The following is a 72,089-nucleotide window of genomic DNA, read 5'->3' on the forward strand; positions in this document are numbered from 1 at the left end:
GTACCGAAATCATCAGAATTTTTCTAAGTACCGAAATCGTCAGAATTTTCTAAGCACCGAAATCGTTGGAATTTTTCTAAGTAAAGAAATCGTCAGATTTTTCTAAGTACCAAAATCAACAGAATTTTTCTAAGTACCGAAATCGACAGAATTTTTCTAAGTACCGAAATCGTCCGAGTTTTTCTAAGTACCGAAAAGGTCAGAAATTTTCCAAGTACCGAAATCGTCAGAATTTTCTAACTACCGAAATCGTCGGAATGTTTTCTAACTACCGAAAAGGTCAGAAATTTTCTAAGTAATGAAAAGGTCAGAAATTTTCCAAGTACCGAAATCAACAGAATTTTTCTAAGTACCGAAATCATCAGAATTTTTCTAAGTACCGAAAACGACAGAAATTTTCTTAGTACCGAAAACTTCTGAATGTTTAATAAGTATCGAAATCGTAAGAATTTTTCTTAGTACCGAAAACGTCAGAAATTTTCTAAGTACCGAAGACTTCTTTATGTTTTCCAAGTACCGAAAAGGTCAGAAATTTTCCAAGTACCGAAAAGGTCAGAAATTTTCTAAGTTCCGAAAAGGTCAGAAATTTTCCAAGAACCGAAATCGTCAGAATTTTCTAAGTACCGAAATCGGCAGAATTTTTCGAAGTACCGAAAACGACAGAAATTTTCTAAGTACCGAAATCAACAGAATTTTTCTAAGTACCGAAATCGGCAGAATTTTTCTAAGTAACGAAAACGTCAGAAATTATCTAAGTACCGAAAACTTCTGATTGTTTTCTAAGTACCGAAAAGGTCAGAAATTTTCTAAGTACCGAAATCGTCAGAATTTTTCAAAGTACCGAAATCATCAGAATTTTTCTAAGTACCGAAATCGTCAGAATTTTCTAAGCACCGAAATCGTTGGAATTTTTCTAAGTAAAGAAATCGTCAGATTTTTCTAAGTACCAAAATCAACAGAATTTTTCTAAGTACCGAAATCGACAGAATTTTTCTAAGTACCGAAATCGTCCGAGTTTTTCTAAGTACCGAAAAGGTCAGAAATTTTCCAAGTACCGAAATCGTCAGAATTTTCTAACTACCGAAATCGTCGGAATGTTTTCTAACTACCGAAAAGGTCAGAAATTTTCTAAGTAATGAAAAGGTCAGAAATTTTCCAAGTACCGAAATCGTCAGAATTTTCTAAGTACCGAAATCGTCTGAATTTTTCTAAGTACCGAAATCGTTTGAAATTTTCTAAATACCGTAAAGGTCAGAAATTTTCTAAGTACCGAAATCATCAGAATTTTTCTAAGTACCGAAAACGTCAGAAATTTTCTAAGTACCGAAATAGACACAATTTTTCTAAATACCGAAATCAACAGAATTTTTCTAAGTACCGAAATCGGCAGAATTTTTCTAAGTACCGAAAACTTCTGAATGTTTAATAAGTATCGAAATCGTAAGAATTTTTCTAAGTTCCGAAAACGTCAGATATTTTCTAAGTACCGAAAGGTCAGAAATTTTCTAAGTACCGAAATCAACAGAATTTTTCTAAGTACCGAAATCATCAGAATTTTTCTAAGTACCGAAATCGTCTGAATTTTCTAAGCACCAAAATCAACAGAATTTTTCTAAGTACCAAAATCGACAGAATTTTTCTAAGTACCGAAATCAACAGAATTTTTCTAAGTACCGAAATCGGCAGAATTTTTCCGAGTCTTTTAAAAGTACCGAAAAAGGCAGAAATTTTCTAAGTATCGAAAACGTCAGAAATTTTCTAAGTACTGAAAACTTCTGAGTCTTTTTAAAGTACCGAAAAAGGCAGAAATTTTCCAAGTACCGAAATCAACACAATTTTTCTAAGTTCCGATAACTTCTGAATGTTTTCTAAGTACCGAAAAAGGCCGAAATTTTCTAAGCACCGAAATCGTCTGAATTTTTCTAAGTACCGAAATCGTCTGAAATTTTCTAAAAACCGAAAAGGTCAGAAATTTTCTAAGTACCGAAATCATCAGAATTCTAAGTACCGAAAACATCAGAAATTTTCTAAGTACCGAAATAGACAGAATTTTTCTAAGTACCGAAATCAACAGAATTTTTCTAAGTACCGAAATCGGCAGAATTTTTCTAAGTACCGAAAACTTCTGAATGTTGAATAAGTATCGAAATTGTAAAAATTTTTCTAAGTACCGAAAACGTCAGAAATTTTCTAAGTACCGAAGACTTCTTAATGTTTTCTAAGTACCGAAATCGACAGAATTTTTCTAAGTACCGAAATCATCAGAATTTTTCTAAGTACCGAAAACGACAGAAATTTTCTTAGTACCGAAAACTTCTGAATGTTTAATAAGTATCGAAATCGTAAGAATTTTTCTAAGTACCGAAAACGTCAGAAATTTTCTAAGTACCGAAGACTTCTTAATGTTTTCCAAGTACCGAAAAGGTCAGAAATTTTCCAAGTACCGAAAAGGTCAGAAATTTTCTAAGTACCGAAATCGTCAGAATTTTTCTAAGTACCGAAATCATTAGAATTTTTCTAAGTACCGAAATCGGCAGAATTTTCCTAAGTACCGAAATCATTAGAATTTTTCTAAGTACCGAAATCGGCAGAATTTTTCTAAGTACCGAAAACGTCAGAAATTTTCTAAGTATCGAAAACGTCAGAAATTTTCTAAGTTCTGAAAACTTCTGAGTCTTTTCAAAGTACCGAAAAAGGCAGAAATTTTCCAAGTACCGAAATCAACAGAATTTTTCTAAGTTCCGATAACTTCTGAATGTTTTCTAAGTACCGAAAAAGGCCGAAATTTTCTAAGCACCGAAATCGTCTGAATTTTTCTAAGTACCGAAATCGTTTGAAATTTTCTTAATACCGAAAAGGTCAGAAATTTTCTAAGTACCGAAATCATCAGAATTTTTCTAAGTACCGAAAACGTCAGAAATTTTCTAAGTACCGAAAACTTCCGAGTCTTTTCTAAGTACCGAAATAGACAGAATTTTTTTAAGTACCGAAATAGGCAGAATTTTTCTAAGTACCGAAGACTTCTTAATGTTTTCTAAGTACCGAAATCGACAGAAATTTTCTAAGTACCAAAAACGTCAGATATTTTCTAAGTACCGAAAAGGTCAGAAATTTTCTAAGTACCGAAAACGACAGAAATTTTCTAAGTACCGAAATCAACAGAATTTTTCTAAGTACCGAAATCGGCAGAATTTTTCTAAGTAACGAAAACGTCAGAAATTATCTAAGTACCGAAAACTTCTGATTTGTTTCTAAGTACCGAAATCGTCAGAATTTTTCTAAGTACCGTAAAGGTCAGAAATTTTCCAAGTACCGAAAAGGTCAGAAATTTTCTAAGTACCGAAATCGTCAGAATTTTTCTAAGTACCGAAATCATCAGAATTTTTCTAAGCACCGAAATCGGCAGAATTTTTCTAAGTACTGAAAACTTCTGAATGTTTAATAAGTATCGAAATCGTAATAATTTTTCTAAGTACCAAAAACGTCAGAAATTATCTAAGTACCGAAAACTTCTGATTGTTTTCTAAGTACCGAAATCGTCAGAATTTTTCTAAGTTCCGAAATCATTAGAATTTTTCTTAGTACCGAAATCGGCAGAATTTTCCTAAGTACCGAAAAAGTCAGAAATTTTCTAAGTATCGATAACTTCTGAATGTTTTCTAAGTACTGAATTCGTCAGAATTTTTCTAAGTACCGAAAAGGTCAGAAATTTTCTAAGTACCGAAAAGGTCAGAAATTTTCCAAGAACCGAAATCGTCAGAATTTTCTAAGTACCGAAATCAACAGAATTTTTCTAAGTACCGAAATCGTCAGAAATTTTCTAAGTACCGAAAACTTCTGAATGTTTTCTAAGTACCGAAAAAGGCAGAAATTTTCTAAGTACCGAAATCGTCGGAATTTTTCTAAGTACCGAAATCGTCGGAATTTTTCTAAGTACCGAAATCGTTTGAAATTTTCTAAATACCGAAATCGTCAGAATTTTTCTAAGTACCGAAATCATCAGAATTTTTCTAAGTACCGAAATCGTCAGAATTTTCTAAGCACCGAAATCGTCGGAATTTTTCTAAGTAAAGAAATCGTCAGATTTTTCTAAGTACCAAAATCAACAGAATGTTTTCTAAGTACCGAATTCGTCAGAATTTTTCTAAGTACCGAAAAGGTCAGAAATTTTCTAAGTACCGAAAAGGTCAGAAATTTTCCAAGAACCGAAATCGTCAGAATTTTCTAAGTACCGAAATCAACAGAATTTTTCTAAGTACCGAAAACGACAGAAATTTTCTAAGTACCGATAACGTCAGAAATTTTCTAAGTACCGAAAACTTCTGAATGCTTTCTAAGAACCGAAAAAGGCAGAAATTTTCTAAGTACCGAAATCGTCGGAATTTTTCTAAGTACCGAAATCGTCTGAATTTTCTAAGCACCGAAATCGTCGGAATTTTTCTAAGTAAAGAAATCGTCAGATTTTTCTAAGTACCAAAATCAACAGAATTTTTCTAAGTACCGAAATCGACAGAATTTTTCTAAGTACCGAAATCGTCGGAATGTTTTCTAAGTACCGAAAAGGTCAGAAATTTTCTAAGTACCGAAAAGGTCAGAAATTTTCCAAGTACCGAAATCGTCAGAATTTTCTAAGTACCGAAATCGGCAGAATTTTTCTAAGTACCGAAATCAACAGAATATTTCTAAGTTCCGAAATCACCAAAATTTTTCTAAGTACCGAAATCGTCAGAATTTTTCTAAGTACCGAAAACTTCCGAGTCTTTTCTAAGTACCGAAATAGACAGAATTTTTCTAAGTACCGAAATCAACAGAATTTTTCTAAGTACCGAAAAGGTCAGAAATTTTCTAAGTACCGAAATCAACAGAATTTTTCTAAGTACCGAAATCATCAGAATTTTTCTAAGTACCGAAAACGACAGAAATTTTCTTAGTACCAAAAACTTCTGATTGTTTTCTAAGTACCGAAATCGTCAGAATTTTTCTAAGTAATGTAAAGGTCAGAAATTTTCTAAGTACTGAAAAGGTCAGAAATTTTCCAAGTACCGAAAAGGTCAGAAATTTTCTAATTACCGAAATCGTCAGAATTTTTCTAAGTACCGAAATCATTAGAATTTTTCTAAGTACCGAAATCGGCAGAATTTTCTTAAGTACCGAAAAGGTAAGAAATTTTCTAAGTACCGAAAAGGTCAGAAATTTTCCAAGTACCGAAATCGTCAGAATTTTCTAAGTACCGAAATCGGGAGAATTTTTCTAAGTACCGAAAGCGACAGAAATTTTCTAGGTACCGAAATCACCAGAATTTTTCTAAGTACCGAAGACTTCTGAATGTTTTCTAAGTACCGAAATCGACAGAATTTTTCTAAGTTCCGAAATCGTTTGAAATTTTCTAAATACCGAAATCGTCAGAATTTTCTAAGCACCGAAATCGTCGGAATTTTTCTAAGTAAAGAAATCGTCAGATTTTTCTAAGTACCAAAATCAACAAAATTTTTCTAAGTACCGAAATCGACAGAATTTTTCTAAGTACCGAAATCGTCCGAGTTTTTCTAAGTACCGAAAAGGTCAGAAATTTTCTAAGTACCAAAAAGGTCAGAAATTTTCCAAGTACCGAAATCGTCAGAATTTTCTAACTACCGAAATCGTCGGAATGTTTTCTAAGTACCGAAATCGGCAGAATTTTCCTAAGTACCGAAATCATTAGAATTTTTCTAAGTACCGAAATCGGCAGAATTTTTCTAAGTACCGAAAACGTCAGAAAATTTCTAAGTATCGAAAACGTCAGAAATTTTCTAAGTTCTGAAAACTTCTGAGTCTTTTCAAAGTACCGAAAAAGGCAGAAATTTTCCAAGTACCGAAATCAACAGAATTTTTCTAAGTTTCGATAACTTCTGAATGTTTTCTAAGTACCGAAAAAGGCCGAAATTTTCTAAGCACCGAAATCGTCTGAATTTTTCTAAGTACCGAAATCGTTTGAAATTTTCTTAATACCGAAAAGGTCAGAAATTTTCTAAGTACCGAAATCATCAGAATTTTTGTAAGTACCGAAAACGTCAGAAATTTTCTAAGTACCGAAAACTTCCGAGTCTTTTTTAAGTACCGAAATAGACAGAATTTTTTTAAGTACCGAAATAGGCAGAATTTTTCTAAGTACCGAAGACTTCTTAATGTTTTCTAAGTACCGAAATCGACAGAATTTTTCTAAGTACCAAAAACTTCAGATATTTTCTAAGTACCGAAAAGGTCAGAAATTTTCTAAGTACCGAAAACGACAGAAATTTTCTAAGTAACGAAAACGTCAGAAATTATCTAAGTACCGAAAACTTCTGATTTGTTTCTAAGTACCGAAATCGTCAGAATTTTTCTAAGTACCGTAAAGGTCAGAAATTTTCCAAGTACCGAAAAGGTCAGAAATTTTCTAAGTACCGAAATCGTCAGAATTTTTCTAAGTACCGAAATCATCAGAATTTTTCTAAGTACCGAAATCGGCAGAATTTTTCTAAGTACTGAAAACTTCTGAATGTTTAATAAGTATCGAAATCGTAATAATTTTTCTAAGTACCAAAAACGTCAGAAATTTTCTAAGCACCGAAGACTTCTGAATGATTTCTAAGTACCGAAAAGGTCAGAAATTTTCTAAGTACCAAAATCAACAGAATTTTTCTAAGTACCGAAATCATCAGAATTTTTCTAAGTACCGAAAACGACAGAAATTTTCTTAGTACCAAAAACTTCTGATTGTTTTCTAAGTACCGAAATCGTCAGAATTTTTCTAAGTACCGTAAAGGTCAGAAATTTTCTAAGTGCCGAAATCGTCAGAATTTTTCTAAGTACCGAAATCATTAGAATTTTTCTAAGTACCGAAATCGGCAGAATTTTCCTAAGTACCGAAAAAGTCAGAAATTTTCTAAGTATCGATAACTTCTGAATGTTTTCTAAGTACCGAATTCGTCAGAATTTTTCTAAGTACCGAAAAGGTCAGAAATATTCTAAGTACCGAAAAGGTCAGAATTTTCCAAGAACCGAAATCGTCAGAATTTTCTAAGTACCGAAATCTGCAGAATTTTTCTAAGTACCGAAAACGACAGAAATTTTCTAAGTACCGAAATCAACAGAATTTTTCTAAGTACCGAAATCAACAGAATTTTTCTAAGTACCGAAATCGGCAGAATTTTTCTAAGTAACGAAAACGTCAGAATTTATCTAAGTACCGAAAACTTCTGATTGTTTTCTAAGTATCGAAATCGTAAGAATTTTTCTAAGTACCGAAAACGTCAGATATTTTCTAAGTACCGAAAAGGTCAGAAATTTTCTAAGTACCGAAATCAACAGAATTTTTCTAAGTACCGAAATCATCAGAATTTTTCTAAGTACCGAAAACGACAGAAATTTTCTTAGTACCAAAAACTTCTGATTGTTTTCTAAGTACCGAAATCGTCAGAATTTTTCTAAGTAATGTAAAGGTCAGAAATTTTCTAAGTACTGAAAAGGTCAGAAATTTTCCAAGTACCGAAAAGGTCAGAAATTTTCAAATTACCGAAATCGTCAGAATTTTTCTAAGTACCGAAATCATTAGAATTTTTCTAAGTACCGAAATCGGCAGAATTTTCCTAAGTACCGAAAAGGTCAGAAATTTTCTAAGTACCGAAAAGGTCAGAAATTTTCCAAGTACCGAAATCGTCAGAATTTTCTAAGTACCGAAATCGGGAGAATTTTTCTAATTACCGAAAGCGACAGAAATTTTCTAGGTACCGAAATCACCAGAATTTTTCTAAGTACCGAAGACTTCTGAATGTTTTCTAAGTACCGAAATCGACAGAATTTTTCTAAGTTCCGAAATCGTTTGAAATTTTCTAAATACCGAAATCGTCAGAATTTTCTAAGCACCGAAATCGTCGGAATTTTTCTAAGTAAAGAAATCGTCAGATTTTTCTAAGTTCCAAAATCAACAAAATTTTTCTAAGTACCGAAATCGACAGAATTTTTCTAAGTACCGAAATCGTCCGAGTTTTTCTAAGTACCGAAAAGGTCAGAAATTTTCTAAGTACCAAAAAGGTCAGAAATTTTCCAAGTACCGAAATCGTCAGAATTTTCTAACTACCGAAATCGTCGGAATGTTTTCTAAGTACCGAAATCGGCAGAATTTTCCTAAGTACCGAAATCATTAGAATTTTTCTAAGTACCGAAATCGGCAGAATTTTTCTAAGTACCGAAAACGTCAGAAATTTTCTAAGTATCGAAAACGTCAGAAATTTTCTAAGTTCTGAAAACTTCTGAGTCTTTTCAAAGTACCGAAAAAGGCAGAAATTTTCCAAGTACCGAAATCAACAGAATTTTTCTAAGTTCCGATAACTTCTGAATGTTTTCTAAGTACCGAAAAAGGCCGAAATTTTCTTAGCACCGAAATCGTCTGAATTTTTCTAAGTACCGAAATCGTTTGAAATTTTCTTAATACCGAAAAGGTCAGAAATTTTCTAAGTACCGAAATCATCAGAATTTTTCTAAGTACCGAAAACGTCAGAAATTTTCTAAGTACCGAAAACTTCCGAGTCTTTTCTAAGTACCGAAATAGACAGAATTTTTTATGTACCGAAATAGGCAGAATTTTTCTAAGTACCGAAGACTTCTTAATGTTTTCTAAGTACCGAAATCGACAGAATTTTTCTAAGTACCAAAAACGTCAGATATTTTCTAAGTACCGAAAAGGTCAGAAATTTTCTAAGTACCGAAAACGACAGAAATTTTCTAAGTACCGAAATCAACAGAATTTTTCTAAGTACCGAAATCGGCAGAATTTTTCTAAGTAACGAAAACGTCAGAAATTATCTAAGTACCGAAAACTTCTGATTTGTTTCTAAGTACCGAAATCGTCAGAATTTTTCTAAGTACCGTAAAGGTCAGAAATTTTCCAAGTACCGAAAAGGTCAGAAATTTTCTAAGTACCGAAAACGACAGAAATTTTCTAAGTACCGAAATCAACAGAATTTTTCTAAGTACCGAAATCATCAGAATTTTTCTAAGTACCGAAAACGACAGAAATTTTCTTAGTACCAAAAACTTCTGATTGTTTTCTAAGTACCGAAATCGTCAGAATTTTTCTATGTACCGTAAAGGTCAGAAATTTTCTAAGTGCCGAAATCGTCAGAATTTTTCTAAGTACCGAAATCATTAGAATTTTTCTAAGTACCGAAATCGGCAGAATTTTCCTAAGTACCGAAAAAGTCAGAAATTTTCTAAGTATCGATAACTTCTGAATGTTTTCTAAGTACCGAATTCGTCAGAATTTTTCTAAGTACCGAAAAGGTCAGAAATATTCTAAGTACCGAAAAGGTCAGAATTTTCCAAGAACCGAAATCGTCAGAATTTTCTAAGTACCGAAATCGGCAGAATTTTTCTAAGTACCGAAAACGACAGAAATTTTCTAAGTACCGAAATCAACAGAATTTTTCTAAGTACCGAAATCAACAGAATTTTTCTAAGTACCGAAATCGGCAGAATTTTTCTAAGTAACGAAAACGTCAGAATTTATCTAAGTACCGAAAACTTCTGATTGTTTTCTAAGTATCGAAATCGTAAGAATTTTTCTAAGTACCGAAAACGTCAGATATTTTCTAAGTACCGAAAAGGTCAGAAATTTTCTAAGTACCGAAATCAACAGAATTTTTCTAAGTACCGAAATCATCAGAATTTTTCTAAGTACCGAAAACGACAGAAATTTTCTTAGTACCAAAAACTTCTGATTGTTTTCTAAGTACCGAAATCGTCAGAATTTTTCTAAGTAATGTAAAGGTCAGAAATTTTCTAAGTACCGAAAAGGTCAGAAATTTTCCAAGTACCGAAATCGTCAGAATTTTCTAACTACCGAAATCGTCGGAATGTTTTCTAAGTACCGAAATCATCAGAATTTTTCTAAGTACCGAAAACGACAGAAATTTTCTTAGTACCAAAAACTTCTGATTGTTTTCTAAGTACCGAAATCGTCAGAATTTTTCTAAGTAATGTAAAGGTCAGAAATTTTCTAAGTACCGAAAAGGTCAGAAATTTTCCAAGTACCGAAATCGTCAGAATTTTCTAACTACCGAAATCGTCGGAATGTTTTCTAAGTACCGAAAAGGTCAGAAATTTTCTAAGTACCGAAAAGGTCAGAAATTTTCCAAGTACCGAAATCGTCAGAATTTTCTAAGTACCAAAAACTTCTGATTGTTTTCTAAGTACCGAAATCGTCAGAAATTTTCTAAGTACCGAAAACTTCTGAATGTTTTCTAAGTACCGAAAAAGGCAGAAATTTTCTAAGTACCGAAATCGTCGGAATTTTTCTAAGTACCGAAATCGTCTGAATTTTTCTAAGTACCGAAATCGTTTGAAATTTTCTAAATACCGAAATCGTCAGAATTGTTCTAAGTACCGAAATCATCAGAATTTTTCTAAGTACCGAAATCGTCAGAATTTTCTAAGCACCGAAATCGTCGGAATTTTTCTAAGTAAAGAAGTCGTCAGATTTTTCTAAGTACCAAAATCAACAGAATGTTTTCTAAGTACCGAATTCGTCAGAATTTTTCTAAGTACCGAAAAGGTCAGAAATTTTCTAAGTACCGAAAAGGTCAGAAATTTTCCAAGAACAGAAATCGTCAGAATTTTCTAAGTACCGAAATCAACAGAATTTTTCTAAGTACCGAAAACGACAGAAATTTTCTGAGTACCGATAACGTCAGAAATTTTCTAAGTACCGAAAACTTCTGAATGCTTTCTAAGAACCGAAAAAGGCAGAAATTTTCTAAGTACCGAAATCGTCGGAATTTTTCTAAGTTCCGAAATCGTTTGAAATTTTCTAAATACCGAAATCGTCAGAATTTTTCTAAGTACCGAAATCATCAGAATTTTTCTAAGTACCGAAATCGTCAGAATTTTCTAAGCACCGAAATCGTCGGAATTTTTCTAAGTAAAGAAGTCGTCAGATTTTTCTTAGTACCAAAATCAACAGAATTTTTCTAAGTACCGAAATCGACAGAATTTTTCTAAGTACCGAAATCGTCCGAGTTTTTCTAAGTACCGAAAAGGTCAGAAATTTTCTAAGTACCGAAAAGGTCAGAAATTTTCCAAGTACCGAAATCGTCAGAATTTTCTAACTACCGAAATCGTCGGAATGTTTTCTAAGTACCGAAAAGGTCAGAAATTTTCTAAGTACCGAAAAGGTCAGAAATTTTCCAAGTACCGAAATCGTCAGAATTTTCTAAGTACCGAAATCGGCAGAATTTTTCTAAGTACCGAAATCAACAGAATATTTCTAAGTTCCGAAATCACCAGAATTTTTCTAAGTACCGAAATCGTCAGAATTTTTCTAAGTACCGAAAACTTCCGAGTCTTTTCTAAGTACCGAAATAGACAGAGTTTTTCTAAGTACCGAAATCAACAGAATTTTTCTAAGTACCGAAATCGGCAGAATTTTTCTAAGTACCGAAAACTTCTGAATGTTTAATAAGTATCGAAATCGTAAGAATTTTTCTAAGTACCGAAAAGGTCAGAAATTTTCTAAGTACCGAAATCAACAGAATTTTTCTAAGTACTGAAATCATCAGAATTTTTCTAAGTACCGAAAACGACAGAAATTTTCTTAGTACCAAAAACTTCTGATTGTTTTCTAAGTACCGAAATCGTCAGAATTTTTCTAAGTAATGTAAAGGTCAGAAATTTTCTAAGTACAGAAAAGGTCAGAAATTTTCCAAGTACCGAAAAGGTCAGAAATTTTCTAATTACCGAAATCGTCAGAATTTTTCTAAGTACCGAAATCATTAGAATTTTTCTAAGTACCGAAATCGGCAGAATTTTCCTAAGTACCGAAAAGGTCAGAAATTTTCTAAGTACCGAAAAGGTCAGAAATTTTCCAAGTACCGAAATCGTCAGAATTTTCTAAGTACCGAAATCGGGAGAATTTTTCTAAGTACTGAAAGCGACAGAAATTTTCTAGGTACCGAAATCACCAGAATTTTTCTAAGTACCGAAGACTTCTGAATGTTTTCTAAGTACCGAAATCGGCAGAATTTTCCTAAGTACCGAAAAGGTCACAAATTTTCTAAGTACCGAAAAGGTCAGAAATTTTCCAAGTACCGAAATCGTCAGAATTTTCTAAGTACCGAAATCGGGAGAATTTTTCTAAGTACCGAAAACGACAGAAATTTTCTAAGTACCGAAATCAACAGAATTTTTCTAAGTACCGAAATCGGCAGAATTTTTCTAAGTAACGAAAACGTCAGAAATTATCTAAGTACCGAAAACTTCTGATTGTTTTCTAAGTACCGAAATCGTCAGAATTTTTCTAAGTACCGTAAAGGTCAGAAATTTTCCAAGTACCGAAAAGGTCAGAAATTTTCAAAGTACCGAAATCGTCTGAATTTTTCTAAGTACCGAAATCATCAGAATTTTTCTAAGTACCGAAATCGTCCGAATTTTCTAAGCACCGAAATCGTCGGAATTTTTCTAAGTAAAGAAATCGTCAGAATTTTTCTAAGTACCAAAATCAACAGAATTTTTCTAAGTACCGAAATCATCAGAATTTTTCTAAGTACCGAAATCATCAGAATTTTTCTAAGTACCGAAATCGTCCGAATTTTCTAAGCACCGAAATCGTCGGAATTTTTCTAAGTAAAGAAAACGTCAGAATTTTTCTAAGTACCAAAATCAACAGAATTTTTCTAAGTACCGAAAAAGGCAGAAATTTTCTAAGTATCGAAAACGTCAGAAATTTTCTAAGTACTGAAAACTTCTGAGTCTTTTCAAAGTACCGAAAAAGGCAGAAATTTTCCAAGTACCGAAATCAACACAATTTTTCTAAGTTCCGATAACTTCTGAATGTTTTCTAAGTACCGAAAAAGGCCGAAATTTTCTAAGCACCGAAATCGTCTGAATTTTTCTAAGTACCGAAATCGTCTGAAATTTTCTAAAAACCGAAAAGGTCAGAAATTTTCTAAGTACCGAAATCATCAGAATTCTAAGTACCGAAAACATCAGAAATTTTCTAAGTACCGAAATAGACAGAATTTTTCTAAGTACCGAAATCAACAGAATTTTTCTAAGTACCGAAATCGGCAGAATTTTTCTAAGTACCGAAAACTTCTGAATGTTGAATAAGTATCGAAATTGTAAAAATTTTTCTAAGTACCGAAAACGTCAGAAATTTTCTAAGTACCGAAGACTTCTTAATGTTTTCTAAGTACCGAAATCGACAGAATTTTTCTAAGTACCGAAATCATCAGAATTTTTCTAAGTACCGAAAACGACAGAAATTTTCTTAGTACCGAAAACTTCTGAATGTTTAATAAGTATCGAAATCGTAAGAATTTTTCTAAGTACCGAAAACGTCAGAAATTTTCTAAGTACCGAAGACTTCTTAATGTTTTCCAAGTACCGAAAAGGTCAGAAATTATCCAAGTACCGAAAAGGTCAGAAATTTTCTAAGTACCGAAATCGTCAGAATTTTTCTAAGTACCGAAATCATTAGAATTTTTCTAAGTACCGAAATCGGCAGAATTTTCCTAAGTACCGAAATCATTAGAATTTTTCTAAGTACCGAAATCGGCAGAATTTTTCTAAGTACCGAAAACGTCAGAAATTTTCTAAGTATCGAAAACGTCAGAAATTTTCTAAGTTCTGAAAACTTCTGAGTCTTTTCAAAGTACCGAAAAAGGCAGAAATTTTCCAAGTACCGAAATCAACAGAATTTTTCTAAGTTCCGATAACTTCTGAATGTTTTCTAAGTACCGAAAAAGGCCGAAATTTTCTAAGCACCGAAATCGTCTGAATTTTTCTAAGTACCGAAATCGTTTGAAATTTTCTTAATACCGAAAAGGTCAGAAATTTTCTAAGTACCGAAATCATCAGAATTTTTCTAAGTACCGAAAACGTCAGAAATTTTCTAAGTACCGAAAACTTCCGAGTCTTTTCTAAGTACCGAAATAGACAGAATTTTTTTAAGTACCGAAATAGGCAGAATTTTTCTAAGTAACGAAAACGTCAGAAATTATCTAAGTACCGAAAACTTCTGATTTGTTTCTAAGTACCGAAATCGTCAGAATTTTTCTAAGTACCGTAAAGGTCAGAAATTTTCCAAGTACCGAAAAGGTCAGAAATTTTCTAAGTACCGAAATCGTCAGAATTTTTCTAAGTACCGAAATCATCAGAATTTTTCTAAGCACCGAAATCGGCAGAATTTTTCTAAGTACTGAAAACTTCTGAATGTTTAATAAGTATCGAAATCGTAATAATTTTTCTAAGTACCAAAAACGTCAGAAATTTTCTAAGCACCGAAGACTTCGAATGATTTCTAAGTACCGAAAAGGTCAGAATTTTTCTAAGTACCAAAATCAACAGAATTTTTCTAAGTACCGAAATCGGCAGAATTTTTCTAAGTAACGAAAACGTCAGAATTTATCTAAGTACCGAAAACTTCTGATTGTTTTCTAAGTACCGAAATCGTCAGAATTTTTCTAAGTACCGTAAAGGTCAGAAATTTTCCAAGTACCGTAAAGGTCAGAAATTTTCTAAGTGCCGAAATCGTCAGAATTTTTCTAAGTTCCGAAATCATTTGAATTTTTCTTAGTACCGAAATCGGCAGAATTTTCCTAAGTACCGAAAAAGTCAGAAATTTTCTAAGTATCGATAACTTCTGAATGTTTTCTAAGTACTGAATTCGTCAGAATTTTTCTAAGTACCGAAAAGGTCAGAAATTTTCTAAGTACCGAAAAGGTCAGAAATTTTCCAAGAACCGAAATCGTCAGAATTTTCTAAGTACCGAAATCAACAGAATTTTTCTAAGTACCGAAATCGTCAGAAATTTTCTAAGTACCGAAAACTTCTGAATGTTTTCTAAGTACCGAAAAAGGCAGAAATTTTCTAAGTACCGAAATCGTCGGAATTTTTCTAAGTACCGAAATCGTCGGAATTTTTCTAAGTACCGAAATCGTTTGAAATTTTCTAAATACCGAAATCGTCAGAATTTTTCTAAGTACCGAAATCATCAGAATTTTTCTAAGTACCGAAATCGTCAGAATTTTCTAAGCACCGAAATCGTCGGAATTTTTCTAAGTAAAGAAATCGTCAGATTTTTCTAAGTACCAAAATCAACAGAATGTTTTCTAAGTACCGAATTCGTCAGAATTTTTCTAAGTACCGAAAAGGTCAGAAATTTTCTAAGTACCGAAAAGGTCAGAAATTTTCCAAGAACCGAAATCGTCAGAATTTTCTAAGTACCGAAATCAACAGAATTTTTCTAAGTACCGAAAACGACAGAAATTTTCTAAGTACCGATAACGTCAGAAATTTTCTAAGTACCGAAAACTTCTGAATGCTTTCTAAGAACCGAAAAAGGCAGAAATTTTCTAAGTACCGAAATCGTCGGAATTTTTCTAAGTACCGAAATCGTCTGAATTTTCTAAGCACCGAAATCGTCGGAATTTTTCTAAGTAAAGAAATCGTCAGATTTTTCTAAGTACCAAAATCAACAGAATTTTTCTAAGTACCGAAATCGACAGAATTTTTCTAAGTACCGAAATCGTCGGAATGTTTTCTAAGTACCGAAAAGGTCAGAAATTTTCTAAGTACCGAAAAGGTCAGAAATTTTCCAAGTACCGAAATCGTCAGAATTTTCTAAGTACCGAAATCGGCAGAATTTTTCTAAGTACCGAAATCAACAGAATATTTCTAAGTTCCGAAATCACCAAAATTTTTCTAAGTACCGAAATCGTCAGAATTTTTCTAAGTACCGAAAACTTCCGAGTCTTTTCTAAGTACCGAAATAGACAGAATTTTTCTAAGTACCGAAATCAACAGAATTTTTCTAAGTACCGAAAAGGTCAGAAATTTTCTAAGTACCGAAATCAACAGAATTTTTCTAAGTACCGAAATCATCAGAATTTTTCTAAGTACCGAAAACGACAGAAATTTTCTTAGTACCAAAAACTTCTGATTGTTTTCTAAGTACCGAAATCGTCAGAATTTTTCTAAGTAATGTAAAGGTCAGAAATTTTCTAAGTACTGAAAAGGTCAGAAATTTTCCAAGTACCGAAAAGGTCAGAAATTTTCTAATTACCGAAATCGTCAGAATTTTTCTAAGTACCGAAATCATTAGAATTTTTCTAAGTACCGAAATCGGCAGAATTTTCTTAAGTACCGAAAAGGTCAGAAATTTTCTAAGTACCGAAAAGGTCAGAAATTTTCCAAGTACCGAAATCGTCAGAATTTTCTAAGTACCGAAATCGGGAGAATTTTTCTAAGTACCGAAAGCGACAGAAATTTTCTAGGTACCGAAATCACCAGAATTTTTCTAAGTACCGAAGACTTCTGAATGTTTTCTAAGTACCGAAATCGACAGAATTTTTCTAAGTTCCGAAATCGTTTGAAATTTTCTAAATACCGAAATCGTCAGAATTTTCTAAGCACCGAAATCGTCGGAATTTTTCTAAGTAAAGAAATCGTCAGATTTTTCTAAGTACTAAAATCAACAAAATTTTTCTAAGTACCGAAATCGACAGAATTTTTCTAAGTACCGAAATCGTCCGAGTTTTTCTAAGTACCGAAAAGGTCAGAAATTTTCTAAGTACCAAAAAGGTCAGAAATTTTCCAAGTACCGAAATCGTCAGAATTTTCTAACTACCGAAATCGTCGGAATGTTTTCTAAGTACCGAAATCGGCAGAATTTTCCTAAGTACCGAAATCATTAGAATTTTTCTAAGTACCGAAATCGGCAGAATTTTTCTAAGTACCGAAAACGTCAGAAAATTTCTAAGTATCGAAAACGTCAGAAATTTTCTAAGTTCTGAAAACTTCTGAGTCTTTTCAAAGTACCGAAAAAGGCAGAAATTTTCCAAGTACCGAAATCAACAGAATTTTTCTAAGTTCCGATAACTTCTGAATGTTTTCTAAGTACCGAAAAAGGCCGAAATTTTCTAAGCACCGAAATCGTCTGAATTTTTCTAAGTACCGAAATCGTTTGAAATTTTCTTAATACCGAAAAGGTCAGAAATTTTCTAAGTACCGAAATCATCAGAATTTTTGTAAGTACCGAAAACGTCAGAAATTTTCTAAGTACCGAAAACTTCCGAGTCTTTTTTAAGTACCGAAATAGACAGAATTTTTTTAAGTACCGAAATAGGCAGAATTTTTCTAAGTACCGAAGACTTCTTAATGTTTTCTAAGTACCGAAATCGACAGAATTTTTCTAAGTACCAAAAACGTCAGATATTTTCTAAGTACCGAAAAGGTCAGAAATTTTCTAAGTACCGAAAACGACAGAAATTTTCTAAGTACCGAAATCAACAGAATTTTTCTAAGTACCGAAATCGGCAGAATTTTTCTAAGTAACGAAAACGTCAGAAATTATCTAAGTACCGAAAACTTCTGATTTGTTTCTAAGTACCGAAATCGTCAGAATTTTTCTAAGTACTGAAAACTTCTGAATGTTTAATAAGTATCGAAATCGTAATAATTTTTCTAAGTACCAAAAACGTCAGAAATTTTCTAAGCACCGAAGACTTCGAATGATTTCTAAGTACCGAAAAGGTCAGAATTTTTCTAAGTACCAAAATCAACAGAATTTTTCTAAGTACCGAAATCGGCAGAATTTTTCTAAGTAACGAAAACGTCAGAATTTATCTAAGTACCGAAAACTTCTGATTGTTTTCTAAGTACCGAAATCGTCAGAATTTTTCTAAGTACCGTAAAGGTCAGAAATTTTCCAAGTACCGTAAAGGTCAGAAATTTTCTAAGTGCCGAAATCGTCAGAATTTTTCTAAGTTCCGAAATCATTTGAATTTTTCTTAGTACCGAAATCGGCAGAATTTTCCTAAGTACCGAAAAAGTCAGAAATTTTCTAAGTATCGATAACTTCTGAATGTTTTCTAAGTACTGAATTCGTCAGAATTTTTCTAAGTACCGAAAAGGTCAGAAATTTTCTAAGTACCGAAAAGGTCAGAAATTTTCCAAGAACCGAAATCGTCAGAATTTTCTAAGTACCGAAATCAACAGAATTTTTCTAAGTACCGAAATCGTCAGAAATTTTCTAAGTACCGAAAACTTCTGAATGTTTTCTAAGTACCGAAAAAGGCAGAAATTTTCTAAGTACCGAAATCGTCGGAATTTTTCTAAGTACCGAAATCGTCGGAATTTTTCTAAGTACCGAAATCGTTTGAAATTTTCTAAATACCGAAATCGTCAGAATTTTTCTAAGTACCGAAATCATCAGAATTTTTCTAAGTACCGAAATCGTCAGAATTTTCTAAGCACCGAAATCGTCGGAATTTTTCTAAGTAAAGAAATCGTCAGATTTTTCTAAGTACCAAAATCAACAGAATGTTTTCTAAGTACCGAATTCGTCAGAATTTTTCTAAGTACCGAAAAGGTCAGAAATTTTCTAAGTACCGAAAAGGTCAGAAATTTTCCAAGAACCGAAATCGTCAGAATTTTCTAAGTACCGAAATCAACAGAATTTTTCTAAGTACCGAAAACGACAGAAATTTTCTAAGTACCGATAACGTCAGAAATTTTCTAAGTACCGAAAACTTCTGAATGCTTTCTAAGAACCGAAAAAGGCAGAAATTTTCTAAGTACCGAAATCGTCGGAATTTTTCTAAGTACCGAAATCGTCTGAATTTTCTAAGCACCGAAATCGTCGGAATTTTTCTAAGTAAAGAAATCGTCAGATTTTTCTAAGTACCAAAATCAACAGAATTTTTCTAAGTACCGAAATCGACAGAATTTTTCTAAGTACCGAAATCGTCGGAATGTTTTCTAAGTACCGAAAAGGTCAGAAATTTTCTAAGTACCGAAAAGGTCAGAAATTTTCCAAGTACCGAAATCGTCAGAATTTTCTAAGTACCGAAATCGGCAGAATTTTTCTAAGTACCGAAATCAACAGAATATTTCTAAGTTCCGAAATCACCAAAATTTTTCTAAGTACCGAAATCGTCAGAATTTTTCTAAGTACCGAAAACTTCCGAGTCTTTTCTAAGTACCGAAATAGACAGAATTTTTCTAAGTACCGAAATCAACAGAATTTTTCTAAGTACCGAAAAGGTCAGAAATTTTCTAAGTACCGAAATCAACAGAATTTTTCTAAGTACCGAAATCATCAGAATTTTTCTAAGTACCGAAAACGACAGAAATTTTCTTAGTACCAAAAACTTCTGATTGTTTTCTAAGTACCGAAATCGTCAGAATTTTTCTAAGTAATGTAAAGGTCAGAAATTTTCTAAGTACTGAAAAGGTCAGAAATTTTCCAAGTACCGAAAAGGTCAGAAATTTTCTAATTACCGAAATCGTCAGAATTTTTCTAAGTACCGAAATCATTAGAATTTTTCTAAGTACCGAAATCGGCAGAATTTTCTTAAGTACCGAAAAGGTCAGAAATTTTCTAAGTACCGAAAAGGTCAGAAATTTTCCAAGTACCGAAATCGTCAGAATTTTCTAAGTACCGAAATCGGGAGAATTTTTCTAAGTACCGAAAGCGACAGAAATTTTCTAGGTACCGAAATCACCAGAATTTTTCTAAGTACCGAAGACTTCTGAATGTTTTCTAAGTACCGAAATCGACAGAATTTTTCTAAGTTCCGAAATCGTTTGAAATTTTCTAAATACCGAAATCGTCAGAATTTTCTAAGCACCGAAATCGTCGGAATTTTTCTAAGTAAAGAAATCGTCAGATTTTTCTAAGTACTAAAATCAACAAAATTTTTCTAAGTACCGAAATCGACAGAATTTTTCTAAGTACCGAAATCGTCCGAGTTTTTCTAAGTACCGAAAAGGTCAGAAATTTTCTAAGTACCAAAAAGGTCAGAAATTTTCCAAGTACCGAAATCGTCAGAATTTTCTAACTACCGAAATCGTCGGAATGTTTTCTAAGTACCGAAATCGGCAGAATTTTCCTAAGTACCGAAATCATTAGAATTTTTCTAAGTACCGAAATCGGCAGAATTTTTCTAAGTACCGAAAACGTCAGAAAATTTCTAAGTATCGAAAACGTCAGAAATTTTCTAAGTTCTGAAAACTTCTGAGTCTTTTCAAAGTACCGAAAAAGGCAGAAATTTTCCAAGTACCGAAATCAACAGAATTTTTCTAAGTTCCGATAACTTCTGAATGTTTTCTAAGTACCGAAAAAGGCCGAAATTTTCTAAGCACCGAAATCGTCTGAATTTTTCTAAGTACCGAAATCGTTTGAAATTTTCTTAATACCGAAAAGGTCAGAAATTTTCTAAGTACCGAAATCATCAGAATTTTTGTAAGTACCGAAAACGTCAGAAATTTTCTAAGTACCGAAAACTTCCGAGTCTTTTTTAAGTACCGAAATAGACAGAATTTTTTTAAGTACCGAAATAGGCAGAATTTTTCTAAGTACCGAAGACTTCTTAATGTTTTCTAAGTACCGAAATCGACAGAATTTTTCTAAGTACCAAAAACGTCAGATATTTTCTAAGTACCGAAAAGGTCAGAAATTTTCTAAGTACCGAAAACGACAGAAATTTTCTAAGTACCGAAATCAACAGAATTTTTCTAAGTACCGAAATCGGCAGAATTTTTCTAAGTAACGAAAACGTCAGAAATTATCTAAGTACCGAAAACTTCTGATTTGTTTCTAAGTACCGAAATCGTCAGAATTTTTCTAAGTACCGTAAAGGTCAGAAATTTTCCAAGTACCGAAAAGGTCAGAAATTTTCTAAGTACCGAAATCGTCAGAATTTTTCTAAGTACCGAAATCATCAGAATTTTTCTAAGTACCGAAATCGGCAGAATTTTTCTAAGTACTGAAAACTTCTGAATGTTTAATAAGTATCGAAATCGTAATAATTTTTCTAAGTACCAAAAACGTCAGAAATTTTCTAAGCACCGAAGACTTCTGAATGATTTCTAAGTACCGAAAAGGTCAGAAATTTTCTAAGTACCAAAATCAACAGAATTTTTCTAAGTACCGAAATCATCAGAATTTTTCTAAGTACCGAAAACGACAGAAATTTTCTTAGTACCAAAAACTTCTGATTGTTTTCTAAGTACCGAAATCGTCAGAATTTTTCTAAGTACCGTAAAGGTCAGAAATTTTCTAAGTGCCGAAATCGTCAGAATTTTTCTAAGTACCGAAATCATTAGAATTTTTCTAAGTACCGAAATCGGCAGAATTTTCCTAAGTACCGAAAAAGTCAGAAATTTTCTAAGTATCGATAACTTCTGAATGTTTTCTAAGTACCGAATTCGTCAGAATTTTTCTAAGTACCGAAAAGGTCAGAAATATTCTAAGTACCGAAAAGGTCAGAATTTTCCAAGAACCGAAATCGTCAGAATTTTCTAAGTACCGAAATCTGCAGAATTTTTCTAAGTACCGAAAACGACAGAAATTTTCTAAGTACCGAAATCAACAGAATTTTTCTAAGTACCGAAATCAACAGAATTTATCTAAGTACCGAAAACTTCTGATTGTTTTCTAAGTATCGAAATCGTAAGAATTTTTCTAAGTACCGAAAACGTCAGATATTTTCTAAGTACCGAAAAGGTCAGAAATTTTCTAAGTACCGAAATCAACAGAATTTTTCTAAGTACCGAAATCATCAGAATTTTTCTAAGTACCGAAAACGACAGAAATTTTCTTAGTACCAAAAACTTCTGATTGTTTTCTAAGTACCGAAATCGTCAGAATTTTTCTAAGTAATGTAAAGGTCAGAAATTTTCTAAGTACTGAAAAGGTCAGAAATTTTCCAAGTACCGAAAAGGTCAGAAATTTTCAAATTACCGAAATCGTCAGAATTTTTCTAAGTACCGAAATCATTAGAATTTTTCTAAGTACCGAAATCGGCAGAATTTTCCTAAGTACCGAAAAGGTCAGAAATTTTCTAAGTACCGAAAAAGGCAGAAATTTTCCAAGTACCGAAATCAACAGAATTTTTCTAAGTTCCGATAACTTCTGAATGTTTTCTAAGTACCGAAAAAGGCCGAAATTTTCTTAGCACCGAAATCGTCTGAATTTTTCTAAGTACCGAAATCGTTTGAAATTTTCTTAATACCGAAAAGGTCAGAAATTTTCTAAGTACCGAAATCATCAGAATTTTTCTAAGTACCGAAAACGTCAGAAATTTTCTAAGTACCGAAAACTTCCGAGTCTTTTCTAAGTACCGAAATAGACAGAATTTTTTATGTACCGAAATAGGCAGAATTTTTCTAAGTACCGAAGACTTCTTAATGTTTTCTAAGTACCGAAATCGACAGAATTTTTCTAAGTACCAAAAACGTCAGATATTTTCTAAGTACCGAAAAGGTCAGAAATTTTCTAAGTACCGAAAACGACAGAAATTTTCTAAGTACCGAAATCAACAGAATTTTTCTAAGTACCGAAATCGGCAGAATTTTTCTAAGTAACGAAAACGTCAGAAATTATCTAAGTACCGAAAACTTCTGATTTGTTTCTAAGTACCGAAATCGTCAGAATTTTTCTAAGTACCGTAAAGGTCAGAAATTTTCCAAGTACCGAAAAGGTCAGAAATTTTCTAAGTACCGAAAACGACAGAAATTTTCTAAGTACCGAAATCAACAGAATTTTTCTAAGTACCGAAATCATCAGAATTTTTCTAAGTACCGAAAACGACAGAAATTTTCTTAGTACCAAAAACTTCTGATTGTTTTCTAAGTACCGAAATCGTCAGAATTTTTCTAAGTACCGTAAAGGTCAGAAATTTTCTAAGTGCCGAAATCGTCAGAATTTTTCAAAGTACCGAAATCATTAGAATTTTTCTAAGTACCGAAATCGGCAGAATTTTCCTAAGTACCGAAAAAGTCAGAAATTTTCTAAGTATCGATAACTTCTGAATGTTTTCTAAGTACCGAATTCGTCAGAATTTTTCTAAGTACCGAAAAGGTCAGAAATATTCTAAGTACCGAAAAGGTCAGAATTTTCCAAGAACCGAAAAAGTCAGAAATTTTCTAAGTATCGATAACTTCTGAATGTTTTCTAAGTACCGAAAACGACAGAAATTTTCTAAGTACCGAAATCAACAGAATTTTTCTAAGTACCGAAATCAACAGAATTTTTCTAAGTACCGAAATCGGCAGAATTTTTCTAAGTAACGAAAACGTCAGAATTTATCTAAGTACCGAAAACTTCTGATTGTTTTCTAAGTATCGAAATCGTAAGAATTTTTCTAAGTACCGAAAACGTCAGATATTTTCTAAGTACCGAAAAGGTCAGAAATTTTCTAAGTACCGAAATCAACAGAATTTTTCTAAGTACCGAAATCATCAGAATTTTTCTAAGTACCGAAAACGACAGAAATTTTCTTAGTACCAAAAACTTCTGATTGTTTTCTAAGTACCGAAATCGTCAGAATTTTTCTAAGTAATGTAAAGGTCAGAAATTTTCTAAGTACCGAAAAGGTCAGAAATTTTCCAAGTACCGAAATCGTCAGAATTTTCTAACTACCGAAATCGTCGGAATGTTTTCTAAGTACCGAAATCATCAGAATTTTTCTAAGTACCGAAAACGACAGAAATTTTCTTAGTACCAAAAACTTCTGATTGTTTTCTAAGTACCGAAATCGTCAGAATTTTTCTAAGTAATGTAAAGGTCAGAAATTTTCTAAGTACCGAAAAGGTCAGAAATTTTCCAAGTACCGAAATCGTCAGAATTTTCTAACTACCGAAATCGTCGGAATGTTTTCTAAGTACCGAAAAGGTCAGAAATTTTCTAAGTACCGAAAAGGTCAGAAATTTTCCAAGTACCGAAATCGTCAGAATTTTCTAAGTACCGAAAAGGTCAGAAATTTTCCAAGAACCGAAATCGTCAGAATTTTCTAAGTACCGAAATCAACAGAATTTTTCTAAGTACCGAAATCGTCAGAAATTTTCTAAGTACCGAAAACTTCTGAATGTTTTCTAAGTACCGAAAAAGGCAGAAATTTTCTAAGTACCGAAATCGTCGGAATTTTTCTAAGTACCGAAATCGTCTGAATTTTTCTAAGTACCGAAATCGTTTGAAATTTTCTAAATACCGAAATCGTCAGAATTGTTCTAAGTACCGAAATCATCAGAATTTTTCTAAGTACCGAAATCGTCAGAATTTTCTAAGCACCGAAATCGTCGGAATTTTTCTAAGTAAAGAAGTCGTCAGATTTTTCTAAGTACCAAAATCAACAGAATGTTTTCTAAGTACCGAATTCGTCAGAATTTTTCTAAGTACCGAAAAGGTCAGAAATTTTCTAAGTACCGAAAAGGTCAGAAATTTTCCAAGAACAGAAATCGTCAGAATTTTCTAAGTACCGAAATCAACAGAATTTTTCTAAGTACCGAAAACGACAGAAATTTTCTAAGTACCGATAACGTCAGAAATTTTCTAAGTACCGAAAACTTCTGAATGCTTTCTAAGAACCGAAAAAGGCAGAAATTTTCTAAGTACCGAAATCGTCGGAATTTTTCTAAGTTCCGAAATCGTTTGAAATTTTCTAAATACCGAAATCGTCAGAATTTTTCTAAGTACCGAAATCATCAGAATTTTTCTAAGTACCGAAATCGTCAGAATTTTCTAAGCACCGAAATCGTCGGAATTTTTCTAAGTAAAGAAGTCGTCAGATTTTTCTTAGTACCAAAATCAACAGAATTTTTCTAAGTACCGAAATCGACAGAATTTTTCTAAGTACCGAAATCGTCCGAGTTTTTCTAAGTACCGAAAAGGTCAGAAATTTTCCAAGTACCGAAATCGTCAGAATTTTCTAACTACCGAAATCGTCGGAATGTTTTCTAAGTACCGAAAAGGTCAGAAATTTTCTAAGTACCGAAAAGGTCAGAAATTTTCCAAGTACCGAAATCGTCAGAATTTTCTAAGTACCGAAATCGGCAGAATTTTTCTAAGTACCGAAATCAACAGAATATTTCTAAGTTCCGAAATCACCAGAATTTTTCTAAGTACCGAAATCGTCAGAATTTTTCTAAGTACCGAAAACTTCCGAGTCTTTTCTAAGTACCGAAATAGGCAGAGTTTTTCTAAGTACCGAAATCAACAGAATTTTTCTAAGTACCGAAATCGGCAGAATTTTTCTAAGTACCGAAAACTTCTGAATGTTTAATAAGTATCGAAATCGTAAGAATTTTTCTAAGTACCGAAAACGTCAGATATTTTCTAAGTACCGAAAAGGTCAGAAATTTTCTAAGTACCGAAATCAACAGAATTTTTCTAAGTACCGAAATCATCAGAATTTTTCTAAGTACCGAAAACGACAGAAATTTTCTTAGTACCAAAAACTTCTGATTGTTTTCTAAGTACCGAAATCGTCAGAATTTTTCTAAGTACCGTAAAGGTCAGAAATTTTCTAAGTGCCGAAATCGTCAGAATTTTTCAAAGTACCGAAATCATTAGAATTTTTCTAAGTACCGAAATCGGCAGAATTTTCCTAAGTACCGAAAAAGTCAGAAATTTTCTAAGTATCGATAACTTCTGAATGTTTTCTAAGTACCGAATTCGTCAGAATTTTTCTAAGTACCGAAAAGGTCAGAAATATTCTAAGTACCGAAAAGGTCAGAATTTTCCAAGAACCGAAAAAGTCAGAAATTTTCTAAGTATCGATAACTTCTGAATGTTTTCTAAGTACCGAAAACGACAGAAATTTTCTAAGTACCGAAATCAACAGAATTTTTCTAAGTACCGAAATCAACAGAATTTTTCTAAGTACCGAAATCGGCAGAATTTTTCTAAGTAACGAAAACGTCAGAATTTATCTAAGTACCGAAAACTTCTGATTGATTTCTAAGTATCGAAATCGTAAGAATTTTTCTAAGTACCGAAAACGTCAGATATTTTCTAAGTACCGAAAAGGTCAGAAATTTTCTAAGTACCGAAATCAACAGAATTTTTCTAAGTACCGAAATCATCAGAATTTTTCTAAGTACCGAAAACGACAGAAATTTTCTTAGTACCAAAAACTTCTGATTGTTTTCTAAGTACCGAAATCGTCAGAATTTTTCTAAGTAATGTAAAGGTCAGAAATTTTCTAAGTACCGAAAAGGTCAGAAATTTTCCAAGTACCGAAATCGTCAGAATTTTCTAACTACCGAAATCGTCGGAATGTTTTCTAAGTACCGAAATCATCAGAATTTTTCTAAGTACCGAAAACGACAGAAATTTTCTTAGTACCAAAAACTTCTGATTGTTTTCTAAGTACCGAAATCGTCAGAATTTTTCTAAGTAATGTAAAGGTCAGAAATTTTCTAAGTACCGAAAAGGTCAGAAATTTTCCAAGTACCGAAATCGTCAGAATTTTCTAACTACCGAAATCGTCGGAATGTTTTCTAAGTACCGAAAAGGTCAGAAATTTTCTAAGTACCGAAAAGGTCAGAAATTTTCCAAGTACCGAAATCGTCAGAATTTTCTAAGTACCGAAAAGGTCAGAAATTTTCCAAGAACCGAAATCGTCAGAATTTTCTAAGTACCGAAATCAACAGAATTTTTCTAAGTACCGAAATCGTCAGAAATTTTCTAAGTACCGAAAACTTCTGAATGTTTTCTAAGTACCGAAAAAGGCAGAAATTTTCTAAGTACCGAAATCGTCGGAATTTTTCTAAGTACCGAAATCGTCTGAATTTTTCTAAGTACCGAAATCGTTTGAAATTTTCTAAATACCGAAATCGTCAGAATTGTTCTAAGTACCGAAATCATCAGAATTTTTCTAAGTACCGAAATCGTCAGAATTTTCTAAGCACCGAAATCGTCGGAATTTTTCTAAGTAAAGAAGTCGTCAGATTTTTCTAAGTACCAAAATCAACAGAATGTTTTCTAAGTACCGAATTCGTCAGAATTTTTCTAAGTACCGAAAAGGTCAGAAATTTTCTAAGTACCGAAAAGGTCAGAAATTTTCCAAGAACAGAAATCGTCAGAATTTTCTAAGTACCGAAATCAACAGAATTTTTCTAAGTACCGAAAACGACAGAAATTTTCTAAGTACCGATAACGTCAGAAATTTTCTAAGTACCGAAAACTTCTGAATGCTTTCTAAGAACCGAAAAAGGCAGAAATTTTCTAAGTACCGAAATCGTCGGAATTTTTCTAAGTTCCGAAATCGTTTGAAATTTTCTAAATACCGAAATCGTCAGAATTTTTCTAAGTACCGAAATCATCAGAATTTTTCTAAGTACCGAAATCGTCAGAATTTTCTAAGCACCGAAATCGTCGGAATTTTTCTAAGTAAAGAAGTCGTCAGATTTTTCTTAGTACCAAAATCAACAGAATTTTTCTAAGTACCGAAATCGACAGAATTTTTCTAAGTACCGAAATCGTCCGAGTTTTTCTAAGTACCGAAAAGGTCAGAAATATTCTAAGTACCGAAAAGGTCAGAATTTTCCAAGAACCGAAAAAGTCAGAAATTTTCTAAGTATCGATAACTTCTGAATGTTTTCTAAGTACCGAAAACGACAGAAATTTTCTAAGTACCGAAATCAACAGAATTTTTCTAAGTACCGAAATCAACAGAATTTTTCTAAGTACCGAAATCGGCAGAATTTTTCTAAGTAACGAAAACGTCAGAATTTATCTAAGTACCGAAAACTTCTGATTGTTTTCTAAGTATCGAAATCGTAAGAATTTTTCTAAGTACCGAAAACGTCAGATATTTTCTAAGTACCGAAAAGGTCAGAAATTTTCTAAGTACCGAAATCAACAGAATTTTTCTAAGTACCGAAATCATCAGAATTTTTCTAAGTACCGAAAACGACAGAAATTTTCTTAGTACCAAAAACTTCTGATTGTTTTCTAAGTACCGAAATCGTCAGAATTTTTCTAAGTAATGTAAAGGTCAGAAATTTTCTAAGTACCGAAAAGGTCAGAAATTTTCCAAGTACCGAAATCGTCAGAATTTTCTAACTACCGAAATCGTCGGAATGTTTTCTAAGTACCGAAATCATCAGAATTTTTCTAAGTACCGAAAACGACAGAAATTTTCTTAGTACCAAAAACTTCTGATTGTTTTCTAAGTACCGAAATCGTCAGAATTTTTCTAAGTAATGTAAAGGTCAGAAATTTTCTAAGTACCGAAAAGGTCAGAAATTTTCCAAGTACCGAAATCGTCAGAATTTTCTAACTACCGAAATCGTCGGAATGTTTTCTAAGTACCGAAAAGGTCAGAAATTTTCTAAGTACCGAAAAGGTCAGAAATTTTCCAAGTACCGAAATCGTCAGAATTTTCTAAGTACCGAAAAGGTCAGAAATTTTCCAAGAACCGAAATCGTCAGAATTTTCTAAGTACCGAAATCAACAGAATTTTTCTAAGTACCGAAATCGTCAGAAATTTTCTAAGTACCGAAAACTTCTGAATGTTTTCTAAGTACCGAAAAAGGCAGAAATTTTCTAAGTACCGAAATCGTCGGAATTTTTCTAAGTACCGAAATCGTCTGAATTTTTCTAAGTACCGAAATCGTTTGAAATTTTCTAAATACCGAAATCGTCAGAATTGTTCTAAGTACCGAAATCATCAGAATTTTTCTAAGTACCGAAATCGTCAGAATTTTCTAAGCACCGAAATCGTCGGAATTTTTCTAAGTAAAGAAGTCGTCAGATTTTTCTAAGTACCAAAATCAACAGAATGTTTTCTAAGTACCGAATTCGTCAGAATTTTTCTAAGTACCGAAAAGGTCAGAAATTTTCTAAGTACCGAAAAGGTCAGAAATTTTCCAAGAACAGAAATCGTCAGAATTTTCTAAGTACCGAAATCAACAGAATTTTTCTAAGTACCGAAAACGACAGAAATTTTCTAAGTACCGATAACGTCAGAAATTTTCTAAGTACCGAAAACTTCTGAATGCTTTCTAAGAACCGAAAAAGGCAGAAATTTTCTAAGTACCGAAATCGTCGGAATTTTTCTAAGTTCCGAAATCGTTTGAAATTTTCTAAATACCGAAATCGTCAGAATTTTTCTAAGTACCGAAATCATCAGAATTTTTCTAAGTACCGAAATCGTCAGAATTTTCTAAGCACCGAAATCGTCGGAATTTTTCTAAGTAAAGAAGTCGTCAGATTTTTCTTAGTACCAAAATCAACAGAATTTTTCTAAGTACCGAAATCGACAGAATTTTTCTAAGTACCGAAATCGTCCGAGTTTTTCTAAGTACCGAAAAGGTCAGAAATTTTCCAAGTACCGAAATCGTCAGAATTTTCTAACTACCGAAATCGTCGGAATGTTTTCTAAGTACCGAAAAGGTCAGAAATTTTCTAAGTACCGAAAAGGTCAGAAATTTTCCAAGTACCGAAATCGTCAGAATTTTCTAAGTACCGAAATCGGCAGAATTTTTCTAAGTACCGAAATCAACAGAATATTTCTAAGTTCCGAAATCACCAGAATTTTTCTAAGTACCGAAATCGTCAGAATTTTTCTAAGTACCGAAAACTTCCGAGTCTTTTCTAAGTACCGAAATAGGCAGAGTTTTTCTAAGTACCGAAATCAACAGAATTTTTCTAAGTACCGAAATCGGCAGAATTTTTCTAAGTACCGAAAACTTCTGAATGTTTAATAAGTATCGAAATCGTAAGAATTTTTCTAAGTACCGAAAAGGTCAGAAATTTTCTAAGTACCGAAATCAACAGAATTTTTCTAAGTACCGAAATCATCAGAATTTTTCTAAGTACCGAAAACGACAGAAATTTTCTTAGTACCAAAAACTTCTGATTGTTTTCTAAGTACCGAAATCGTCAGAATTTTTCTAAGTACCGTAAAGGTCAGAAATTTTCTAAGTGCCGAAATCGTCAGAATTTTTCAAAGTACCGAAATCATTAGAATTTTTCTAAGTACCGAAATCGGCAGAATTTTCCTAAGTACCGAAAAAGTCAGAAATTTTCTAAGTATCGATAACTTCTGAATGTTTTCTAAGTACCGAATTCGTCAGAATTTTTCTAAGTACCGAAAAGGTCAGAAATATTCTAAGTACCGAAAAGGTCAGAATTTTCCAAGAACCGAAAAAGTCAGAAATTTTCTAAGTATCGATAACTTCTGAATGTTTTCTAAGTACCGAAAACGACAGAAATTTTCTAAGTACCGAAATCAACAGAATTTTTCTAAGTACCGAAATCAACAGAATTTTTCTAAGTACCGAAATCGGCAGAATTTTTCTAAGTAACGAAAACGTCAGAATTTATCTAAGTACCGAAAACTTCTGATTGATTTCTAAGTATCGAAATCGTAAGAATTTTTCTAAGTACCGAAAACGTCAGATATTTTCTAAGTACCGAAAAGGTCAGAAATTTTCTAAGTACCGAAATCAACAGAATTTTTCTAAGTACCGAAATCATCAGAATTTTTCTAAGTACCGAAAACGACAGAAATTTTCTTAGTACCAAAAACTTCTGATTGTTTTCTAAGTACCGAAATCGTCAGAATTTTTCTAAGTAATGTAAAGGTCAGAAATTTTCTAAGTACCGAAAAGGTCAGAAATTTTCCAAGTACCGAAATCGTCAGAATTTTCTAACTACCGAAATCGTCGGAATGTTTTCTAAGTACCGAAATCATCAGAATTTTTCTAAGTACCGAAAACGACAGAAATTTTCTTAGTACCAAAAACTTCTGATTGTTTTCTAAGTACCGAAATCGTCAGAATTTTTCTAAGTAATGTAAAGGTCAGAAATTTTCTAAGTACCGAAAAGGTCAGAAATTTTCCAAGTACCGAAATCGTCAGAATTTTCTAACTACCGAAATCGTCGGAATGTTTTCTAAGTACCGAAAAGGTCAGAAATTTTCTAAGTACCGAAAAGGTCAGAAATTTTCCAAGTACCGAAATCGTCAGAATTTTCTAAGTACCGAAAAGGTCAGAAATTTTCCAAGAACCGAAATCGTCAGAATTTTCTAAGTACCGAAATCAACAGAATTTTTCTAAGTACCGAAATCGTCAGAAATTTTCTAAGTACCGAAAACTTCTGAATGTTTTCTAAGTACCGAAAAAGGCAGAAATTTTCTAAGTACCGAAATCGTCGGAATTTTTCTAAGTACCGAAATCGTCTGAATTTTTCTAAGTACCGAAATCGTTTGAAATTTTCTAAATACCGAAATCGTCAGAATTGTTCTAAGTACCGAAATCATCAGAATTTTTCTAAGTACCGAAATCGTCAGAATTTTCTAAGCACCGAAATCGTCGGAATTTTTCTAAGTAAAGAAGTCGTCAGATTTTTCTAAGTACCAAAATCAACAGAATGTTTTCTAAGTACCGAATTCGTCAGAATTTTTCTAAGTACCGAAAAGGTCAGAAATTTTCTAAGTACCGAAAAGGTCAGAAATTTTCCAAGAACAGAAATCGTCAGAATTTTCTAAGTACCGAAATCAACAGAATTTTTCTAAGTACCGAAAACGACAGAAATTTTCTAAGTACCGATAACGTCAGAAATTTTCTAAGTACCGAAAACTTCTGAATGCTTTCTAAGAACCGAAAAAGGCAGAAATTTTCTAAGTACCGAAATCGTCGGAATTTTTCTAAGTTCCGAAATCGTTTGAAATTTTCTAAATACCGAAATCGTCAGAATTTTTCTAAGTACCGAAATCATCAGAATTTTTCTAAGTACCGAAATCGTCAGAATTTTCTAAGCACCGAAATCGTCGGAATTTTTCTAAGTAAAGAAGTCGTCAGATTTTTCTTAGTACCAAAATCAACAGAATTTTTCTAAGTACCGAAATCGACAGAATTTTTCTAAGTACCGAAATCGTCCGAGTTTTTCTAAGTACCGAAAAGGTCAGAAATTTTCCAAGTACCGAAATCGTCAGAATTTTCTAACTACCGAAATCGTCGGAATGTTTTCTAAGTACCGAAAAGGTCAGAAATTTTCTAAGTACCGAAAAGGTCAGAAATTTTCCAAGTACCGAAATCGTCAGAATTTTCTAAGTACCGAAATCGGCAGAATTTTTCTAAGTACCGAAATCAACAGAATATTTCTAAGTTCCGAAATCACCAGAATTTTTCTAAGTACCGAAATCGTCAGAATTTTTCTAAGTACCGAAAACTTCCGAGTCTTTTCTAAGTACCGAAATAGGCAGAGTTTTTCTAAGTACCGAAATCAACAGAATTTTTCTAAGTACCGAAATCGGCAGAATTTTTCTAAGTACCGAAAACTTCTGAATGTTTAATAAGTATCGAAATCGTAAGAATTTTTCTAAGTACCGAAAACGTCAGATATTTTCTAAGTACCGAAAAGGTCAGAAATTTTCTAAGTACCGAAATCAACAGAATTTTTCTAAGTACCGAAATCATCAGAATTTTTCTAAGTACCGAAAACGACAGAAATTTTCTTAGTACCAAAAACTTCTGATTGTTTTCTAAGTATCGAAATCGTCAGAATTTTTCTAAGTAATGTAAAGGTCAGAAATTTTCTAAGTACAGAAAAGGTCAGAAATTTTCCAAGTACCGAAAAGGTCAGAAATTTTCTAATTACCGAAATCGTCAGAATTTTTCTAAGTACCGAAATCATTAGAATTTTTCTAAGTACCGAAATCGGCAGAATTTTCCTAAGTACCGAAAAGGTCAGAAATTTTCTAAGTACCGAAAAGGTCAGAAATTTTCCAAGTACCGAAATCGTCAGAATTTTCTAAGTACCGAAATCGGGAGAATTTTTCTAAGTACTGAAAGCGACAGAAATTTTCTAGGTACCGAAATCACCAGAATTTTTCTAAGTACCGAAGACTTCTGAATGTTTTCTAAGTACCGAAATCGGCAGAATTTTCCTAAGTACCGAAAAGGTCAGAAATTTTCTAAGTACCGAAAAGGTCAGAAATTTTCCAAGTACCGAAATCGTCAGAATTTTCTAAGTACCGAAATCGGGAGAATTTTTCTAAGTACCGAAATCGTCCGAATTTTCTAAGCACCGAAATCGTCGGAATTTTTCTAAGTAAAGAAATCGTCAGAATTTTTCTAAGTACCAAAATCAACAGAATTTTTCTAAGTACCGAAATCATCAGAATTTTTCTAAGTACTGAAAACGTCAGAAATTTTCTAAGTACCGTAAACTTCTGAGTCTTTTCAAAGTACCGAAAAAGGCAGAACGTCAGAAATTTACTAAATGCCGAAAACTTCCGAGTCTTTTCAAAGTACCGAAAAAGGCAGAAATTTCCTAAGTACCGAAATCAACAGAATTTTTTTAAGTAACGAAATCAACAGAATTTTTCTAAGTACCGAAATCGGCAGAATTTTTCTAAGTACCGAAAATTTTTTCCGAAATTTTTCTAAGTCTCGAAAATTGTGGAAATTCTTCTAAGTCCGGCGACGGGAAGTCTGAGACGAAGCCCGAGCGAGGCCGGAAAGGCCGATATGCGTTTTCCGTTCAAATTTAAATTTCCTCGGTGAGAGGCTGGGGATGCGGACGTCGACGGCCACCGCCAGGGAGAAAAATCTTTCGCTTGGAACATGAACTTTGTGCGGGACTATACATGTGAGGCACAGTGAGCGTGTCTCAAGAAACGCAACGCTCTCGTCTCGACAAGGGCGAGGGCTCGCCTCACGGAAACAAAAGGTCTCGGCTTTTCAGCGAGTGGCTCGGACGTCGTTCCGTAGCCGCGCCAGCTTTGACCTTTGTGCGGCATAGTGAGCGTTTGAGAAACGCAGTGCTCTCGTCTCGACACAGACGGGGGTTGCCTCACTGAAAGCGACGGCCTCGGCTATTCAGTAGCAGCTCGGACAGTAGTTTGTAGCCGCGAGGAGACTGAACAGTGATGGAAGCATTTACGAGGTTTTCTGCAGTTTGTTCCGGCGCGAGCACGACTCTCGACGGCAGAGCACTCTCGCGTCCAGGCGTTGACGCCAAGGGGGACGCAGTGGGTCTCGAACCGACTTGAGGAAGAAGGCTCTAGTTCGATCTGTGCGAACGGGGATCCGGCCGTCATGCCGGGTCCGGCGCCCTCGCCAGCCGGGGGCACCACAACCTCTGAGATTCGAAGCGCCGCTTCGAACGCTCGCTGAACGTGAAAGTAACATGGTTGGTCCTGCCAGTAGTCATATGCTTGTATCAAAGAAGGAGGGAAAGTCTGCTGCGGCCGCAGCGGTAACTCCAGCTCCAAAAGCGTATATTGAAGTTGTTGCGGTTAAAAAGCTCATAGTTGGATCTTAGTTCCAGACGGGTGGTCCGCCCACCGGTGGTCACTGCCTGTTCTGAGCATTGCCGCCGAAATTGTCCGATGATCTTTACCGGTTGTCGTTCGGTTTCGGCAATTTTACTTTGAAAAAATTAGAGTGCTCAAAGTATGCATGACGCATGAATAATGGTGCATGGAATAATGGAATAGGACCTCGGTTCTATTTTGTTGGTTTTCGGAACACGAGGTAATGATTAAGAGGGACAGACGGGGGCATTCGTATTGCGACGCTAGAGGTGAAATTCTTGGACCGTCGCAAGACGAACTACTGCGAAAGCATTTGCCAAGAATGTTTCCATTAATCAAGAACGAAAGTTAGAGGTTCGAAGGCGATCAAATATCGCCCTAGTTCTAACCATAAACGATGCCAGCCACCGATCCGGCTGTGTTCCTCAAATGACACGCCGGGCAGCTTCCGGGAAACCAAAGATTTTTGGTTCCGGGGGAAGTATGGTTGCAAAGCTGAAACTTAAAGGAATTGACAGAAGGGCATCACTGGAATAATGGTAAATATCTGCCTTGAACGAGGAATTCCCAGTAAGCACGAGTCATCAGCTCGTGTTGATTACATCCCTGCCCTTTGTGCAAACCGCCCGTCGCAACATCCGATGGAATGATTTAGTGAGGTCCTCGGACTGGCGCTCTGGCTGACCTCCGGGTCGAGTCGGCGTGCCGGAAAGTTGATCGAACTTGGTCATTTAGAGGAAGTTAACGCGTAACAAGGTTTCCGTAGGTGAACCTGCGGAAGGACAATTAAAGATGGGTGCCAGTAGGGTCCGACATCGGCCTACGCCCGGGGATCCTTCACTGGCGATCCCCGCCTCGACCGCAACTGTCAGTGCCGTGTGGGCGTGCCTGTTTCCCAGCCCTTCGACCTGGGGAAGAGGGAGGTCCTTTGCTGGGCTAGGCTTGAAGAGGGGGCTCGACCTGAGAGAGCTCCCCGCCCCGTTGGTGCCGATGCATTTTCCCCCTTCTCGGAGGAAAACTCTTGATTCAAAACTCTCGAACGCAAAACGGCTCTAGTCGGCCGAATCGAAACTACCACTCCGAGCAGTGGATCACTCGGTCCACGGGTCGGAGAAGAATGCAGAACATGTGGTACAGTGTGAGTACATTTGGTACAAGTGGTTGGTCTAATGACCAGTGGTGCGAAGATACCATCTGTGGGATAAGGACTGATTGCCCTAAGTCACCATCCCTTTTAGGCAATTAAAGATGGGTGCCAGTAGGCTCCGACATCGGCCTACACACGGGGATCCTCCACTCGCGATCCCCGCCTCGAACGCAATTGTCAGTGCCGTGTGGGCGTGCCTGTTTCCCATCCCTTCGTCCTGGGGAAGAGGGAGGTCCTTCGCAGGGCTAGGCTTGAAGAGTGTGCTCGACCTGAGAGAGCTCCCCGCCCCGTTGGTGCCGACGCATTTTCCCCCTTCTCGGAGGAAAACTCTTGATTTGAAACTCTCGAGCGCAAAACGACACTAGTCTCTGAATGTGATTGGCGCATTGTGGGTTCATTTGGAACACGTGGTTGGTAAATTTTTAGTACATGAGGTGGGTCGAATGACCAATGGAGCGAAGATGCCATCTGTGGCATAATGACTGAACGCCCTCAGTCAGAATCCCTTTTAGTTAGTCATCAGGAGACCGTCGTGATTTTTTTTCATGTCTTATTTGATCGTGTGTGCGAATTTCTGAATTGTTTTTTTTTTCTCCCTGTCTTTCCTTGATCGTGTGTGCGAATTTCAAATTTTTTTTTTCTTTCTTCCTAAGTCTTCCGTTGATCGTGTGTGCGAATTTCACAATTTTTTTTCCTCATGTCTTTCCTTGATCGTGTGTGCGAATTTCTAAATTGTTTTTTTCTTTCATGTGTTTCGTTGATCGTGTGTGCGAATTTCTCAATTTTTTTTTCTTCATGTCTTATTTGATCGTGTTGGCGAATTTTTCAATTGTTTCTTTTTCTTCCTGTCTTTCCTTGATCGTGTGTGCGAATTTCAAATTTTTTTTTCTTTCTTCCTAAGTCTTCCGTTGATCGTGTGTGCGAATTTCACAATTTTTTTTTTCTTCATGTCTTTCCTTGATCGTGTGTGCGAATTTCTAAATTTTTTTTTTCTTTCATATGTTTCGTTGATCGTGTGTGCGAATTTCTCAATTGTTTCTTTTTCGTCCTGTCTTTCCTTGATCGTGTGTGCGAATTTCAAATTTTTTTTTCTTTCTTCCTAAGTCTTCCGTTGATTGTGTGTGCGAATTTCACAAATTTTTTTTTCTTCATGTCTTTCCTTGATCGTGTGTGCGAATTTCTAAATTTTTTTTTTCTTTCTTCATAAGTCTTCCGTTGATCATGTGTGCGAATTTCACAAATTTTTTTTTCTTCATGTCTTTCGTTGATCGTGTGTGCGAATTTCTAAATTTTTTTCTTTCTTTATGTCTTCCGTTAATCGTGTGTGCGAATTTCACAATTGTTTTTTGCTTCATGTCTTTTGATGATCGTGTGTTCGAATTTCAAAAAAGATTTTTTTTTTTGACTTTGAAATATTTTCAAAATGTTTTGGACTTCGAAAAATTCTGAAGCTTTTTCCACTTAGAAATATTTCATGGTATTTCAAATTTAGTAATATTTTCAAACGGTTTTGACTTTAAAAAATTCAGAAGATTTTCGTACTTAGAAATATTTCATGGTATTTCAAAATTAGTAATATTTTCAAACGGCTTTGACTTTGAAAAATTCAGAAGATTTTCGTACTTAGAAATATTTCATGGTATTTCAAACTTAGTAATATTTTCAAACGGTTTTCACTTTGAAAATTTTAGAAGATTTTCGTACTTAGAAATATTTCATGGTATTTCAAACTTAGAAATATTTTCAAACGGATTTGACTTATTCAGAAGCTTCGAAAAAGGCAGAACGTCAGAAATTTACTAAGTACCTAAAACTTCCGAGTCTTTTCAAAGTACCGAAAATGGCAGACATTTTCTAAGTACCGAAATCAACAGAATTTTTTTAAGTACCGAAATCGACAGAATTTTTCTAAGTACCGAAATCAACAGAATTTTTTTAAGTACCGAAATCGGCTGAATTTTTCTAAGTACCGAAAACTTCTGAATGTTTAATAAGTATCGAAATCGTAAGAATTTTTCTAATTACCGAAAACTTCAGAAATTTTCTAAGTACCGAAAACTTCTGAGTCTTTTCAAAGTACCGAAAAAGACAGAAATTTTCTAAGTACCGAAATCAAAAGAATTTTTCTAAGTACCGAAAACGTCAGAAATTTTCTAAGTACTGCAAACTTCTGAGTCTTTTCAAAGTACCGAAAACTTCTGAGTCTTTTCAAAGTACCGAAATCGACGGAATTTTTCTAAGTACCGAAATCGACTGAATTTTTCTAAGTACCGAAATCGGCAGAATTTTTCTAAGTACCGAAAACTTCTGACTAAAAAAAAAGCAAATTAAGCAATTAAAGCACTTATGCAAAGAAACTCGAAAGATCTGTTAGACCTGATGTAAACACTTCAAATATCGTAACATTGTTGCCTAAAAACATTAGTTATTGACATTGTACTAATGAAGAAACTTTATAATATAATATAAATATAATGTTGTTCGCAACAATGTGTTTATTATCAAAATTGGTTTTAAAAGATGTATAATAATAGTTAAATTTTAAAATCTTTTAATAAAAAATGTAAATAATATAATGTATAAAAATATAATTTTGAATAATAGTTATCTAAAATAAATTTGGTAATATAATTATATAATAATAATTTTATGTTATTTTTTTTAATTATTTTAAATTATTTTAATATAAAATTTATATATGATAAATGCATATAAATAATATTTTTAATTATAATTATGTAATAATAATTTTTAGTTACATTTTTTTAAAATTAGTTTTAGAGTGTTTTTTTGTCAAAGTCCAATTTTTTCCGAAATTTTTCTAAGTCTCGAAAATTGTGGAAATTCTTCTAAGTCCGGCGACGGGAAGTCTGAGACGAAGCTCGAGCGAGGCCGGAAAGGCCAATATGCGTTTGCCGTTCAAATTTAAATTTCCTCGGCGAGAGGCCGGGGATGCGGACGTCGACGGCCACAGCCCGGGAGAAAAATTCTTCGCTTGGAAAATGAACTTTGTGCGGGAATTCAGAAGATTTTCCTACTTAGAAATATTTCATGGTATTTCAAACTTAGACAGAATAAACAGAATTTTTCTAAGTACCGACAACGTCAGAAATTTTCTAAGTATCGAAGACTTCTGAATGCTTTCTAAGTACCGAAATCGACAGAATATTTCTAAGTACCGAAATCGTCAGAAATTTTCTAAGTACCGAAATCTTCTGAGTCTTTTCAAAGTACCGAAAAACGCAGAAATTTTCTAAGTACCGAAAACGTCAGATATTTTCTAAGTACCGAAAAGGTCAGAAATTTTCTAAGAACCAAAATCAACAGAATTTTTCTAAGTACCGAAATCATCAGAATTTTTCTAAGTACCGAAAACGACAGAAATTTTCTTAGTACCAAAAACTTCTGATTGTTTTCTAAGTACCGAATTCGTCAGAATGTTTCTAAGTACCGAAATCGACAGAATTTTTCTAAGTACCGAAATCGTCCAAGTTTTTCTAAGTACCGAAAAGGTCAGAAATTTTCTAAGTACCGAAAAGGTCAGAAATTTTCCAAATACCGAAATCGTCAGAATTTTCTAACTACCGAAATCGTCGGAATGTTTTCTAAGTACCAAAAAGGTCAGAAAATTTCTAAGTACCGAAAAGGTCAGAATTTTTCTAAGTACCGAAATCATCAGAATTTTTCTAAGTACCGAAAACGACAGAAATTTTTTTAGTTCCAAAAACTTCTGATTGTTTTCTAAGTACCGAAATCGTCAGAATTTTTCTAAGTAACGGAAACGTCAGAAATTATCTAAGTACCGAAAACTTCTGATTGTTTTCTAAGCACCGAAATCGTCGGAATTTTAAGTAAAGAAATCGTCAGATTTTTTTAAGTACCAAAATCAACAGAATTTTTCTAATTACCGAAATCGACAGAATTTTCCTAAGTACCGAAATCGTCCGAGTTTTTCTAAGTACCGAAAAGGTCAGAAATTTTCTAAGTACCGAAAAGGTCAGAAATTTTCCAAGTACCGAAATCGTCAGAATTTTCTAACTACCGAAATCCTCGGAATGTTTTCTAAGTACCGAAAAGGTCAGAAATTTTCTAAGTACCGAAAAGGTCAGAAATTTTCCAAGTACCGAAATCGTCAGAATTTTCTAAGTACCGAAATCGGCAGAATTTTTCTAAGTACCGAAATCAACAGAATATTTCTAAGTTCCGAAATCACCAGAATTTTTCTAAGTACCGAAATCGTCTGAATTTTTCTAAGTACCGAAATCGTTTGAAATTTTCTTAATACCGAAAAGGTCAGAAATTTTCTAAGTACCGAAATCATCAGAATTTTTCTAATTACCGAAAACGTCAGAAATTTTCTAAGTACCGAAAACTTCCGAGTCTTTTCTAAGTACCGAAATAGACAGAATTTTTCTAAGTACCGAAATCAACAGAATTTTTCTAAGTACCGAAATCGGCAGAATTTTTCTAAGTAACGAAAACGTCAGATATTTTCTAAGTACCGAAAAGGTCATAAATTTTCTAAGTACCGAAATCAACAGAATTTTTCTAAGTACCGAAATCATCAGAATTTTTCTAAGTACCGAAAACGACAGAAATTTTTTTAGTACCAAAAACTTCTGATTGTTTTCTAAGTACCGAAATCGTCAGAATTTTTCTAAGCACCGAAAAGGTCAGAAATTTTCTAAGTACCGAAAAGGTCAGAAATTTTCCAAGAACCGTAATCGTCAGAATTTTCTAAGTACCGAAATCGGCAGAATTTTTCGATGTACCGAAAACGACAGAAATTTTCTAAGTACCGAAATCAGCAGAATTTTTCTAAGTACCGAAATCGGCAGAATTTTTCTAAGTAACGAAAACGTCAGAAATTATCTAAGTACCGAAAACTTCTGATTGTTTTCTAAGTACCGAAATCGTCAGAATTTTTCTAAGTACCGTAAAGGTCAGAAAATTTCCAAGTACCGAAAAGGTCAGAAATTTTCTAAGTACCGAAATCGTCAGAATTTTTCTAAGTACCGAAATCATCAGAATTTTCTAAGCACCGAAATCGTCGGAATTTTTCTAAGTAAAGAAATCGTCAGATTTTTCTAAGTACCAAAATCAACAGAATTTTTCTGAGCACCGAAATCGACAGAATTTTTCTAAGTACCGAAATCGTCCGAGTTTTTCTAAGTACCGAAATCGGCTGAATTTTTCTAAGTACCGAAAACTTCTGAATGTTTAATAAGTATCGAAATCGTAAGAATTTTTCTAATTACCGAAAACTTCAGAAATTTTCTAAGTACCGAAAACTTCTGAGTCTTTTCAAAGTACCGAAAAAGACAGAAATTTTCTAAGTACCGAAATCAAAAGAATTTTTCTAAGTACCGAAAACGTCAGAAATTTTCTAAGTACTGCAAACTTCTGAGTCTTTTCAAAGTACCGAAAACTTCTGAGTCTTTTCAAAGTACCGAAATCGACGGAATTTTTCTAAGTACCGAAATCGACTGAATTTTTCTAAGTACCGAAATCGGCAGAATTTTTCTAAGTACCGAAAACTTCTGACTAAAAAAAAAGCAAATTAAGCAATTAAAGCACTTATGCAAAGAAACTCGAAAGATCTGTTAGACCTGATGTAAACACTTCAAATATCGTAACATTGTTGCCTAAAAACATTAGTTATTGACATTGTACTAATGAAGAAACTTTATAATATAATATAAATATAATGTTGTTCGCAACAATGTGTTTATTATCAAAATTGGTTTTAAAAGATGTATAATAATAGTTAAATTTTAAAATCTTTTAATAAAAAATGTAAATAATATAATGTATAAAAATATAATTTTGAATAATAGTTATCTAAAATAAATTTGGTAATATAATTATATAATAATAATTTTATGTTATTTTTTTTAATTATTTTAAATTATTTTAATATAAAATTTATATATGATAAATGCATATAAATAATATTTTTAATTATAATTATGTAATAATAATTTTTAGTTACATTTTTTTAAAATTAGTTTTAGAGTGTTTTTTTGTCAAAGTCCAATTTTTTCCGAAATTTTTCTAAGTCTCGAAAATTGTGGAAATTCTTCTAAGTCCGGCGACGGGAAGTCTGAGACGAAGCTCGAGCGAGGCCGGAAAGGCCAATATGCGTTTGCCGTTCAAATTTAAATTTCCTCGGCGAGAGGCCGGGGATGCGGACGTCGACGGCCACAGCCCGGGAGAAAAATTCTTCGCTTGGAAAATGAACTTTGTGCGGGAATTCAGAAGATTTTCCTACTTAGAAATATTTCATGGTATTTCAAACTTAGACAGAATAAACAGAATTTTTCTAAGTACCGACAACGTCAGAAATTTTCTAAGTATCGAAGACTTCTGAATGCTTTCTAAGTACCGAAATCGACAGAATATTTCTAAGTACCGAAATCGTCAGAAATTTTCTAAGTACCGAAATCTTCTGAGTCTTTTCAAAGTACCGAAAAACGCAGAAATTTTCTAAGTACCGAAAACGTCAGATATTTTCTAAGTACCGAAAAGGTCAGAAATTTTCTAAGAACCAAAATCAACAGAATTTTTCTAAGTACCGAAATCATCAGAATTTTTCTAAGTACCGAAAACGACAGAAATTTTCTTAGTACCAAAAACTTCTGATTGTTTTCTAAGTACCGAATTCGTCAGAATGTTTCTAAGTACCGAAATCGACAGAATTTTTCTAAGTACCAAAATCGTCCAAGTTTTTCTAAGTACCGAAAAGGTCAGAAATTTTCTAAGTACCGAAAAGGTCAGAAATTTTCCAAATACCGAAATCGTCAGAATTTTCTAACTACCGAAATCGTCGGAATGTTTTCTAAGTACCAAAAAGGTCAGAAAATTTCTAAGTACCGAAAAGGTCAGAATTTTTCTAAGTACCGAAATCATCAGAATTTTTCTAAGTACCGAAAACGACAGAACTTTTTTTAGTTCCAAAAACTTCTGATTGTTTTCTAAGTACCGAAATCGTCAGAATTTTTCTAAGTAACGGAAACGTCAGAAATTATCTAAGTACCGAAAACTTCTGATTGTTTTCTAAGCACCGAAATCGTCGGAATTTTAAGTAAAGAAATCGTCAGATTTTTTTAAGTACCAAAATCAACAGAATTTTTCTAATTACCGAAATCGACAGAATTTTCCTAAGTACCGAAATCGTCCGAGTTTTTCTAAGTACCGAAAAGGTCAGAAATTTTCTAAGTACCGAAAAGGTCAGAAATTTTCCAAGTACCGAAATCCTCAGAATTTTCTAACTACCGAAATCCTCGGAATGTTTTCTAAGTACCGAAAAGGTCAGAAATTTTCTAAGTACCGAAAAGGTCAGAAATTTTCCAAGTACCGAAATCGTCAGAATTTTCTAAGTACCGAAATCGGCAGAATTTTTCTAAGTACCGAAATCAACAGAATATTTCTAAGTTCCGAAATCACCAGAATTTTTCTAAGTACCGAAATCGTCTGAATTTTTCTAAGTACCGAAATCGTTTGAAATTTTCTTAATACCGAAAAGGTCAGAAATTTTCTAAGTACCGAAATCATCAGAATTTTTCTAAGTACCGAAAACGTCAGAAATTTTCTAAGTACCGAAAACTTCCGAGTCTTTTCTAAGTACCGAAATAGACAGAATTTTTCTAAGTACCGAAATCAACAGAATTTTTCTAAGTACCAAAATCAACAGAATTTTTCTGAGCACCGAAATCAACAGAATTTTTCTGAGCACCGAAATCGACAGAATTTTTCTAAGTACCGAAATCGTCCGAGTTTTTCTAAGTACCGAAATCGGCTGAATTTTTCTAAGTACCGAAAACTTCTGAATGTTTAATAAGTATCGAAATCGTAAGAATTTTTCTAATTACCGAAAACTTCAGAAATTTTCTAAGTACCGAAAACTTCTGAGTCTTTTCAAAGTACCGAAAAAGACAGAAATTTTCTAAGTACCGAAATCAAAAGAATTTTTCTAAGTACCGAAAACGTCAGAAATTTTCTAAGTACTGCAAACTTCTGAGTCTTTTCAAAGTACCGAAAACTTCTGAGTCTTTTCAAAGTACCGAAATCGACGGAATTTTTCTAAGTACCGAAATCGACTGAATTTTTCTAAGTACCGAAATCGGCAGAATTTTTCTAAGTACCGAAAACTTCTGACTAAAAAAAAAGCAAATTAAGCAATTAAAGCACTTATGCAAAGAAACTCGAAAGATCTGTTAGACCTGATGTAAACACTTCAAATATCGTAACATTGTTGCCTAAAAACATTAGTTATTGACATTGTACTAATGAAGAAACTTTATAATATAATATAAATATAATGTTGTTCGCAACAATGTGTTTATTATCAAAATTGGTTTTAAAAGATGTATAATAATAGTTAAATTTTAAAATCTTTTAATAAAAAATGTAAATAATATAATGTATAAAAATATAATTTTGAATAATAGTTATCTAAAATAAATTTGGTAATATAATTATATAATAATAATTTTATGTTATTTTTTTTAATTATTTTAAATTATTTTAATATAAAATTTATATATGATAAATGCATATAAATAATATTTTTAATTATAATTATGTAATAATAATTTTTAGTTACATTTTTTTAAAATTAGTTTTAGAGTGTTTTTTTGTCAAAGTCCAATTTTTTCCGAAATTTTTCTAAGTCTCGAAAATTGTGGAAATTCTTCTAAGTCCGGCGACGGGAAGTCTGAGACGAAGCTCGAGCGAGGCCGGAAAGGCCAATATGCGTTTGCCGTTCAAATTTAAATTTCCTCGGCGAGAGGCCGGGGATGCGGACGTCGACGGCCACAGCCCGGGAGAAAAATTCTTCGCTTGGAAAATGAACTTTGTGCGGGAATTCAGAAGATTTTCCTACTTAGAAATATTTCATGGTATTTCAAACTTAGACAGAATAAACAGAATTTTTCTAAGTACCGACAACGTCAGAAATTTTCTAAGTATCGAAGACTTCTGAATGCTTTCTAAGTACCGAAATCGACAGAATATTTCTAAGTACCGAAATCGTCAGAAATTTTCTAAGTACCGAAATCTTCTGAGTCTTTTCAAAGTACCGAAAAACGCAGAAATTTTCTAAGTACCGAAAACGTCAGATATTTTCTAAGTACCGAAAAGGTCAGAAATTTTCTAAGAACCAAAATCAACAGAATTTTTCTAAGTACCGAAATCATCAGAATTTTTCTAAGTACCGAAAACGACAGAAATTTTCTTAGTACCAAAAACTTCTGATTGTTTTCTAAGTACCGAATTCGTCAGAATGTTTCTAAGTACCGAAATCGACAGAATTTTTCTAAGTACCAAAATCGTCCAAGTTTTTCTAAGTACCGAAAAGGTCAGAAATTTTCTAAGTACCGAAAAGGTCAGAAATTTTCCAAATACCGAAATCGTCAGAATTTTCTAACTACCGAAATCGTCGGAATGTTTTCTAAGTACCAAAAAGGTCAGAAAATTTCTAAGTACCGAAAAGGTCAGAATTTTTCTAAGTACCGAAATCATCAGAATTTTTCTAAGTACCGAAAACGACAGAACTTTTTTTAGTTCCAAAAACTTCTGATTGTTTTCTAAGTACCGAAATCGTCAGAATTTTTCTAAGTAACGGAAACGTCAGAAATTATCTAAGTACCGAAAACTTCTGATTGTTTTCTAAGCACCGAAATCGTCGGAATTTTAAGTAAAGAAATCGTCAGATTTTTTTAAGTACCAAAATCAACAGAATTTTTCTAATTACCGAAATCGACAGAATTTTCCTAAGTACCGAAATCGTCCGAGTTTTTCTAAGTACCGAAAAGGTCAGAAATTTTCTAAGTACCGAAAAGGTCAGAAATTTTCCAAGTACCGAAATCCTCAGAATTTTCTAACTACCGAAATCCTCGGAATGTTTTCTAAGTACCGAAAAGGTCAGAAATTTTCTAAGTACCGAAAAGGTCAGAAATTTTCCAAGTACCGAAATCGTCAGAATTTTCTAAGTACCGAAATCGGCAGAATTTTTCTAAGTACCGAAATCAACAGAATATTTCTAAGTTCCGAAATCACCAGAATTTTTCTAAGTACCGAAATCGTCTGAATTTTTCTAAGTACCGAAATCGTTTGAAATTTTCTTAATACCGAAAAGGTCAGAAATTTTCTAAGTACCGAAATCATCAGAATTTTTCTAAGTACCGAAAACGTCAGAAATTTTCTAAGTACCGAAAACTTCCGAGTCTTTTCTAAGTACCGAAATAGACAGAATTTTTCTAAGTACCGAAATCAACAGAATTTTTCTAAGTACCGAAATCGGCAGAATTTTTCTAAGTAACGAAAACGTCAGATATTTTCTAAGTACCGAAAAGGTCAGAAATTTTCTAAGTACCGAAATCAACAGAATTTTTCTAAGTACCGAAATCATCAGAATTTTTCTAAGTACCGAAAACGACAGAAATTTTTTTAGTACCAAAAACTTCTGATTGTTTTCTAAGTACCGAAATCGTCAGAATTTTTCTAAGCACCGAAAAGTTCAGAAATTTTCTAAGTACCGAAAAGGTCAGAAATTTTAAAAGAACCGTAATCGTCAGAATTTTCTAAGTACCGAAATCGGCAGAATTTTTCGATGTACCGAAAACGACAGAAATTTTCTAAGTACCGAAATCAGCAGAATTTTTCTAAGTACCGAAATCGGCAGAATTTTTCTAAGTAACGAAAACGTCAGAAATTATCTAAGTACCGAAAACTTCTGATTGTTTTCTAAGTACCGAAATCGTCAGAATTTTTCTAAGTACCGTAAAGGTCAGAAAATTTCCAAGTACCGAAAAGGTCAGAAATTTTCTAAGTACCGAAATCGTCAGAATTTTTCTAAGTACCGAAATCATCAGAATTTTCTAAGCACCGAAATCGTCGGAATTTTTCTAAGTAAAGAAATCGTCAGATTTTTCTAAGTACCAAAATCAACAGAATTTTTCTGAGCACCGAAATCGACAGAATTTTTCTAAGTACCGAAATCGTCCGAGTTTTTCTAAGTACCGAAATCGGCTGAATTTTTCTAAGTACCGAAAACTTCTGAATGTTTAATAAGTATCGAAATCGTAAGAATTTTTCTAATTACCGAAAACTTCAGAAATTTTCTAAGTACCGAAAACTTCTGAGTCTTTTCAAAGTACCGAAAAAGACAGAAATTTTCTAAGTACCGAAATCAAAAGAATTTTTCTAAGTACCGAAAACGTCAGAAATTTTCTAAGTACTGCAAACTTCTGAGTCTTTTCAAAGTACCGAAAACTTCTGAGTCTTTTCAAAGTACCGAAATCGACGGAATTTTTCTAAGTACCGAAATCGACTGAATTTTTCTAAGTACCGAAATCGGCAGAATTTTTCTAAGTACCGAAAACTTCTGACTAAAAAAAAAGCAAATTAAGCAATTAAAGCACTTATGCAAAGAAACTCGAAAGATCTGTTAGACCTGATGTAAACACTTCAAATATCGTAACATTGTTGCCTAAAAACATTAGTTATTGACATTGTACTAATGAAGAAACTTTATAATATAATATAAATATAATGTTGTTCGCAACAATGTGTTTATTATCAAAATTGGTTTTAAAAGATGTATAATAATAGTTAAATTTTAAAATCTTTTAATAAAAAATGTAAATAATATAATGTATAAAAATATAATTTTGAATAATAGTTATCTAAAATAAATTTGGTAATATAATTATATAATAATAATTTTATGTTATTTTTTTTAATTATTTTAAATTATTTTAATATAAAATTTATATATGATAAATGCATATAAATAATATTTTTAATTATAATTATGTAATAATAATTTTTAGTTACATTTTTTTAAAATTAGTTTTAGAGTGTTTTTTTGTCAAAGTCCAATTTTTTCCGAAATTTTTCTAAGTCTCGAAAATTGTGGAAATTCTTCTAAGTCCGGCGACGGGAAGTCTGAGACGAAGCTCGAGCGAGGCCGGAAAGGCCAATATGCGTTTGCCGTTCAAATTTAAATTTCCTCGGCGAGAGGCCGGGGATGCGGACGTCGACGGCCACAGCCCGGGAGAAAAATTCTTCGCTTGGAAAATGAACTTTGTGCGGGAATTCAGAAGATTTTCCTACTTAGAAATATTTCATGGTATTTCAAACTTAGACAGAATAAACAGAATTTTTCTAAGTACCGACAACGTCAGAAATTTTCTAAGTATCGAAGACTTCTGAATGCTTTCTAAGTACCGAAATCGACAGAATATTTCTAAGTACCGAAATCGTCAGAAATTTTCTAAGTACCGAAATCTTCTGAGTCTTTTCAAAGTACCGAAAAACGCAGAAATTTTCTAAGTACCGAAAACGTCAGATATTTTCTAAGTACCGAAAAGGTCAGAAATTTTCTAAGAACCAAAATCAACAGAATTTTTCTAAGTACCGAAATCATCAGAATTTTTCTAAGTACCGAAAACGACAGAAATTTTCTTAGTACCAAAAACTTCTGATTGTTTTCTAAGTACCGAATTCGTCAGAATGTTTCTAAGTACCGAAATCGACAGAATTTTTCTAAGTACCAAAATCGTCCAAGTTTTTCTAAGTACCGAAAAGGTCAGAAATTTTCTAAGTACCGAAAAGGTCAGAAATTTTCCAAATACCGAAATCGTCAGAATTTTCTAACTACCGAAATCGTCGGAATGTTTTCTAAGTACCAAAAAGGTCAGAAAATTTCTAAGTACCGAAAAGGTCAGAATTTTTCTAAGTACCGAAATCATCAGAATTTTTCTAAGTACCGAAAACGACAGAACTTTTTTTAGTTCCAAAAACTTCTGATTGTTTTCTAAGTACCGAAATCGTCAGAATTTTTCTAAGTAACGGAAACGTCAGAAATTATCTAAGTACCGAAAACTTCTGATTGTTTTCTAAGCACCGAAATCGTCGGAATTTTAAGTAAAGAAATCGTCAGATTTTTTTAAGTACCAAAATCAACAGAATTTTTCTAATTACCGAAATCGACAGAATTTTCCTAAGTACCGAAATCGTCCGAGTTTTTCTAAGTACCGAAAAGGTCAGAAATTTTCTAAGTACCGAAAAGGTCAGAAATTTTCCAAGTACCGAAATCCTCAGAATTTTCTAACTACCGAAATCCTCGGAATGTTTTCTAAGTACCGAAAAGGTCAGAAATTTTCTAAGTACCGAAAAGGTCAGAAATTTTCCAAGTACCGAAATCGTCAGAATTTTCTAAGTACCGAAATCGGCAGAATTTTTCTAAGTACCGAAATCAACAGAATATTTCTAAGTTCCGAAATCACCAGAATTTTTCTAAGTACCGAAATCGTCTGAATTTTTCTAAGTACCGAAATCGTTTGAAATTTTCTTAATACCGAAAAGGTCAGAAATTTTCTAAGTACCGAAATCATCAGAATTTTTCTAAGTACCGAAAACGTCAGAAATTTTCTAAGTACCGAAAACTTCCGAGTCTTTTCTAAGTACCGAAATAGACAGAATTTTTCTAAGTACCGAAATCAACAGAATTTTTCTAAGTACCGAAATCGGCAGAATTTTTCTAAGTAACGAAAACGTCAGATATTTTCTAAGTACCGAAAAGGTCAGAAATTTTCTAAGTACCGAAATCAACAGAATTTTTCTAAGTACCGAAATCATCAGAATTTTTCTAAGTACCGAAAACGACAGAAATTTTTTTAGTACCAAAAACTTCTGATTGTTTTCTAAGTACCGAAATCGTCAGAATTTTTCTAAGCACCGAAAAGTTCAGAAATTTTCTAAGTACCGAAAAGGTCAGAAATTTTAAAAGAACCGTAATCGTCAGAATTTTCTAAGTACCGAAATCGGCAGAATTTTTCGATGTACCGAAAACGACAGAAATTTTCTAAGTACCGAAATCAGCAGAATTTTTCTAAGTACCGAAATCGGCAGAATTTTTCTAAGTAACGAAAACGTCAGAAATTATCTAAGTACCGAAAACTTCTGATTGTTTTCTAAGTACCGAAATCGTCAGAATTTTTCTAAGTACCGTAAAGGTCAGAAAATTTCCAAGTACCGAAAAGGTCAGAAATTTTCTAAGTACCGAAATCGTCAGAATTTTTCTAAGTACCGAAATCATCAGAATTTTCTAAGCACCGAAATCGTCGGAATTTTTCTAAGTAAAGAAATCGTCAGATTTTTCTAAGTACCAAAATCAACAGAATTTTTCTGAGCACCGAAATCGACAGAATTTTTCTAAGTACCGAAATCGTCCGAGTTTTTCTAAGTACCGAAATCGGCTGAATTTTTCTAAGTACCGAAAACTTCTGAATGTTTAATAAGTATCGAAATCGTAAGAATTTTTCTAATTACCGAAAACTTCAGAAATTTTCTAAGTACCGAAAACTTCTGAGTCTTTTCAAAGTACCGAAAAAGACAGAAATTTTCTAAGTACCGAAATCGACGGAATTTTTCTAAGTACCGAAATCGACTGAATTTTTCTAAGTACCGAAATCGGCAGAATTTTTCTAAGTACCGAAAACTTCTGACTAAAAAAAAAGCAAATTAAGCAATTAAAGCACTTATGCAAAGAAACTCGAAAGATCTGTTAGACCTGATGTAAACACTTCAAATATCGTAACATTGTTGCCTAAAAACATTAGTTATTGACATTGTACTAATGAAGAAACTTTATAATATAATATAAATATAATGTTGTTCGCAACAATGTGTTTATTATCAAAATTGGTTTTAAAAGATGTATAATAATAGTTAAATTTTAAAATCTTTTAATAAAAAATGTAAATAATATAATGCATAAAAATATAATTTTGAATAATAGTTATCTAAAATAAATTTGGTAATATAATTATATAATAATAATTTTATGTTATTTTTTTTAATTATTTTAAATTATTTTAATATAAAATTTATATATGATAAATGCATATAAATAATATTTTTAATTATAATTATGTAATAATAATTTTTAGTTACATTTTTTTAAAATTAGTTTTAGAGTGTTTTTTTGTCAAAGTCCAATTTTTTCCGAAATTTTTCTAAGTCTCGAAAATTGTGGAAATTCTTCTAAGTCCGGCGACGGGAAGTCTGAGACGAAGCTCGAGCGAGGCCGGAAAGGCCAATATGCGTTTGCCGTTCAAATTTAAATTTCCTCGGCGAGAGGCCGGGGATGCGGACGTCGACGGCCACAGCCCGGGAGAAAAATTCTTCGCTTGGAAAATGAACTTTGTGCGGGAATTCAGAAGATTTTCCTACTTAGAAATATTTCATGGTATTTCAAACTTAGACAGAATAAACAGAATTTTTCTAAGTACCGACAACGTCAGAAATTTTCTAAGTATCGAAGACTTCTGAATGCTTTCTAAGTACCGAAATCGACAGAATATTTCTAAGTACCGAAATCGTCAGAAATTTTCTAAGTACCGAAATCTTCTGAGTCTTTTCAAAGTACCGAAAAACGCAGAAATTTTCTAAGTACCGAAAACGTCAGATATTTTCTAAGTACCGAAAAGGTCAGAAATTTTCTAAGAACCAAAATCAACAGAATTTTTCTAAGTACCGAAATCATCAGAATTTTTCTAAGTACCGAAAACGACAGAAATTTTCTTAGTACCAAAAACTTCTGATTGTTTTCTAAGTACCGAATTCGTCAGAATGTTTCTAAGTACCGAAATCGACAGAATTTTTCTAAGTACCAAAATCGTCCAAGTTTTTCTAAGTACCGAAAAGGTCAGAAATTTTCTAAGTACCGAAAAGGTCAGAAATTTTCCAAATACCGAAATCGTCAGAATTTTCTAACTACCGAAATCGTCGGAATGTTTTCTAAGTACCAAAAAGGTCAGAAAATTTCTAAGTACCGAAAAGGTCAGAATTTTTCTAAGTACCGAAATCATCAGAATTTTTCTAAGTACCGAAAACGACAGAAATTTTTTTAGTTCCAAAAACTTCTGATTGTTTTCTAAGTACCGAAATCGTCAGAATTTTTCTAAGTAACGGAAACGTCAGAAATTATCTAAGTACCGAAAACTTCTGATTGTTTTCTAAGCACCGAAATCGTCGGAATTTTAAGTAAAGAAATCGTCAGATTTTTTTAAGTACCAAAATCAACAGAATTTTTCTAATTACCGAAATCGACAGAATTTTCCTAAGTACCGAAATCGTCCGAGTTTTTCTAAGTACCGAAAAGGTCAGAAATTTTCTAAGTACCGAAAAGGTCAGAAATTTTCCAAGTACCGAAATCCTCAGAATTTTCTAACTACCGAAATCCTCGGAATGTTTTCTAAGTACCGAAAAGGTCAGAAATTTTCTAAGTACCGAAAAGGTCAGAAATTTTCCAAGTACCGAAATCGTCAGAATTTTCTAAGTACCGAAATCGGCAGAATTTTTCTAAGTACCGAAATCAACAGAATATTTCTAAGTTCCGAAATCACCAGAATTTTTCTAAGTACCGAAATCGTCTGAATTTTTCTAAGTACCGAAATCGTTTGAAATTTTCTTAATACCGAAAAGGTCAGAAATTTTCTAAGTACCGAAATCATCAGAATTTTTCTAAGTACCGAAAACGTCAGAAATTTTCTAAGTACCGAAAACTTCCGAGTCTTTTCTAAGTACCGAAATAGACAGAATTTTTCTAAGTACCGAAATCAACAGAATTTTTCTAAGTACCGAAATCGGCAGAATTTTTCTAAGTAACGAAAACGTCAGATATTTTCTAAGTACCGAAAAGGTCAGAAATTTTCTAAGTACCGAAATCAACAGAATTTTTCTAAGTACCGAAATCATCAGAATTTTTCTAAGTACCGAAAACGACAGAAATTTTTTTAGTACCAAAAACTTCTGATTGTTTTCTAAGTACCGAAATCGTCAGAATTTTTCTAAGCACCGAAAAGTTCAGAAATTTTCTAAGTACCGAAAAGGTCAGAAATTTTAAAAGAACCGTAATCGTCAGAATTTTCGAAGTACCGAAATCGGCAGAATTTTTCGATGTACCGAAAACGACAGAAATTTTCTAAGTACCGAAATCAGCAGAATTTTTCTAAGTACCGAAATCGGCAGAATTTTTCTAAGTAACGAAAACGTCAGAAATTATCTAAGTACCGAAAACTTCTGATTGTTTTCTAAGTACCGAAATCGTCAGAATTTTTCTAAGTACCGTAAAGGTCAGAAAATTTCCAAGTACCGAAAAGGTCAGAAATTTTCTAAGTACCGAAATCGTCAGAATTTTTCTAAGTACCGAAATCATCAGAATTTTCTAAGCACCGAAATCGTCGGAATTTTTCTAAGTAAAGAAATCGTCAGATTTTTCTAAGTACCAAAATCAACAGAATTTTTCTGAGCACCGAAATCGACAGAATTTTTCTAAGTACCGAAATCGTCCGAGTTTTTCTAAGTACCGAAATCGGCTGAATTTTTCTAAGTACCGAAAACTTCTGAATGTTTAATAAGTATCGAAATCGTAAGAATTTTTCTAATTACCGAAAACTTCAGAAATTTTCTAAGTACCGAAAACTTCTGAGTCTTTTCAAAGTACCGAAAAAGACAGAAATTTTCTAAGTACCGAAATCAAAAGAATTTTTCTAAGTACCGAAAACGTCAGAAATTTTCTAAGTACTGCAAACTTCTGAGTCTTTTCAAAGTACCGAAAACTTCTGAGTCTTTTCAAAGTACCGAAATCGACGGAATTTTTCTAAGTACCGAAATCGACTGAATTTTTCTAAGTACCGAAATCGGCAGAATTTTTCTAAGTACCGAAAACTTCTGACTAAAAAAAAAGCAAATTAAGCAATTAAAGCACTTATGCAAAGAAACTCGAAAGATCTGTTAGACCTGATGTAAACACTTCAAATATCGTAACATTGTTGCCTAAAAACATTAGTTATTGACATTGTACTAATGAAGAAACTTTATAATATAATATAAATATAATGTTGTTCGCAACAATGTGTTTATTATCAAAATTGGTTTTAAAAGATGTATAATAATAGTTAAATTTTAAAATCTTTTAAAAAAAAATGTAAATAATATAATGTATAAAAATATAATTTTGAATAATAGTTATCTAAAATAAATTTGGTAATATAATTATATAATAATAATTTTATGTTATTTTTTTTAATTATTTTAAATTATTTTAATATAAAATTTATATATGATAAATGCATATAAATAATATTTTTAATTATAATAATGTAATAATAATTTTTAGTTACATTTTTTTAAAATTAGTTTTAGAGTGTTTTTTTGTCAAAGTCCAATTTTTTCCGAAATTTTTCTAAGTCTCGAAAATTGTGGAAATTCTTCTAAGTCCGGCGACGGGAAGTCTGAGACGAAGCTCGAGCGAGGCCGGAAAGGCCAATATGCGTTTGCTGTTCAAATTTAAATTTCCTCGGCGAGAGGCCGGGGATGCGGACGTCGACGGCCACAGCCCGGGAGAAAAATTCTTCGCTTGGAAAATGAACTTTGTGCGGGAATTCAGAAGATTTTCCTACTTAGAAATATTTCATGGTATTTCAAACTTAGACAGAATAAACAGAATTTTTCTAAGTACCGACAACGTCAGAAATTTTCTAAGTATCGAAGACTTCTGAATGCTTTCTAAGTACCGAAATCGACAGAATATTTCTAAGTACCGAAATCGTCAGAAATTTTCTAAGTACCGAAATCAACAGAATTTTTCTAAGTACCGAAATCATCAGAATTTTTCTAAGTACCGAAAACGACAGAAATTTTTTTAGTACCAAAAACTTCTGATTGTTTTCTAAGTACCGAAATCGTCAGAATTTTTCTAAGTACCGTAAAGGTCAGAAATTTTCTAAGTACCGAAAAGGTCAGAAATTTTCCAAGTACCGAAAAGGTCAGAAATTTTCCAAGTACCAAAAAGGTCAGAAATTTTCTAAGTACCGAAATCGTCAGAATTTTTCTAAGTACCGAAATCATTAGAATTTTTCTAAGTACCGAAATCGGCAGAATTTTCCTAAGTACCGAAAAAGTCATAAATTTTCTAAGTATCGATAACTTCTGAATGTTTTCTAAGTACCGAATACGTCAGAATTTTTCTAAGCACCGAAAAGGTCAGAAATTTTCTAAGTACCGAAATCAACAGAATTTTTCTAAGTACCGAAATCGGCAGAATTTTCTAAGTACCGAAATCGGCAGAATTTTTCTAAGTACCGAAATCATCAGAATTTTCTAACTACCGAAATCGTCGGAATGTTTTCTAAGTACCAAAATGGTCAGAAATTTTCTAAGTACCGAAAAGGTCAGAAATTTTCCAAGTACCGAAATCGTCAGAATTTTCTAAGTACCGAAATCGGCAGAATTTTTCTAAGTACCGAAATCAACAGAATATTTCTAAGTTCCGAAATCAACAGAATTTTTCCAAGTACCGAAATCGGCAGAATTTTTCTAAGTACCGAAAACTTCTGAATGTTTAATAAGTATCGAAATCGTAAGAATTTTTCCAAGTACCGAAAACGTCAGAAATTTTCTAAGTACCGAAGACTTCTTAATGTTTTCTAAGTACCGAAATCATCAGAATTTTTCTAAGTACCGAAAATGTCAGAAATTTTCTAAGTACCGAAAACTTCCGAGTCTTTTCTAAGTACCGAAATCGACAGAATTTTTCTAAGTACCGAAAGCATCAGAATTTTTCTAAGTACCGTAAACGACAGAAATTTTCTTAGTACCAAAAACTTCTGATTGTTTTCTAAGTACCGAAATCGTCAGAATTTTTCTAAGTACCGTAAAGGTCAGCAATTTTCTAAGAGCCGAAATCGTCAGAATTTTTCTAAGTACCGAAATCATTTGAATTTTTCTAAGTACCGAAATCGGCAGAATTTTCCTAAGTACCGAAAAAGTCAGAAATTTTCTAAGTATCGATAACTTCTGAATGTTTTCTAAGTACCGAATTCGTCAGAATGTTTCTAAGTACCGAAATCGACAGAATTTTTCTAAGTACCGAAATCGTCCGAGTTTTTCTAAGTACCGAAAAGGTCAGAAATTTTCTAAGTACCAAAAATGTCAGAAATTTTCCAAAAACCGAAATCGTCAGAATTTTCTAACTACCGAAATCGTCGAAATGTTTTCTAAGTACCGAAAAGGTCAGAAATTTTCTAAGTACCGAAAAGGTCAGAAATTTTCCAAGTACCGAAATCGGCAGAATTTTTCTAAGTACCGAAATCAACAGAATATTTCTAAGTTCCGAAATCACCAGAATTTTTCTAAGTACCGAAATCGTCAGAATTTTTCTAAGTACCGAAATCGTTTGAAATTTTCTAAATACCGAAAAGGTCAGAAATTTTCTAAGTACCGAAATCATCAGAATTTTTCTAAGTACCGAAAACGTCAGAAATTTTCTAAGTACCGAAAACTTCCGAGTCTTTTCTAAGTACCGAAAACTTCCGAGTCTTTTCTAAGTACCGAAATCAACAGAATTTTTCTAAGTACCGAAATCGGCAGAATTTTTCTAAGTACCGAAAACTTCTGAATGTTTAATAAGTATCGAAATCGTAAGAATTTTTCTAAGTACCGAAAACGTCAGATATTTTCTAAGTACCGAAAAGGTCAGAAATTTTCTAAGTACCGAAATCAACAGAATTTTACTAAGTACCGAAATCATCAGAATTTTTCTAAGTACCGAAAACGACAGAAATTTTTTTAGTTCCAAAAACTTCTGATTGTTTTCTAAGTACCGAAATCGTCAGAATTTTTCTAAGTAACGGAAACGTCAGAAATTATCTAAGTACCGAAAACTTCTGATTGTTTTCTAAGCACCGAAATCGTCGGAATTTTAAGTAAAGAAATCGTCAGATTTTTCTAAGTACCAAAATCAACAGAATTTTTCTAAGTACCGAAATCGACAGAATTTTTCTAAGTACCGAAATCGTCCGAGTTTTTCTAAGTACCGAAAAGGTCAGAAATTTTCTAAGTACCGAAAAGGTCAGAAATTTTCCAAGTACCGAAATCGTCAGAATTTTCTAACTACCGAAATCCTCGGAATGTTTTCTAAGTACCGAAAAGGTCAGAAATTTTCCAAGTACCGAAATCGTCAGAATTTTCAAAGTTCCGAAATCACCAGAATTTTTCTAAGTACCGAAATCGTCTGAATTTTTCAAAGTACCGAAAAGGTCAGAAATTTTCTTAGTACCGAAAAGGTCAGAAATTTTCCAAGAACCGTAATCGTCAGAATTTTCTAAGTACCGAAATCGGCAGAATTTTTCGATGTACCGAAAACGACAGAAATTTTCTAAGTACCGAAATCAGCAGAATTTTTCTAAGTACCGAAATCGGCAGAATTTTTCTAAGTAACGAAAACGTCAGAAATTATCTAAGTACCGAAAACTTCTGATTGTTTTCTAAGTACCGAAATCGTCAGAATTTTTCTAAGTACCGTAAAGGTCAGAAAATTTCCAAGTACCGAAAAGGTCAGAAATTTTCGAAGTACCGAAATCGTCAGAATTTTTCTAAGTACCGAAATCATCAGAATTTTCTAAGCACCGAAATCGTCGGAATTTTTCTAAGTAAAGAAATCGTCAGATTTTTCTAAGTACCAAAATCAACAGAATTTTTCTGAGCACCGAAATCGACAGAATTTTTCTAAGTACCGAAATCGTCCGAGTTTTTCTAAGTACTGAAATCGTCTGAATTTTTCTAAGAACCGAAAACGTCAGAAATTTTCTAAGTACTGAAAACTTCTGAGTCTTTTCAAAGTACCGAAAAAGGCAGAAATTTTCCAAGTACCGAAATCAACAGAATTTTTCTAAGTCCCGATAACTTCTGATTGTTTTCTAAGTACCGAATTCGTCAGAATGTTTCTAAGTACCGAAATCGACAGAATTTTTCTAAGTACCGAAATCGTCCAAGTTTTTCTAAGTACCGAAATCATCAGAATTTTTCTAAGTACCGAAAACGACAGAAATTTTCTTAGTACCAAAAACTTCTGATTGTTTTCTAAGTACCGAATTCGTCAGAATGTTTCTAAGTACCGAAATCGACAGAATTTTTCTAAGTACCGAAATCGTCCAAGTTTTTCTAAGTACCGAAAAGGTCAGAAATTTTCTAAGTACCGAAAAGGTCAGAAATTTTCCAAATACCGAAATCGTCAGAATTTTCTAACTACCGAAATCGTCGGAATGTTTTCTAAGTACCAAAAAGGTCAGAAAATTTCTAAGTACCGAAAAGGTCAGAATTTTTCTAAGTACCGAAATCATCAGAATTTTTCTAAGTACCGAAAAGGTCAGAAATTTTCTAAGTACCGAAAAGGTCAGAAATTTTCCAAGTACCGAAATCGTCAGAATTTTCTAACTACCGAAATCCTCGGAATGTTTTCTAAGTACCGAAAAGGTCAGAAATTTTCTAAGTACCGAAAAGGTCAGAAATTTTCCAAGTACCGAAATCGTCAGAATTTTCTAAGTACCGAAATCGGCAGAATTTTTCTAAGTACCGAAATCAACAGAATATTTCTAAGTTCCGAAATCACCAGAATTTTTCTAAGTACCGAAATCGTCTGAATTTTTCTAAGTACCGAAATCGTTTGAAATTTTCTTAATACCGAAAAGGTCAGAAATTTTCTAAGTACCGAAATCATCAGAATTTTTCTAAGTACCGAAAACGTCAGAAATTTTCTAAGTACCGAAAACTTCCGAGTCTTTTCTAAGTACCGAAATAGACAGAATTTTTCTAAGTACCGAAATCAACAGAATTTTTCTAAGTACCGAAATCGGCAGAATTTTTCTAAGTAACGAAAACGTCAGATATTTTCTAAGTACCGAAAAGGTCAGAAATTTTCTAAGTACCGAAATCAACAGAATTTTTCTAAGTACCGAAATCATCAGAATTTTTCTAAGTACCGAAAACGACAGAAATTTTTTTAGTACCAAAAACTTCTGATTGTTTTCTAAGTACCGAAATCGTCAGAATTTTTCTAAGTACCGTAAAGGTCAGAAATTTTCTAAGTACCGAAAAGGTCAGAAATTTTCCAAGTACCGAAAAGGTCAGAAATTTTCCAAGTACCAAAAAGGTCAGAAATTTTCTAAGTACCGAAATCGTCAGAATTTTTCTAAGTACCGAAATCATTAGAATTTTTCTAAGTACCGAAATCGGCAGAATTTTCCTAAGTACCGAAAAAGTCATAAATTTTCTAAGTATCGATAACTTCTGAATGTTTTCTAAGTACCGAATACGTCAGAATTTTTCTAAGCACCGAAAAGGTCAGAAATTTTCTAAGTACCGAAATCAACAGAATTTTTCTAAGTACCGAAATCGGCAGAATTTTCTAAGTACCGAAATCGGCAGAATTTTTCTAAGTACCGAAATCATCAGAATTTTCTAACTACCGAAATCGTCGGAATGTTTTCTAAGTACCAAAATGGTCAGAAATTTTCTAAGTACCGAAAAGGTCAGAAATTTTCCAAGTACCGAAATCGTCAGAATTTTCTAAGTACCGAAATCGGCAGAATTTTTCTAAGTACCGAAATCAACAGAATATTTCTAAGTTCCGAAATCAACAGAATTTTTCCAAGTACCGAAATCGGCAGAATTTTTCTAAGTACCGAAAACTTCTGAATGTTTAATAAGTATCGAAATCGTAAGAATTTTTCCAAGTACCGAAAACGTCAGAAATTTTCTAAGTACCGAAGACTTCTTAATGTTTTCTAAGTACCGAAATCGACAGAATTTTTCTAAGTACCGAAAACGTCAGATATTTTCTAAGTACCGAAAAGGTCAGAAATTTTCTAAGTACCGAAATCATCAGAATTTTTCTAAGTACCGAAAATGTCAGAAATTTTCTAAGTACCGAAAACTTCCGAGTCTTTTCTAAGTACCGAAATCGACAGAATTTTTCTAAGTACCGAAAGCATCAGAATTTTTCTAAGTACCGTAAACGACAGAAATTTTCTTAGTACCAAAAACTTCTGATTGTTTTCTAAGTACCGAAATCGTCAGAATTTTTCTAAGTACCGTAAAGGTCAGAAATTTTCTAAGAGCCGAAATCGTCAGAATTTTTCTAAGTACCGAAATCATTTGAATTTTTCTAAGTACCGAAATCGGCAGAATTTTCCTAAGTACCGAAAAAGTCAGAAATTTTCTAAGTATCGATAACTTCTGAATGTTTTCTAAGTACCGAATTCGTCAGAATGTTTCTAAGTACCGAAATCGACAGAATTTTTCTAAGTACCGAAATCGTCCGAGTTTTTCTAAGTACCGAAAAGGTCAGAAATTTTCTAAGTACCAAAAATGTCAGAAATTTTCCAAAAACCGAAATCGTCAGAATTTTCTAACTACCGAAATCGTCGAAATGTTTTCTAAGTACCGAAAAGGTCAGAAATTTTCTAAGTACCGAAAAGGTCAGAAATTTTCCAAGTACCGAAATCGGCAGAATTTTTCTAAGTACCGAAATCAACAGAATATTTCTAAGTTCCGAAATCACCAGAATTTTTCTAAGTACCGAAATCGTCAGAATTTTTCTAAGTACCGAAATCGTTTGAAATTTTCTAAATACCGAAAAGGTCAGAAATTTTCTAAGTACCGAAATCATCAGAATTTTTCTAAGTACCGAAAACGTCAGAAATTTTCTAAGTACCGAAAACTTCCGAGTCTTTTCTAAGTACCGAAAACTTCCGAGTCTTTTCTAAGTACCGAAATCAACAGAATTTTTCTAAGTACCGAAATCGGCAGAATTTTTCTAAGTACCGAAAACTTCTGAATGTTTAATAAGTATCGAAATCGTAAGAATTTTTCTAAGTACCGAAAACGTCAGATATTTTCTAAGTACCGAAAAGGTCAGAAATTTTCTAAGTACCGAAATCAACAGAATTTTACTAAGTACCGAAATCATCAGAATTTTTCTAAGTACCGAAAACGACAGAAATTTTTTTAGTTCCAAAAACTTCTGATTGTTTTCTAAGTACCGAAATCGTCAGAATTTTTCTAAGTAACGGAAACGTCAGAAATTATCTAAGTACCGAAAACTTCTGATTGTTTTCTAAGCACCGAAATCGTCGGAATTTTAAGTAAAGAAATCGTCAGATTTTTCTAAGTACCAAAATCAACAGAATTTTTCTAAGTACCGAAATCGACAGAATTTTTCTAAGTACCGAAATCGTCCGAGTTTTTCTAAGTACCGAAAAGGTCAGAAATTTTCTAAGTACCGAAAAGGTCAGAAATTTTCCAAGTACCGAAATCGTCAGAATTTTCTAACTACCGAAATCCTCGGAATGTTTTCTAAGTACCGAAAAGGTCAGAAATTTTCCAAGTACCGAAATCGTCAGAATTTTCAAAGTTCCGAAATCACCAGAATTTTTCTAAGTACCGAAATCGTCTGAATTTTTCAAAGTACCGAAATCGTTTGAAATTTTCTTAATACCGAAAAGGTCAGAAATTTTCTAAGTACCGAAATCATCAGAATTTTTCTAAGTACCGAAAACGTCAGAAATTATCTAAGTACCGAAAACTTCCGAGTCTTTTCTAAGTACCGAAATAGACAGAATTTTTCTAAGTACCGAAATCGGCAGAATTTTTCTAAGTACCGAAAACTTCTGAATGTTTAATAAGTATCGAAATCGTAAGAATTTTTCTAAGTACCGAAAACGTCAGAAATTTTCTAAGTACCGAAGACTTCTTAATGTTTTCTAAGTACCGAAATCGACAGAATTTTTCTAAGTACCGAAAATGTCAGATATTTTCTAAGTACCGAAAAGGTCAGAAATGTTCCAAGAACCGATATCGTCAGAATTTTCTAAGTACCGAAATCGGCAGAATTTTTCGATGTACCGAAAACGACAGAAATTTTCTAAGTTCCGAAATCAGCAGAATTTTTCTAAGTACCGAAATCGGCAGAATTTTTCTAAGTAACGAAAACGTCAGAAATTATCTAAGTACCGAAAACTTCTGATTGTTTTCTAAGTACCGAAATCGTCAGAATTTTTCTAAGTACCGAAATCATCAGAATTTTTCTAAGTACCGAAATCGTCAGAATTTTCTAAGCACCGAAATCGTCGGAATTTTTCTAAGTAAAGAAATCGTCGGATTTTTCTAAGTACCAAAATCAACAGAATTTTTCTGAGCACCGAAATCGACAGAATTTTTCTAAGTACCGAAATCGTCCGAGTTTTTCTAAGTACCGAAATCGTCTGAATTTTTCTAAGTACCGAAAACGTCAGAAATTTTCTAAGTACTGAAAACTTCTGAGTCTTTTCAAAGTACCGAAAAAGGCAGAAATTTTCCAAGTACCGAAATCAACAGAATTTTTCTAAGTCCCGATAACTTCTGATTGTTTTCTAAGTACCGAATTCGTCAGAATGTTTCTAAGTACCGAAATCGACAGAATTTTTCTAAGTACCGAAATCGTCCAAGTTTTTCTAAGTACCGAAAAGGTCAGAAATTTTCTAAGTACCGAAAAGGTCAGAAATTTTCCAAATACCGAAATCGTCAGAATTTTCTAACTACCGAAATCGTCGGAATGTTTTCTAAGTACCAAAAAGGTCAGAAATTTTCCAAGTACCGAAATCGTCAGAATTTTCTAAGTACCGAAATCGGCAGAATTTTTCTAAGTACCGAAATCAACAGAATATTTCTAAGTTCCGAAATCACCAGAATTTTTCTAAGTACCGAAATCGTCAGAATTTTTCTAAGTACCGAAATCGTTTGAAATTTTCTAAATACCGAAAAGGTCAGAAATTTTCTAAGTACCGATATCAACAGAATTTTTCTAAGTACCGAAAACGTCAGAAATTTTCTAAGTACCGAAGACTTCTTAATGTTTTCTAAGTACCGAAATCGACAGAATTTTCCTAAGTACCGAAAAGGTCAGAAATTTTCCAAGTACCGAAATCGTCAGAATTTTTCTAAGTAGCGAAAACGTCAGAAATTTTCTAAGTACCGAAAACTTCCGAGTCTTTTCTAAGTACCGAAATAGACAGAATTTTTCTAAGTACCGAAAGCATCAGAATTTTTCTAAGTACCGAAAACGACAGAAATTTTCTTAGTACCAAAAACTTCTGATTGTTTTCTAAGTACCGAAATCGTCAGAATTTTTCTAAGTACCGTAAAGGTCAGAAATTTTCTAAGAGCCGAAATCGTCAGAATTTTTCTAAGTACCGAAATCATTTGAATTTTTCTAAGTACCGAAATCGGCAGAATTTTCCTAAGTACCGAAAAAGTCAGAAATTTTCTAAGTATCGATAACTTCTGAATGTTTTCTAAGTACCGAATTCGTCAGAATGTTTCTAAGTACCGAAATCGACAGAATTTTTCTAAGTACCGAAATCGTCCGAGTTTTTCTAAGTACCGAAAAGGTCAGAAATTTTCTAAGTACCAAAAATGTCAGAAATTTTCAAAAAACCGAAATCGTCAGAATTTTCTAACTACCGAAATCGTCGAAATGTTTTCTAAGTACCGAAAAGGTCAGAAATTTTCTAAGTACCGAAAAGGTCAGAAATTTTCCAAGTACCGAAATCGGCAGAATTTTTCTAAGTACCGAAATCAACAGAATATTTCTAAGTTCCGAAATCACCAGAATTTTTCTAAGTACCGAAATCGTCAGAATTTTTCTAAGTACCGAAATCGTTTGAAATTTTCTAAATACCGAAAAGGTCAGAAATTTTCTAAGTACCGAAATCATCAGAATTTTTCTAAGTACCGAAAACGTCAGAAATTTTCTAAGTACCGAAAACTTCCGAGTCTTTTCTAAGTACCGAAAACTTCCGAGTCTTTTCTAAGTACCGAAATCAACAGAATTTTTCTAAGTACCGAAATCGGCAGAATTTTTCTAAGTACCGAAAACTTCTGAATGTTTAATAAGTATCGAAATCGTAAGAATTTTTCTAAGTACCGAAAACGTCAGATATTTTCTAAGTACCGAAAAGGTCAGAAATTTTCTAAGTACCGAAATCAACAGAATTTTACTAAGTACCGAAATCATCAGAATTTTTCTAAGTACCGAAAACGACAGAAATTTTTTTAGTTCCAAAAACTTCTGATTGTTTTCTAAGTACCGAAATCGTCAGAATTTTTCTAAGTAACGGAAACGTCAGAAATTATCTAAGTACCGAAAACTTCTGATTGTTTTCTAAGCACCGAAATCGTCGGAATTTTAAGTAAAGAAATCGTCAGATTTTTCTAAGTACCAAAATCAACAGAATTTTTCTAAGTACCGAAATCGACAGAATTTTTCTAAGTACCGAAATCGTCCGAGTTTTTCTAAGTACCGAAAAGGTCAGAAATTTTCTAAGTACCGAAAAGGTCAGAAATTTTCCAAGTACCGAAATCGTCAGAATTTTCTAACTACCGAAATCCTCGGAATGTTTTCTAAGTACCGAAAAGGTCAGAAATTTTCCAAGTACCGAAATCGTCAGAATTTTCAAAGTTCCGAAATCACCAGAATTTTTCTAAGTACCGAAATCGTCTGAATTTTTCAAAGTACCGAAATCGTTTGAAATTTTCTTAATACCGAAAAGGTCAGAAATTTTCTAAGTACCGAAATCATCAGAATTTTTCTAAGTACCGAAAACGTCAGAAATTATCTAAGTACCGAAAACTTCCGAGTCTTTTCTAAGTACCGAAATAGACAGAATTTTTCTAAGTACCGAAATCGGCAGAATTTTTCTAAGTACCGAAAACTTCTGAATGTTTAATAAGTATCGAAAAGGTCAGAAATGTTCCAAGAACCGATATCGTCAGAATTTTCTAAGTACCGAAATCGGCAGAATTTTTCGATGTACCGAAAACGACAGAAATTTTCTAAGTTCCGAAATCAGCAGAATTTTTCTAAGTACCGAAATCGGCAGAATTTTTCTAAGTACCGAAATCGTTTGAAATTTTCTAAATACCGAAAAGGTCAGAAATTTTCTAAGTACCGATATCAACAGAATTTTTCTAAGTACCGAAAACGTCAGAAATTTTCTAAGTACCGAAGACTTCTTAATGTTTTCTAAGTACCGAAATCGACAGAATTTTCCTAAGTACCGAAAAGGTCAGAAATTTTCCAAGTACCGAAATCGTCAGAATTTTTCTAAGTAGCGAAAACGTCAGAAATTTTCTAAGTACCGAAAACTTCCGAGTCTTTTCTAAGTACCGAAATAGACAGAATTTTTCTAAGTACCGAAAGCATCAGAATTTTTCTAAGTACCGAAAACGACAGAAATTTTCTTAGTACCAAAAACTTCTGATTGTTTTCTAAGTACCGAAATCGTCAGAATTTTTCTAAGTACCGTAAAGGTCAGAAATTTTCTAAGAGCCGAAATCGTCAGAATTTTTCTAAGTACCGAAATCATTTGAATTTTTCTAAGTACCGAAATCGGCAGAATTTTCCTAAGTACCGAAAAAGTCAGAAATTTTCTAAGTATCGATAACTTCTGAATGTTTTCTAAGTACCGAATTCGTCAGAATGTTTCTAAGTACCGAAATCGACAGAATTTTTCTAAGTACCGAAATCGTCCGAGTTTTTCTAAGTACCGAAAAGGTCAGAAATTTTCTAAGTACCAAAAATGTCAGAAATTTTCCAAAAACCGAAATCGTCAGAATTTTCTAACTACCGAAATCGTCGAAATGTTTTCTAAGTACCGAAAAGGTCAGAAATTTTCTAAGTACCGAAAAGGTCAGAAATTTTCCAAGTACCGAAATCGGCAGAATTTTTCTAAGTACCGAAATCGTCAGAATTTTTCTAAGTACCGAAATCGTTTGAAATTTTCTAAATACCGAAAAGGTCAGAAATTTTCTAAGTACCGAAATCATCAGAATTTTTCTAAGTACCGAAAACGTCAGAAATTTTCTAAGTACCGAAAACTTCCGAGTCTTTTCTAAGTACCGAAAACTTCCGAGTCTTTTCTAAGTACCGAAATCAACAGAATTTTTCTAAGTACCGAAATCGGCAGAATTTTTCTAAGTACCGAAAACTTCTGAATGTTTAATAAGTATCGAAATCGTAAGAATTTTTCTAAGTACCGAAAACGTCAGATATTTTCTAAGTACCGAAAAGGTCAGAAATTTTCTAAGTACCGAAATCAACAGAATTTTACTAAGTACCGAAATCATCAGAATTTTTCTAAGTACCGAAAACGACAGAAATTTTTTTAGTTCCAAAAACTTCTGATTGTTTTCTAAGTACCGAAATCGTCGGAATTTTAAGTAAAGAAATCGTCAGATTTTTCTAAGTACCAAAATCAACAGAATTTTTCTAAGTACCGAAATCGACAGAATTTTTCTAAGTACCGAAATCGTCCGAGTTTTTCTAAGTACCGAAAAGGTCAGAAATTTTCTAAGTACCGAAAAGGTCAGAAATTTTCCAAGTACCGAAATCGTCAGAATTTTCTAACTACCGAAATCCTCGGAATGTTTTCTAAGTACCGAAAAGGTCAGAAATTTTCCAAGTACCGAAATCGTCAGAATTTTCAAAGTTCCGAAATCACCAGAATTTTTCTAAGTACCGAAATCGTCTGAATTTTTCAAAGTACCGAAATCGTTTGAAATTTTCTTAATACCGAAAAGGTCAGAAATTTTCTAAGTACCGAAATCATCAGAATTTTTCTAAGTACCGAAAACGTCAGAAATTATCTAAGTACCGAAAACTTCCGAGTCTTTTCTAAGTACCGAAATAGACAGAATTTTTCTAAGTACCGAAATCGGCAGAATTTTTCTAAGTACCGAAAACTTCTGAATGTTTAATAAGTATCGAAATCGTAAGAATTTTTCTAAGTACCGAAAACGTCAGAAATTTTCTAAGTACCGAAGACTTCTTAATGTTTTCTAAGTACCGAAATCGACAGAATTTTTCTAAGTACCGAAAACGTCAGATATTTTCTAAGTACCGAAAAGGTCAGAAATGTTCCAAGAACCGATATCGTCAGAATTTTCTAAGTACCGAAATCGGCAGAATTTTTCGATGTACCGAAAACGACAGAAATTTTCTAAGTTCCGAAATCAGCAGAATTTTTCTGAGTACCGAAATCGGCAGAATTTTTCTAAGTAACGAAAACGTCAGAAATTATCTAAGTACCGAAAACTTCTGATTGTTTTCTAAGTACCGAAATCGTCAGAATTTTTCTAAGTACCGAAATCATCAGAATTTTTCTAAGTACCGAAATCGTCAGAATTTTCTAAGCACCGAAATCGTCGGAATTTTTCTAAGTAAAGAAATCGTCAGATTTTTCTAAGTACCAAAATCAACAGAATTTTTCTGAGCACCGAAATCGACAGAATTTTTCTAAGTACCGAAATCGTCCGAGTTTTTCTAAGTACCGAAATCGTCTGAATTTTTCTAAGTACCGAAAACGTCAGAAATTTTCTAAGTACTGAAAACTTCTGAGTCTTTTCAAAGTACCGAAAAAGGCAGAAATTTTCCAAGTACCGAAATCAACAGAATTTTTCTAAGTCCCGATAACTTCTGATTGTTTTCTAAGTACCGAATTCGTCAGAATGTTTCTAAGTACCGAAATCGACAGAATTTTTCTAAGTACCGAAATCGTCCAAGTTTTTCTAAGTACCGAAAAGGTCAGAAATTTTCTAAGTACCGAAAAGGTCAGAAATTTTCCAAATACCGAAATCGTCAGAATTTTCTAACTACCGAAATCGTCGGAATGTTTTCTAAGTACCAAAAAGGTCAGAAATTTTCCAAGTACCGAAATCGTCAGAATTTTCTAAGTACCGAAATCGGCAGAATTTTTCTAAGTACCGAAATCAACAGAATATTTCTAAGTTCCGAAATCACCAGAATTTTTCTAAGTACCGAAATCGTCAGAATTTTTCTAAGTACCGAAATCGTTTGAAATTTTCTAAATACCGAAAAGGTCAGAAATTTTCTAAGTACCGATATCAACAGAATTTTTCTAAGTACCGAAAACGTCAGAAATTTTCTAAGTACCGAAGACTTCTTAATGTTTTCTAAGTACCGAAATCGACAGAATTTTCCTAAGTACCGAAAAGGTCAGAAATTTTCCAAGTACCGAAATCGTCAGAATTTTTCTAAGTAGCGAAAACGTCAGAAATTTTCTAAGTACCGAAAACTTCCGAGTCTTTTCTAAGTACCGAAATAGACAGAATTTTTCTAAGTACCGAAATCAACAGAATATTTCTAAGTTCCGAAATAACCAGAATTTTTCTAAGTACCGAAATCGTCAGAATTTTTCTAAGTACCGAAATCGTTTGAAATTTTCTAAATACCGAAAAGGTCAAAAATTTTCTAAGTACCGAAATCATCAGAATTTTTCTAAGTACCGAAAACGTCAGAAATTTTCTAAGTACCGAAAACTTCCGAGTCTTTTCTAAGTACCGAAATCGACAGAATTTTTCTAAGTACCGAAATCATCAGAATTTTTCTAAGTACCGAAAACGACAGAAATTTTCTTAGTACCAAAGACTTCTGATTGTTTTCTAAGTACCGAAATCGTCAGAATTTTTCTAAGTACCGTAAAGGTCAGAAATTTTCTAAGTGCCGAAATCGTCAGAATTTTTCTAAGTACCGAAATCATTTGAATTTTTCTAAGTACCGAAATCGGCAGAATTTTCCTAAGTACCGAAAAGGTCAGAAATTTTCCAAGTACCGAAATCGTCAGAATTTTTCTAAGTAGCGAAAACGTCAGAAATTTTCTAAGTACCGAAAACTTCCGAGTCTTTTCTAAGTACCGAAATAGACAGAATTTTTCTAAGTACCGAAATCAACAGAATATTTCTAAGTTCCGAAATCACCAGAATTTTTCTAAGTACCGAAATCGTCAGAATTTTTCTAAGTACCGAAATCGTTTGAAATTTTCTAAATACCGAAAAGGTCAGAAATTTTCCAAGTACCGAAATCGTCAGAATTTTTCTAAGTAGCGAAAACGTCAGAAATTTTCTAAGTACCGAAAACTTCCGAGTCTTTTCTAAGTACCGAAATAGACAGAATTTTTCTAAGTACCGAAATCAACAGAATTTTTCTAAGTACCGAAATCGGCAGAATTTTTCTAAGTACCGAAAACTTCTGAATGTTTAATAAGTATCGAAATCGTAAGAATTTTTCTAAGTACCGAAAACCTCAGAAATTTTCTAAGTACCGAAGACTTCTTAATGTTTTCTAAGTACCGAAATCGACAGAATTTTTCTAAGTACCGAAAACGTCAGATATTTTTTTAGTTCCAAAAACTTCTGATTGTTTTCTAAGTACCGAAATCGTCAGAATTTTTCTAAGTAACGGAAACGTCAGAAATTTTTTTAGTTCCAAAAACTTCTGATTGTTTTCTAAGTACCGAAATCGTCAGAATTTTTCTAAGTAACGGAAACGTCAGAAATTATCTAAGTACCGAAAACTTCTGATTGTTTTCTAAGCACCGAAATCGTCGGAATTTTAAGTAAAGAAATCGTCAGAATTTTCTAAATACCGAAATCGGCAGAATTTTTCTAAGTACCGAAATCAACAGAATATTTCTAAGTTCCGAAATCACCAGAATTTTTCTAAGTACCGAAATCGTCTGAATTTTTCTAAGTACCGAAATCGTTTGAAATTTTCTTAATACCGAAAAGGTCAGAAATTTTCTTAGTACCGAAATCATCAGAATTTTTCTAAGTACCGAAAACGTCAGAAATGTTCTAAGTACCGAAAACTTCCGAGTCTTTTCTAAGTACCGAAATAGACAGAATTTTTCTAAGTACCGAAATCTTCAGAATTTTTCTAAGTACCGAAAACTTCTGAATGTTTAATAAGTATCGAAATCGTAAGAATTTTTCTAAGTACCGAAAACGTCAGAAATTTTCTAAGTACCGAAGACTTCTTAATGTTTTCTAAGTACCGAAATCGACAGAATTTTTCTAAGTACCGAAAACGTCAGATATTTTCTAAGTACCGAAAAGGTCAGAAATTTTCTAAGTACCGAAATCAACAGATTTTTTCTAAGTACCGAAATAATCAGAATTTTTCTAAGTACCGAAAACGACAGAAATTTTTTTAGTACCAAAAACTTCTGATTGTTTTCTAAGTACCGAAATCGTCAGAATTTTTCTAAGTACCGTAAAGGTCAGAAATTTTCTAAGTACCGAAAAGGTCAGAAATTTTCCAAGTACCGAAAAGGTCAGAAATTTTCCAAGTACCAAAAAGGTCAGAAATTTTCTAAGTACCGAAATCGTCAGAATTTTTCTAAGTACCGAAATCATTAGAATTTTTCTAAGTACCGAAATCGGCAGAATTTTCCTAAGTGCCGAAAAAGTCTGAAATTTTCTAAGTATCGATAACTTCTGAATGTTTTCTAAGTACCGAATTCGTCAGAATTTTTCTAAGCACCGAAAAGGTCAGAAATTTTCCAAGTACCGAAAAGGTCAGAAATTTTCTAAGTACCGAAAAGATCAGAAATTTTCTAAGTACCGAAATCGTCAGAATTTTTCTAAGTACCGAAATCATCAGAATTTTTCTAAGTACCGAAAACGTCAGAATTTTTCTAAGTACCGAAAACGACAGAAATTTTCTTAGTACCAAAAACTTCTGATTGTTTTCTAAGTACCGAAATCGTCAGAATTTTTCTAAGTACCGTAAAGGTCAGAAATTTTCTAAGAGCCGAAATCGTCAGAATTTTTCTAAGTACCGAAATCATTTGAATTTTTCTAAGTACCGAAATCGGCAGAATTTTCCTAAGTACCGAAAAAGTCAGAAATTTTCTAAGTATCGATAACTTCTGAATGTTTTCTAAGTACCGAATTCGTCAGAATGTTTCTAAGTACCGAAATCGACAGAATTTTTCTAAGTACCGAAATCGTCCGAGTTTTTCTAAGTACCGAAAAGGTCAGAAATTTTCTAAGTACCAAAAATGTCAGAAATTTTCCAAAAACCGAAATCGTCAGAATTTTCTAACTACCGAAATCGTCGAAATGTTTTCTAAGTACCGAAAAGGTCAGAAATTTTCTAAGTACCGAAAAGGTCAGAAATTTTCCAAGTACCGAAATCGGCAGAATTTTTCTAAGTACCGAAATCGTCAGAATTTTTCTAAGTACCGAAATCGTTTGAAATTTTCTAAATACCGAAAAGGTCAGAAATTTTCTAAGTACCGAAATCATCAGAATTTTTCTAAGTACCGAAAACGTCAGAAATTTTCTAAGTACCGAAAACTTCCGAGTCTTTTCTAAGTACCGAAAACTTCCGAGTCTTTTCTAAGTACCGAAATCAACAGAATTTTTCTAAGTACCGAAATCGGCAGAATTTTTCTAAGTACCGAAAACTTCTGAATGTTTAATAAGTATCGAAATCGTAAGAATTTTTCTAAGTACCGAAAACGTCAGATATTTTCTAAGTACCGAAAAGGTCAGAAATTTTCTAAGTACCGAAATCAACAGAATTTTACTAAGTACCGAAATCATCAGAATTTTTCTAAGTACCGAAAACGACAGAAATTTTTTTAGTTCCAAAAACTTCTGATTGTTTTCTAAGTACCGAAATCGTCGGAATTTTAAGTAAAGAAATCGTCAGATTTTTCTAAGTACCAAAATCAACAGAATTTTTCTAAGTACCGAAATCGACAGAATTTTTCTAAGTACCGAAATCGTCCGAGTTTTTCTAAGTACCGAAAAGGTCAGAAATTTTCTAAGTACCGAAAAGGTCAGAAATTTTCCAAGTACCGAAATCGTCAGAATTTTCTAACTACCGAAATCCTCGGAATGTTTTCTAAGTACCGAAAAGGTCAGAAATTTTCCAAGTACCGAAATCGTCAGAATTTTCAAAGTTCCGAAATCACCAGAATTTTTCTAAGTACCGAAATCGTCTGAATTTTTCAAAGTACCGAAATCGTTTGAAATTTTCTTAATACCGAAAAGGTCAGAAATTTTCTAAGTACCGAAATCATCAGAATTTTTCTAAGTACCGAAAACGTCAGAAATTATCTAAGTACCGAAAACTTCCGAGTCTTTTCTAAGTACCGAAATAGACAGAATTTTTCTAAGTACCGAAATCGGCAGAATTTTTCTAAGTACCGAAAACTTCTGAATGTTTAATAAGTATCGAAATCGTAAGAATTTTTCTAAGTACCGAAAACGTCAGAAATTTTCTAAGTACCGAAGACTTCTTAATGTTTTCTAAGTACCGAAATCGACAGAATTTTTCTAAGTACCGAAAACGTCAGATATTTTCTAAGTACCGAAAAGGTCAGAAATGTTCCAAGAACCGATATCGTCAGAATTTTCTAAGTACCGAAATCGGCAGAATTTTTCGATGTACCGAAAACGACAGAAATTTTCTAAGTTCCGAAATCAGCAGAATTTTTCTGAGTACCGAAATCGGCAGAATTTTTCTAAGTAACGAAAACGTCAGAAATTATCTAAGTACCGAAAACTTCTGATTGTTTTCTAAGTACCGAAATCGTCAGAATTTTTCTAAGTACCGAAATCATCAGAATTTTTCTAAGTACCGAAATCGTCAGAATTTTCTAAGCACCGAAATCGTCGGAATTTTTCTAAGTAAAGAAATCGTCAGATTTTTCTAAGTACCAAAATCAACAGAATTTTTCTGAGCACCGAAATCGACAGAATTTTTCTAAGTACCGAAATCGTCCGAGTTTTTCTAAGTACCGAAATCGTCTGAATTTTTCTAAGTACCGAAAACGTCAGAAATTTTCTAAGTACTGAAAACTTCTGAGTCTTTTCAAAGTACCGAAAAAGGCAGAAATTTTCCAAGTACCGAAATCAACAGAATTTTTCTAAGTCCCGATAACTTCTGATTGTTTTCTAAGTACCGAATTCGTCAGAATGTTTCTAAGTACCGAAATCGACAGAATTTTTCTAAGTACCGAAATCGTCCAAGTTTTTCTAAGTACCGAAAAGGTCAGAAATTTTCTAAGTACCGAAAAGGTCAGAAATTTTCCAAATACCGAAATCGTCAGAATTTTCTAACTACCGAAATCGTCGGAATGTTTTCTAAGTACCAAAAAGGTCAGAAATTTTCCAAG

At 33.2% G+C, this 72,089-nt stretch overlaps 1 pseudogene; it reads left to right on the top strand.

Moving 5' to 3' along the window:
- Window positions 1-33,937: 33,937 nt before the first annotated feature.
- LOC147801922 (small subunit ribosomal RNA) lies at window positions 33,938-34,856 on the top strand (annotated as a pseudogene; the record flags this gene model as incomplete).
- Window positions 34,857-72,089: the final 37,233 nt, after the last annotated feature.

Source organism: Parasteatoda tepidariorum, chromosome 11 (genome assembly GCF_982258835.1).
Source record: "Parasteatoda tepidariorum strain Cologne lab strain chromosome 11, Ptep-v5.0, whole genome shotgun sequence".
Taxonomy (NCBI): Eukaryota; Metazoa; Arthropoda; class Arachnida; order Araneae; family Theridiidae; genus Parasteatoda; species Parasteatoda tepidariorum.